The following is a 72,089-nucleotide window of genomic DNA, read 5'->3' on the forward strand; positions in this document are numbered from 1 at the left end:
AAGCTAGTAACTAAATTACATCTTCCTACAAGTTTCTCAAAAACAAAGTCTTGGAAACCATTTGAGTTGCAAAACAATTTGTTACCTAGTATTTAAGTCATTTACTTTTTCAATACCAATACCAATATTTCTTTTTTTAATTGAAGTATAGTTGATGTACAATATTATATAAGTACAGGTGTACCATGTAGTAATTCAAAATTTTTAAAGGTTATATTGCATTTATACTTATTATAAAATATTGGCTATATTCCCCATGTTGTACAATATATCCTTGTAGTTTATTTTATACCCAATAATTTATACCCCTTAATCTCTTATCCCTATATTTCCCCTCCCTGCTTCCCTCTCTCCTCGGTAACCAGTAGTTTGTTCTCTATATCTGTAAGTCTGCTTCTTTTTTGTTTTATTCACTAGCTTGTTGTAGTTTTTAGACTCCACATGTGATATCATATAGTATTTGTCTTTCTCTGACTTATTTTACTTAACATAATGCCCTCCAAGTTCATCCATGGTGCTTCAAATGGCAAAATTTCATTTGCTTTTATGGCTGAGTAGTATTCCATTGTGTATATATATACCACATCTTCTTTATCAATTCATCTGATTATGGACATTTAGGTTACTTCCATATCTTGGTAATTATAAATAATGCTGCTGTAAACATTGGGGTGCATGTATCTTTTCCAATTTGTGTGTTTTTTTTTTTTTTTTGGATGTATACCCAGGAATGGAATTGCTGGGTCATAAAGTAATTCTACTTTTAGTTTTTGGAGAAATCTGTATACTGCTTTCCACAGTGGCTGCCCCAATTTACATTCCTACCAACAGTGTACAAGAGTTCTCTTTTTTCCACATACTCACGAACAATGTTATTTGTGTTCTTTTTGATGATAGCCATTCTGACAGGTGGAAGGTGATATCTCTTTGTGGTTAAAATTTGTATGGAAACACAAAAGACCCCAAATAGCCAAAACAATCTTGAGAAAGAAGAACAGAGCTGGAGGAACTATACTCCCTAACTTCAGACTATACTACAGAGCTATAGTAATCAAAACAATATGGTATATGGATAAAAACAGACACATAAATCAATGGAACAGAATACAGAGTCCAGAAATAAACCCATGCACTTATGGTCAATTAATCTATGACAAAGGAGGCAAGAATACACAGTGGAGAAAAAACTGTCTCTTTGATAAGTGGTGCTGGGAAAACAGGACAGCCACGTGTAAAAGGATGAGATTAGAACATTCTCTAACACTACACACAAAAATAAACTCAAAATAGATTAAAGACCTAAATGTAAGACCAGATACTATAAAACTCCTAGAGGAAAACATAGGGAGAACACTGTTTGACATAAATCACAGCAATATTTTTTTGGATCTGTCCCCTAAAGCAAAGGAAATTAAAATAAATAAATGGGACCTAATTAATTTAAAATCTTTTGCACAGCAAAGGAAACCATCAACAAAATGAAAAGACAACCTACTGAATGAGAGAAAATATTTAGCAATGATTTGACCAATAAGGGATTAATATCCAACATATATAAATGGCTCATACAACTCAATATCAAAAAAATAACCTGACTAAAAATGGGCAGAACTGAATAGACATTTTTTCCAAAGAGGAAATGCAGATGGCCAACAGACATATGAAAAGATGCTCAATGTCGCTAATCATCAGGGAAATGCAAATCAGTAATAAGCAATTCTTAACTTTTAAATTGCCCACCATTCTGAGTAGTGTGATGAAATCTCATGCTGTCCCCCTCTGTCCCACCCTGGACATGAATCATCCCTTTGTCCAGTGTATCCTGCCTGTTAGTCACTTAGTAGCCATCTCAGTTATTAAACTGACTGTCACAGTATTGCAGCATTTGTATTCAGGTAATGCTTATTTTACTTAATAATGTCCCTAAAGCACTGGAATAGAGATGCTGGTAATTTGGATATGCCAAAGAGAAGCCATAAAGTGCTTCCTTTAAGTGAAAAGGTGAAAGTTCTCAACTTAATAAGGAAAGAAAGAATATTGTATGGTGAGGTTGCTAAGGTCTATAGTAAGAATAAATCTACTATCTGTGAAATTGTGAAGAAGGAAAAATACATTTATGTTAGTTTTACTGTTGCACGTCAACATGCAAAAGTTACGGCCACAGTGCATAAGTGCTTAGTTAAGACAGACAAGGCAATAAATTAAACACAATAAGATATTTTGAGAGACAGAGACCACATCACATAACTTTTATTACTGTATATTGTTATCATTCTTCTATTTTATTATTATTGTTAATCTCTTACTGTGCTTTAATTTATAAATTAAACTGTATCATGGGTACGTAAGTATAGAAAAAATCATAGTATATACACGGCTTGGTACTATCTGTGATTTCAGACATCCACTGGGAGTCTTGGAATGTATCCCTTGCAAATTAGGGAGGACTATGGTAGTGACTGAATAGTGGCAACATCATCTATCTTTACAGGAATGTAGCATTTTAATGCATCCATGTGAAATGCACTGTTGGTAAAATTAGGTAACTGCATCCATAGTTTCTAAGCTGCCCACTCTAAATGAGTTCCCCTTACTTAGTGTCTTGCTCTTTTGGTCCCTTCTATTTTTTTTTTTTTTTTTTTTTTGCAGTACGCGGGCCTCTCACTGTTGTGGCCTCTCCCGTTTCGGAGCACAGGCTCCAGACGCGCAGGCTCAGCGGCCATGGCTCACGGGCCTAGTCGTTCCGCGGCATGTGGGATCTTCCCAGACCGGGGCACGAACCCGTGTCCCCTGCATCGGCAGGCAGACTCTCAACCCTCCCTTCTATTTTTGAGTGCAGAGGACAATAGATAGAATTCCCAAAACATGGTGGTTATGGAAGCAAGACTGTTACTGCTATGGTCTCTTTCATTTAAATTTCTTTTCCTCCCTCAACCCCTTACCTACAATATCTTCCAACCCATTCTGCAGACACCAAGTAAGTTAGGACAAGTGACTTCTTTCCCAGCCCAGGTTTTTAAATATACAGGGCATGTGGTGGCCCTGTGAAAAAGGTTGAAATGAATGTAGAAAACGTTTTAGGAGCATAATGTAAAATCTCACAGAAACAGGCAACATAAGTGATAGAATATGGATTCATGACTATCTAGCTTATTTACTATAGTTCCATCAAAGCCAGAGGGAGACACAGTTGTCTGTAACACCCAGAAGTCATACAGCACGCAAGCTTGGCACCCTCCTAGTAATATCATCCTTTATTTATGGTTCAAAACCCTTCCAAACTACTCCCCAAATCATTCCCCAAGATGGCATTGGTTGATCATGAACTGCTCTGTTCCTGATTAATATTAACCTTACTTGCATGTGATTTTGCTTTTTCTAATGTGTTGCATATGACATCTGGCCTCATAACCAAAGCAACCAGAAATGAGGAAAGCACAGTTGAGGCAGGTTCAATCTTGTCTCCTAAGACTTTTGTTACTGGGGTTGCATAAAGCAAATGGTACCACCCATGCCCCCCAAGCCCTCTATACTTTTTTTTTTAACAATTTGCTAATCACTGCTCTGTGCTTTTTATAAGAATTAATATTTTTAAAAAATGCTGTCAATCTTTAAAAAATTTTTTTCTTCCAGTTTTGTTGAGATATGTTGACATACAGCACTGTATAAATTTAAGGTGTACAGCATAATGATTTGACTTATATCATGAAATGATTACCAAAATAAGTTTAGTGAAAATCTATCATATCATATACATACAAAATTAAAGACATAGAAAAAAGTATTTTGTGTGTGTGATGAGAACTCTTTAGGTTTATTCTCTTAACAACTTTCATATATAAAATATAGCAGTGATAATTATATTTGTCATGTTGCACATTACATTCCTAATACTTGTTTATCTTATAACTGGAAGTTTTTACCTTTTGATTGCCTTCATCCAGCTCCCCCTCCCCCTCCCCCTTGCCTCTGATAACCACACATCTGATTTCTTTCTCTATGGGTTGGTTTGTAATGTTCTTCTTTCTCTCTTTTTTACAATCTTTGTTTTAAAGTCTATTTTGTCTGATACAAGTGTTGTTACCCTGGCTTCCTTTTTGTTTCCATTTACATGGAATAACTTTTTCCATCACCTTACTTTCAGTCTGTGTGTGTCTTTATATCTGAAATGAATCTCTTGCAGGCAGCATATATATGGGTCTTGGTTTTTCATCCGTTCAGCTCCCCATCTTTTGAGTGAAGAATTTAGTCCATTTACATTTAAAGTAATTATTGATAGGTATGTACTTATTGACATTTTGTTCATTGTTTGGGGGTTGTTTTGTGTTTCTTTTTTGTTCCTTCTATTTTGCTCTCTTCCTCTGTGATTTGATGACTATATTTAGTGTTATGTTTGGATTCCTTTCTCTTTTGTATGTGTGTATCTATATTTTTGTTTTGTGACTACCATGAGGTTTATATATAGCAATCTATTTATATATGTGATTATTTTAAGTTGCTGATCTTTTAAATTCAAACACCTTTTAACAACCCTGAATTTTTACCCTCCATCGACGTTTACCATATTTGACATCATATTTTACATCCTTTTGTTTTGTGAATCTCTTAACTACTCATTGTGAATATAGATGATTTTACTACTTTTGAGTTTTAACTTTCCTACTAGTTTTATAAGTGGTAGGTATACTACCTTTACTGTATATTTGCCTTTACCAATGAGATTTTTCCTTTTGTATTTTTCATATTTCTTGTGGACTTTCTGCTTAGAGAAGCCCCATTAACATTTCTTGTAAAGCTGGTTTTGTGGTGCTGAACTGTTAGCTTTTGCTTGTCTGTAAAACTTTTGATCTCTCCTTCAAATTTAGGTATTTCCCTTTCATCACTTTAAATATAACATGCCACTCCCTTCTGGCCTGCAGAGTTTCTGCTGAAAAGTCAGCTGATAGCTTACTGGGGGTTCCCTTGTATATAACTTGTTGCTTTTCCCTTGCTGCTTTTAATATTCTCTCTTTATCTTTAATTTTTTCCATTTTGATTACAATGTGTCTTGGTGTTGTCCTCTTTGGGTTGATCCTGTTTGGGACTCTCTACTCCTGGGACCTGGATGTTTGTTTCCTTTCCCAAATTAGGGAACTTTTCAACTATTATGTCTTCAAATATGTCCTCTGCCCCTTTCTGTCTCTTCTCCATCTGGGGACCCTTATTATGCAAATATTAGTTCATTTGATATTGTCTCAGAAGTTTCTTAAACCGTCCTCATTTAATCTTTTTCCTTTTTTCTGTTCAGCTTGAATGATTTCCACTATTCTGTCTTCCAGTTCAGTGATCTGTTCCTCTGTATCATCTAATCTACTGTTGGTTCCTTTTACTCTATTTTTAATTTCAGTTATTGTGTTCTTCTACTCTGAACTATTGTTTCTACTATTGGTTCTTCATATTTTCTAACTCTTTGTTAAACTTTTCACTGTGTTCATCCATTCTTAGTCCTTTGAGCATCTTTGTGATCATTACCTTGAATTCTTTATCAGATAGATTGCTTTTCTCCACTTTACTTAGTTCTTCTTCTGGGGTTTTATCTTGTTCCTTCATATGGACCATATTCCTCTGTTGCCTCATTTTGCCTAATTCTCTGTTTTTATTTCCATGTATTTGGTAGGTGAGTTATGTTTCCTGGTCTTGGAAAAGTGGCCTTATGTAGGAGACATTCTATGTTTCCTAGCAGCACACTCCCCTCTGGTCACCAGAGCTATATGCTCTAGGGGTGCCCCCATTTAGTCTTCATGGGTCCTTCTATTGTGGCAGGTTGACTACTGTGGGAGGTCTGTTAGGTGTAGCTGGCCTTCAGTCCAGTTGGTTGCCAGGTCCTGACTTGTGCCAAGGCTGTCAGCCACTGGTGGGTGGAGCCAGGTCATGAAGCTGCTGGCTGCAGAGCCCCAAGGTGTCCCAGGGCTAGTTCTGGCTCACTGGAGAGTAGAGCCAGGTCCCAGGGTGGCAGGTTGTGGGGCCAGGCATCCTGGATCTAGTGTCCTCATGCTGGTGGGCAGGGCCTGTTCCTGACAGCTGGCTGCAGGGTCTGGGCTATCCCAAAGCTGGTATTAGCCTGCTGGTTTGTGGTTCCTCATCCTGAGGCAGCTGGCTGAGGGACCCAAGATATCTCAGAGCTGGTTCTGGTCTGCTGCTGGGCAGGTTCAAGTCCTGAAGTCTCAGACTGTAGGGCTGTAGGGGTCCCAGTGTTGGTGCTAGTCCAACTGGCGGGCAAGGCTTGTTCCCAACACAGCCAACTTTGGGGTCCATGGTGTCCAAAGCTGATATATCCCAGGGTGGCTGGCTGAGGGGCTCAAGGTTTCCCAAAGCTGGTGTTGGCCCACTAGTGAGCAGGGGTGGGTCCTAGGTTGTCCCAGGGCTGGTTCTGGCCTGCTGGTGGGTGGGTTGGGTCCTGGCCTGGCAAGCTGTGGGACTGCAGTTGTCTGGAGATTGGTGTCCAGGGCCAGGACCCAGCTGGTCTTCAGGCTGTGCCTACCCAATGATGAGTGAGACTGTGTCCTGGGGCTGGTGCCAGTGCACTGGTGGGCGAGGCCAGGTTCTGGGCCTCTGGTGGGTGGGGCTGGGTCCTGGAAGGCCCGTATACATTAGAGAGCCCCATTCTAGCCCTTACCTGATCATGTCCTTTTCTACCAGTCAAGGATAATGTGGGGCAAAAAAGCATAAGTCTTTGCCCTCTAGATACACTTTCCATATACCAAGGACACCAGAATTCCCAGCCAAAATACCTCAGCTAAGTTCTAGAGTCTGTACACACACAGAATAACCATGCTTCTGTTATATACATTCTTAAACCCAATGACTAGCTTTTTGAGTAGAGGTGTGCCCAGAGCTTGGATTAGGGCTAATGTGAAATAATAATATATATGTGTGTGTGTGTATGTGTGTGTGTGTGTGTGTGTGTGTGTGTGTGTCTACCTCTGATTCCTGACACAGATCTCCTAATTCTCTTATAAACAGATGTGCTAAGAGAATATTTTGTTCTAATATTTAGTCTTTGACCCTGGTTTCTAGCACAGAGCTCCTAAGACCTTTGTAATTTCCTGAGTGATAGGAGCTTTTGACACCAGTCTCCTAAATTTCTTGGAATATCCTGGTTGATAGGAATATCTTTTGTCCTAATGAGATGACTTTTGATGGGCTCCTAAATGGGGGTCTGGTCACCAGAAAGACCAAGCCATGATTAGAAGTTTGGAACTTTCATCTCTACCCTCAATTCTCCAGAGAGGAAAGAGAGGCTGGAAATGGAATTAATAATCAATCATGCCTGCATGATAAAGCCTCTGTAAAAATCCCAATAGTGCAGGGCTCAAAGTGCTTCCAGGTTGTTAAACACATCCACATGCCAGGAGGGTGGCACACCCCAACTTATGGGGACAGAAGCTCCTGCACTTGGGACCTTTCCAAACCTCACACTTCATATCTTTTCATCTGTTCCCTTTATCATATCCTTCATTATATGATAAACTGGTAAACATACCTAAGTGTTTCCCTGAGTTCTGTTAGCCATTGTAGCAAATTATTGAGCCCAAGGAAGGGGAACCCTGATTTATAGCCAGTCCATCAGAAGTACAGGTGACACCTGGGACTTGTGATTGGCATCTGAAGTGTGGGGGGCTAGTCTTGTGGGCCTGAGCTCTTAACCTGGGATCTGATACTATCCACAGGTAGGTAGTCTCAGAATTGAGTTAAATTGTAGGACACCCAGCTGATGTTAGAGAATCACTTGATTTGTGGAAAATTCACAAATCTAGTGTCAGAAATGAAGTGTGGGTGTAGTATGAGAGTAAAAGAGAAACACAGGAGTGTTTTCCCTAGACAGCTGGGGTGTCTACTAACATGCATTTGAGGTATCACTAGGTGTGGTATAAAGTATAGCAATAAAAAGAGAAGAATGGCAGATAACCTCCATTTGAACTTTTGCCACTAGCCTCCCAAATGTTAAGAACGTAATCTCTTCCTTATTGCATCTGCTTTTCCACAGTGTCTTGCTAAAATGTACATGTTCCCCTGAATTCACTAAATATAGAACAACACATTCTATTTACACTGACCAGATCTAATCATTTTCCCTCTTCCAGTAAAATAACCTTCTCTTCTGACTAATACTATCCAATAATTAAGGGTAAAAAAAAAAAACACGTAAAGCTGCTTGATCTAGAACAACACAGATCTTAAGAACTGCATGCCCTTAGGACTATGTATTTTATAACCATATTTTTTTGAAATAGGAAATTAACTCAGCTTAAATCATTTTCTTTTCCTCTCATTACTAATTTAGGTACGGGGAGCTAAATGATGATTATTATGATTAATTGGGATCTGTTTAGTGCTTCCTTTTGCCTCTTCCCTCAACCTGTGGAAGTGGGTTTCCCCACTGTACCAGGCTAAGAAGGCTTAGAGGAATTGGAACAGTAGTGGATAGGATGCCCTTTGTATACGTTTGTTTGTGTTTTCTCCATCTTAGCTCTTATCCACAGACAGATCTACAGAAGACTACAAAAGAGGTATCAGATGGCTCCATCTAATGAGTTACCATTGTACATAGCATGAAAGTTGCCTATAGTATAAAGATGCCAACCCCACATTATAATGAAGCAGAAAGGTCAAATGTGTAGGGTTTGGAGACTTGTGCACATTGACCATGGGAAGGTGCCAAAAAAGAATTGTTATACTGTCTGGCTCTTTCTGGTGGTAAGGAAAACAATAGCATTAACACTAGTAGCCAATCCTTATTGATCAACAGGAAAGAAGTGAGGAAGGAAAGACAAGCAAATCTGTGCCTCTTACTGCTTCTAGTAAAAATAGAATTTAAAAGCTCTATAATAATATAAATTTATGGTCAAATTATAAAATATAGATAAAATTATAAGGAAGAGATAAAGTGGACAGGACAACAAAATCAGGGAAAAAGAAACTATGTCTCTGTCTATAAAATTATTTTCCTAGCCATAGGGGGAGAAACGATCAGAGAAAAAATTGTAAGCAACTCATGAGACTTAGAGCAAGGCAGTGTGTTGCTCAACAGCATGGGCATTATTACTGTCCACAGGAGGGTGCCCTCTGGAGTCCTGTAACAAGGTGGCCTGGCAAGAGAGCAAATGGAAGAAATAGAGTAGGTTTCTCTGTCAACAAGCTTCCTGAACGAGAATATTAAAGAAAGATAATATCAAGAATTATATTTACTAGTAACAGGTAATGTGCACCATTAATCTTGAATGTAAGAAGTAAGTCCCTTTATAATTGTGTGACTCCTCAAAAGTTTATTTTCAGTAAATGGGAAACGTTACCCATGTTATGAGAAAAAGTACAAGTAGAGACAGTGTAAATAAATCCCACCAAGTCACAGGCAGGGCTACTAACTCCAAGGCCAGATCCACAATCACTCCCAAATATTCAGTGATTTGGACTAAACCAAGGTAAGCCCAGTGGAGCCATCTGATGGGGCTGTTTCATTTTAGGTGGGAGCTTTGTGGCCCCTGAACTCCTTAGGCAGCTTCAACCACTTAGATAACACTTCTCAAGGCTTCAGCGGCACTCTCAGTTTATGGGATAGAGGAATTAGGTTGTTACATATCACAAAGCTTATGGTAACTAAATGATCAACTTAGTTCAAATTAGTTCAGTTGTGAGTAAGATCCTGAATGCCAAAGATAGCCTGAAACACTGGGGAAAAAATTCTGAAATGGAAATACATTGAGTTACAAAGAGGATTCTAATGTGTTACCACTGCAATCTTATTTAACAACTTCATTAGAGAACCATAAGCAAGAATAAACATTAAGGTTATAAAAAGTGCAGAGGATAAGGTACATTTGAAGTCACTAAATTACAAAAAGAGCGTAATGAGAAGTTCCAGAAAGGAAGACTCCAGAAGCAAGAACAAAACTTAGATTCAACAGGGTATGATATAAAAACATGAGTTTAAGAGAAAGTAAATTTTCGGTACAAGCCCAAAATCTTGAAATAGGAGTCTGAACAGTCCTAGCAGTAGAACCAGAGATTAATTTGCAGTGTGATACATGGTACCCTCACCCAGTATTATCTGGGTTGCTGAAGGAGAAGTGACCTGTTCTGTCCAGTAGAAAAGCCAATTAATTCATGAGGCTGTGACACTTCCACTCTGGTTGTCTGCATTTGTGCCTCCCTCCTTCCTGTAACTGCCAGCCAGCTGGCTCCAGTTACTATTATCCTCATCCTAGAGACAGGATCCCTTAAGACTGGCCCTCTCAACCTTGAGAGATCAATGGCAGCTGAGACTGTGAACTTGGGATGCATGCAAACACAAGAAGATCCATCTCTTGTGCTTTCCTTGAAGCTGGTTCTGTGACTATGTTGGTTTTACTTGTTTGCTTGTTCTGCTCCATCAGGACTGCAATTAAAAAAAAAAAAACATACTTGAGATATGGTGCTTTAATCCAAAATAAGGCAGTTTCAATGGTAGAATTCCAGATGCTGTGACAGATTCATGGGAGTAATATACTTGGGTAAGGGAGAATAACTGGCATTCCTAGAAACTTCCCCAGAAATAATTGTCTTCCTTGCTTATGCAGAAGCCTGCTACCTAGATGCTAGAACAGAATGGTAAGCAATTGTCAAGTTGGAAAAGTAAAGCTTTGTTCTGTTTGTCTTTCTGTGTTGCCTGTCCTACTCGGTTAGAAGCTATACATCATTAGTCATGACTGTCTACTTTCCATGCAAAACTCAGTGCCTAAAATAATCCTCATCCACACTTCCTACCAAACTTCCATTTGCATTTCAACAAGATTAGCAAAGGAAACTGTGAGGGAACAAGGACAAGAGATGGAAGATTTTGGAGCCTGTGACCGTGTCCTCCAGAGGGACCTCACTGGGGAGCTTTGTATGCTCAGTGGATATCACAAAGGCCAGGTTTCCCGAGGAGGCCCCAAGAGGGGGACAGGGCTACAGTAAAAGGAGTTGAGAAGTCACTGTTGCCAAGCTTGATCTCCCCTACAGCTGTGTTTGGAGGAGTTCACACCCTTGAGATCTCAGGTTCCCCCAGCTTCCTAAGAGCCAACCTTGTCTTCTAGTTATTTTCAGTCATAGAAGACAGATATTTCAGGACTTAACAGTTTACACATTGTCATGTTCTATGTGCCCAGGATGCCTACCTGAGTTGCTAACCTTAGCTGATAACTTGAAGGCTGTTAGAGGAAGGTCATCAGAAGGCAGGAGAAGGACTGAAATTGTTGGCTCAAAGAATAATAAATAATGCAGTTAGACTGCAGGTGGGACCAGGCTCCTAGGCTTCATTAGTATTGTCAGTTTCCACAGAAAAATACAGTTCTTTAGGGTTTTAGCTTTTAATAGTTTAATATCCTTTCAGAATACAAACAATGGAATATTGCTAGTAAGGTAGAGAAAAGGCAGGCAATAAGACAATTACAGGGAAAGGAGATAACAGCAATTATCATTTAAAGCAGCCAAACAGCATTGTGAAACTGTTAGTGTTGACTGGGGCAATATGAACTCAAGCATGAAAAAAGGAACAAAGTAAAATGCACCTGCTTCTTCAGTGATAGCATGACACTTTATTTGGCACTGGTGCACAAAATTTCTCGTCAAGTAACAGTCCTGTTAGAGATATTAGTAGCCCAAATGACCATGAAGTCCTAATTTCTATCATTTCTGCCTTCTATCCTCTTTGTGCCTTGCTGTGAATGAAGTACATGCTCACCACAGCTTTTTGCCTGGTAGAAAATGGGTCAATAGTACCATCTCAAGTTTCTGATTGAGTTTTGCAAAGTCTCAAAATCCTGGGGTCAGCTCAATTCCCACTGCCAGGGAAACAAGACAGATTCTGTAACTTGTCAAAAATGGGTTGTCCTCACTGAGGCCAGGGTCAGTGTGTCCTTTATGTGTAGGTGTCAATGATTCTGTCCATGGTGTGATGTGAAGAACCCTAAAAAGTCACTTCTACCTCCCCAACCAACCCTCCACATTACCTCAGATTCCCACCATGAGAGGGACCCATTTCAGTAATTACTCTGCTCCTCCAGCATACGACCCAAGAAAGGTGACATATTACACCTCTTAGGTGAGCGTTATTGAGCTTACAGTATGGGAGAGCCAGGCACCCAGGAGAACCCCAGTGGAAAGGGGTAGAGCTCTCATGTCTAGACTAAGTTAGCTACCATATCTGTAACTCAGTTTCCTTATCTGGAAAGAAGGGATCCTTTTATTTATTTATTTATTTATTTAAATTTTATTGGAGCGTAGTTGACTTACAATGTTGTGTTAATTTCAGGTGTACCACAAAGTAATTCAGTTATACATATACATATATTCATTTTCAGATTCTTTTCTCATGTGGGTTATCACATAATATTGAGTAGAGTTCCCTGTGCTATACAGTAGGTCCTTGTTAGTTATCTATCCTATATATAGTAGTGTATGTATGTTAATCCCAAGCTCCCTATTTATCCCTCTGCCACCACATTTCCCTTTTGTTAACCATAAGTTTGTTTTCGATAACTGTTTCTGTTTTGTAAATAAGTACATTTGTATCATTTTTAAAATTAGATTCCACATATGAGCAATATCATATGATATTTGTCTTCCTCTGACTTACTTCACTTAGTATGATGAACTCTAGGTCCATCCATGTTGCTACACATTGCATTATTTCGTTCTTTTTTATTATTCCATTCCATTGTATATATGTACCAAGTAATATTCCATTGTATATATGTACCACTTCTTCTTTATCCATTCCTCTGTCAATGGACATTTAGGTTGCTTCCATGGCTTGACTATTGTAAATAGTGCTGCAATGAACATTGGGGTGCATGTATCTTTTCGAATTATGGTATCCTCCAGATATATGCCCAGGAGTGGGATTGCTGGATCATATTTATTTTTAGCTTTTTAAGAAGCCTCCATACTCTTGTCCATAGTGGTTGTACCAATTTACATTCCCACCAAAAACGTAGGAGGGTTCCCTTCTCTCCACACCCTCTCCAGCATTTATTGTTTGTAGATGTTTTGATGATGGCCATTCTGACTGGTGTGAGGTGATACCTCATTGTAATTTTGATTTGCATTTCTCTGATAATTAGTGATGTTGAGCATCTTTTCATGTGCTTTTTGGCCATCTGTATGTCTTCTTTGGAGAAATGTCTATTTAGATCTTCTGCCCATTTTTTGATTGGGTTGCTTGTTTTTTTGACATAGAGCTGCAAGAGCTTTTTGTATATTTTGGAGATTGATCCCTTGTTGGTCACTTCGTTTGCAATTTTTTTCTTCCATTCTGTGGGTTGTCTTTTCATTTTTTTTTTTATGGTTTCCTTTGCTGTGCAGATGCTTTTAAGTTTAATTAGCTCTCATTTGTTCATTTTTCTTTTTATTTTCATTACTCTAGGAGGTTGATCAAAGAAGATATTGTTGTGATGTATGTCAAAGTGTGTTCTCCCTATGTTTTTCTTTAAGAGTTTTTATAGTATCTAGGCTTACATTTAGGTCTTTGATTCATTTTGAATTTATTTTTGTGTATGGTGTTAGGGAATGGCCTAACTTCATTCTTTTACATGTAACTGTCTTTACATGTACCAGTTTTCCCAGCACCACTTATTGAAGAGACTGTCTTTTCTCCATTGTATAGTCTTGCCTTCTTTATCATGGATTAATTGACCATAGGTGCATGTGCTTATTTCTGGGCTTTCTATCCTTTTCCATTGATCTGTATTTCTGTTTTTGTGCCAGTACCATGCTGTTTTGATTACTGTGGCTTTGTAGTATAGTCTGAAGTCAGGGAGCCTGATTCCTCCAACTCCATTTTTCTTTCTCTGGATTGCTTTGGATATTTGGGGTCTTTTGTGTTGCCATGCAAATCAAAAATTTTTTGCTCTAGTTCTGTGAAAAATGCCATTGATAATTTGATAGGGATTGCATTGAATCTGTAGATTGCCTTGTGTAGTATATTCATTTTGACAGTATTGATTCTTCCAATCCAAGAAAGAAGGTATCCTTTTAGAATGACAGATTTGGCAGCATTTTAAAACACTTTAAAACCTAATACTATTAAAAACAAATAAACTATTGCTATTTTTCTTCTATACTTTGGTTTTCTCTTCTTAATTCCAGTACTCTCTCAGTTTCTCAAACTTTTGAGAGCATCAGAATCACCTGGAAGGGTTGTTCAAATACATATTCTTGGGCCACAACTCCAGGATTTCTGATATAGTAGATCTGAGGCGGAATCTGGGAATCTGCATTTCTAACAAGTTTGCAGGAGAAGCTGATGCTGCTGGTCCAGGGACCAGACTTTGAGAACCATTGCTCTAAAAGGTAAGAATTGATTCCCTGGGCCATACTTCACAGTGAAACACTGAAAAAGAAATTGTCAAATTCCCAATTATCCCAGACATTTGCATCCTAATTCTTCCAGAATTACTCCATAAACTTTTAAATCTGCACTTGCACATCAGCAAAGGTAGGGTAATTTATCAGTCAAAAATCTATACCAGGGAGCCTGGGCCACAGAGCTGACTAGAGGTATATGTATTGATTTTAAAAGAGTAGTCTTCTAAGCAATGATTGTTGTGAAAGAGACCCAAAGTTTAATTTATAATGCTCTGAAATCTCCCATCATATATATAACAGACAGTCCTCCAAACACGTTCATTATTCACTCATGCATTTGCACATTCCTTCCTCAAAAACTTTTTGAACACCTACTTTATGCCAAGTATTATGACAGAAACTAGGGGAAACTCAAAATCTTTACCTCAAGGATCTTTCAACTTAATATGAGAGAAAAGACAAATATGAAACAAAGTCTATACAATAATTAACATTTGTTTAAATATTAAAGTAAGTATATAAAGCATTTTCACATTTTATCTCCTGTGATCCTCCATGGATACCTATGAGGTAAGTACTATTCCTGACTTTTTATGAAATTAGGAACTCAAGGCTCTAAAACAATAAGTGGCTTTTTCCATTGTAACTCAACTGCTAAGTAGAGCCAATGTGAAACCAAGGCCTTAAGATCCCAAACGTATGCCTTTTGCCTGGCATTGCAGTGCAGTTCAGACCCTAAAGGATGCATCACAAGGGTGCCAAAGAACTGAAGATGAGAAGGGCTTCTTCCCAGCAGTCTCAGCCTATGGGAGAAATCCAAGTTAATGATTATGGGAACTGGTAGAAGAAAACAGCCTTGACCAGAAAAGAAAAGGCTGAAACACTCCTTTTCAAAGTTCCTTGAACCATGTTTCTTGATAAAATATTACATAAAGTTGTTGCTTGCAAATTCCCTGTGTGTTTTAGCCCATAAAATTCATTCAACTGTGTCACCAACTTTTTTGGCCAGTTATATTATTTTCAGCATAATAGGCAGAGAAAAACACAGTTTAAATCCACTGTCATCAGAGAATTCTATATAGGAGCTGTACCTTCCTGAACAGTATAAAGTTCATTTAATAGTGCACGCCCCCTCCTTTTCTGGCCTTCTAGTCATTTTCATATTGAAAAAAATATTGCACCTGTTTTCCCCTTGGACTGCATTATCTCATTCCCTCAAAAAGAAAACAAGTATTGGCCTTAAGTGACCCCACACCACTCTGCCTTTCATTGGAAGGCAAGGCCTCTCTGCAGTTCCTGAAAAAAATGAACCTATGCATGAAGCAGAACCTATGCATGCTTCCTATGCATGAAGCAGAACAAAAACAAGCATCCTTCTGAATGCCAAGGAGAGTTCTTAGATTAGGAAGAAACCTGAGGAAAAAGGCCATTCAGCTGACTTTCACGCTGTTGGGATAACTTTCTGCAACCACCAGGCAGGAAACCAGGAGTTCTCCTCAAAGGATTACAACTCTGGAACACAGGCCTTTGCAAACCTGTCTAGTAGAGTAGCCATCCCTCGTCAATTCAAGTCCTTTATTTAAATCCAAAAAATTATAATAGGATGTTGCAATATCAGAGAGTTGATACAGAGATAATCAATTATGTATTTGCCCAGTAACAAACTAATTAAGCAAATAAAACTGGCTACTGTTGTTATCCTCATTTTAGAGCTGAGTAAAAAGATTTAGGGAAGTTAAGTTACATGTTGAAATGATTGATTTAGGAGTTAAATGCAGACTAGAGACGTTTCGGTTAAGGAGGAAGTGTGTGAGTTTGTCATATATAGTCTTAATATGTTGATATATATTCCCTCTATACCCACTTTGATAAGAGTTTTTTATCATGACTGGATGTTGAATTTTGTCAAATGCTTTTTTCTGTATCTATTGAGATCATGTGGTTTTTATTTTTCCTTTTGTTGATGTGGTATATCACACTGATTGATTTGCATATGTTGACCCATTCTTTGGACCCTGGAATAAATTCAACTTGATCATGATATGTGCTCCTTTTTATATATTATTAGATTCATTTTGCTAATAGTTTGTTGTGGATTTTTGCCTCTTTATTCATCAAAGGTATTGGCCTGTGATTTTCTTTTTTTTTATAGTATCTTTGGTTTTGGTATCAAGGTAATGATGGCCTCATAGAATGATTTTGGGAGTGTTCCCTCTTCTTCAGTTTTTTGGAATAGTTTGAGAAGTATTGATATAAATTCTTCTTAATATGTTTGATAGAATTCCCCAATGAAGCCATCTGGTCCTGGACTTTTGTTTGCAGGGAGTTTTTTTTATTATTATTATTACAGATTCTATTTCACTTCTAGTGATTGGTCTTTTCAAACTGTCTGTTTCTTCTAGACTTAATCTTAGCATGCCAAATGTTTCTAGAAATTTTCCCATTTCTTCTAGATTGTCCCATTTGTTGGCATATAACTGTTCATAGTATTCTCATGATTTTTTGTATCTCTGTGGTATTGGTTATTTCTCTCCTCTTTCATTTCTTATTTTGTTTATTTGGGTTCTCTCTCTTTTCTTCTTGGTGAGCCTGGCTAAAGTTTTATCAATTTTGCTTATCTTTTCAAAGAAACAGTTTGGTTTCATTTATCTTTTCTATTGATTTTTAAACTGTATTTTATTTATTTCCTCTCTGATCTTTATTATTTCCTTCCTTCTGCTGACTTTGGGCTTTGTTCTTCTTTTTTCTAATGGTTTTAGGTGGTTGGTTAGGTTGTTCATTTGAGATTTTTCTTGTTTCTTGAGGAAGAACTGCATTGCTATAAACTTCCCTCTTAGAACTGCTTTTGCTGCCTCTCATAGATTTTGCAAAGTTGTGTTTCTATTTTCATTTGTCTGGAGGTAGTTTTCGATTTCCTCTTTGATTTCATCATTGACCCATTGGTTTTTTAGTAGCATGTTGTTTAGTTTCCACATATTTGTTTTTTTCCCCATTTTTCTTTCTGTGGTTGATTTCTAGTTTCAGACTGTTGTGGTCCAAAAAAATGCTTGATATAATTTCTGTCCTCTTAAATTTGTTGAGGCTTGTTTTGCAACCTAATATATGGTCTAGCCTAGAGAACATTCCATGTGCACTTAAGAGGAACATGCATCCTGCTTTTTTTCGATGTAGTGTCCTGTAGATATCAATTAAGTCCAACTGGACTATTGTGTCGTTTAAGACCTCTTTTGCCTTCTTGAGTTTCTCTATAGATGATTTGCCCATTAATGTCAGTGGAGTTTAAAGTCTCCTACTATTATTGTATTATTGTCAATTTCTCTCTTTATGTCTGTTAGAATTCGCTCTATATGTTTAGGTGCTCCTGCACTGGGTGCATATATGTTAAAGAGTGTAATATATTCTTACACTGATCCCGTTATCATTACATAATACTCTTCGTTGTCTTTTGTTATAGCCTTTGTTTTTTTGTTTTTTTGCGATATGAAGGCCTCTCACTGTTGTGGCCTCTCCCACTGCAGAGCACAGACTCCAGATGCGCAGGCTCAGCAGCCATGGCTCATGGGCCTAGCTGCTCCGTGGCATGTGGGATCTGCCCGGACCGGGGCATGAACCCGTGTGCCCTGCATCGGCAGGTGGACTCTCAACCACTGCGCCACCAGGGAAGCCCTAGCCTTTGTTTTAAAGTCTATTTTGTCTGTTATGAGTATTGCTACCCCTGCTTTCTAGTCATTTCGGTTTGCATGAAATATCTTTTTCTAACCCCTTACTTTCAGTCTGTGTGTGTGTTTAACCCTGAAGTGAGTCTCTTGTAGGCAGCATATTGTAGGTTCTTGTTTTTTTGTTTGATTGTTTGTTTGTTTTGTTTTTTATCCATTCAGCCACCCTATGTCTTGATCAGAGCATTTAGTCCATTGCCATTTAATTATTCATAATTATGTAATAATTGCCATTTTATTACTTGTTTTCTGTTTTTTCAATACTTCTTCTTTCTTCATTTCTTCTCTTTATTTTTCCCATTGTGGTTTGATGATTTTCATTAGTATTGATAGTATGCTTATGTTTCTTTCTTTTGGTTTTTTGTGTAGCTATTGTATATTTTTGATTTGTGGTTACCATGGAGTTTGTATATTGTTGTCCCATAACTATATCTACTTGGTTTAAACTGATAATCTTTCAAGTTCAAAAACATTCTAAAAGATTTACATTTTTTTACTCCCCTCTGCTACATTTTGTGTTTTTGATGTCATACCTTACATTTTCATGCTTATTCTTTTCCTGTTTATTGTAGTTATAGCTGAGTTTACATTTTTTGTTTGTTTGATTTTAATCTACATACTGGCTTCTTTAAGTGATCTTCAATCCTTACTATATATTTGCCTTTCCTATTAGGATTTTCTCTTTCCCATAGTTTCTTGCTTCTTTTTTATTTAAAGACCTTTCAACATTTCTTTTAGGATATATTTATTTTTGCTAAATTCTGTTAAATATTTTTTGCTTGTCTGAGAAATTCTTTATCTGTCCTTCTATTCTAGGTGATGATCTTGCTGGGTAAAGTATCCTAGGTTGCAGATTTTCCCTTTCAGGACTTTGAATATATCATGCTGCCTTCTCCTGACCTGCAAAGTTTCTGCAGAGAAATCAGCTCATAGCGTTATGTGGGTTACCTTGTATATGATTCTCTCTTTTTTTTTTTTTTTCTCTTGCTGCCTTTAGAATCCTCTCTTTAACTTTTGTCATTTTAATTATGATATGTGTTGATGTGTATCTCCTTGGGTTCATCTTATTTGGTACACTCTGTGTTTCCTGTACCTGGATATGAAATTTTAGATTTATGAAATTTTCCTTCTCTAGAGTTATGAAATTTTCAGCCATAATTTCTTCAAGTACATTTTTGATCCCCTTGTCTCTCTCTTCTCCTTCTGGAACACTTATTGTGCATTTGTTGGCATATTTTATATTCTTTCAGAGATCTTGTATGTTGCTTTCTTTTTTTTTTTTTCTGTTATTCTGACTGGGTGATTTCCATTATTCTGTCTTCCAGATCATCTATGCATTCTTCTGTGTCACTTATCTGGCTATTCATTGCTTCTAGAGTATTTTTTATCTCAAAAATTGAATTATCTATTTTTGATTGGGTTATCTTTATAGTTTCTAGATCCTTGTTAAAATGATCTGTGTTTATGTCAGTACTCTTTCTGAATTCAGTTAGCATATTTATTACCAAATTTTTGAACTCAGTGCCTCATAGACTATCTCTGTTTCATTTATTTTTTCAAAGGTTTTCACTTGCTCTTTCAATTGGGAGTAGTTCCTTTGCCTTCTCATTTTACTTAACTTTCTCTTTGTCTATGAATCTAGGTACAACAGTTATATTTTGTGTTCTTGAAGTGGCTTTTTTATGTGGGACCATCTCTATATAGACTGTGTGCTCAATGTGTTTGGTGTGAGGGCTGGATGTGATGTGGATACTAGCCACAAGTTCCCTCAGGGTGTGCTGGTCACTATCACCATGATAGAGGCTGTGGTTGGTGTTAGAGGAGCTAAAACCTGCTCTAAATATGAATTGGGACTTCCTTTCTGCTCTGTGGCTGTCACTGCCCTGTCAGGGGTGGGGTCTGCTCCCCAGCTGCTGGAGCATAAGCCATAAGGGTTGGGTTCAAGCAGGCTCTGTTCACTTCAGGTGTGTGATATTCCCTCTTCCCACACTGGGGTTCCTGCCTCAAAGGAGGGGAGTGCTGAGGCAAGTGAGACTTGTGTGCCCATAGAGGTTCAACACCCACCCGTGCAGCCACCCTCAGTTCCACCCAGACACAGCTCAAGGTAGTATACCCTCCTCTGCTGTGGTTATCCCAGATCTATTGCAAGGTTGTGGTATGGAATGGGCATGGCCAGAGCATTTGCCCACTGGGACTGGGAGTCAGGGCTTGTGGTTGCAAGAATTGAAGCAGCTGTGCTGCTGTCAGAGATCTGGGCTGCTTCTGTGGCACTGCTTGGGCAAGTGACAATAATGGCCACCACTGCCCCACCTGGAGCACATCCCAGGCCCCCAGGGCCACTCCTGTGTCCCTATATTGAGTCTTCTCCCAGAACCTAGCAGGCCTAGATCCAATTCCAAGCTGTGGTGTGGAGTGGACGGGTTGGAGAGTTCACATAACTGGGGGTGGGAGTCGAGGCATGTTGCTCCTGGGGGTTTGAGCAGCTGCATTGCTGCCGGAGTTCTGGGCTGCCTATGTTTGCATAAGCACCAACAATAGCCACCGCTGCCACACCTCGATCACTTCCTGGACCCTCTGGCCATCTCTGCATTGCTAGATTCTTTTCCCAGGACTTGGCTGCTCTAGATCCTGGGCCAAGCCATGGTATGGAGTAAACAGGGATAGGCTGGCTGTTCACCCAGCTCATACTGGGGAGTGTGGCTAGGCAGCAGCCACTAGTGCAGAGTTTCTCGCCTTCCTGTTTGTTGGCAAGCCAGCACCTGCACACTCCTCATGAGTGGAGTCTAGGCTTCTCCAGCCCTTCTGTGTGTCCCAGCAGTTCTCCCAGCAAGCAAGAGGGCTTGTCGCTTCCACATAAGACCCCAGGGCTGGGATGCCTACTCTCTGGCTCATTCCCCAGGGCGAGTCCACCTGTGTGGTCTTTCTTTTCCTCTTAGACCCCTTCAGTGGTACATGTCCCTATCCAGTGCTTTTTGTCCAGTCCTACCCAATTACATGAGAATCTTTCTTGCAGCCTTGGTTGCATAGGAGTTCTGCCAGTTTTCAGTTAGTTTTCCATGAGAACTGTTCCATATATACATGTATTTTTGATGTATTTGTGGGGGGAGGTGAACTTCACATTCTCTTACTCCACCATCTTAATCCCCCCAATACCTGTATATTTTAGTGTGCTAAGTTGGTCTGCACTTCTCATTATATTTATAGTAGTCCCAGCATCTGATACAGGGCTTTATTCAGTATGTTCTTGGTAAGTGTCTATGGGCCTAGTCGTGATGTGTTCCAGTGGGAAAAGAACAAAGTCACAGCTGGGTTCTAGTTCGTCTCCAACATAAGTTATCATTGTGTGAACAGATTTGACCTCTCCTTGCTTTTATTAATCTGTAAAATGAAAACGATAATAACTCCCCTTTTATGTCACATAATTTCTGAGAATAAGCCACGTATTCATGGACCACACAAATTTGAGACTAAAATAGGAAACCTAAAATGTTAGCAGAACTATTTTCTCATAGAATTCAGAAACTCCAGCCCCATTCAAATTACTTTTAGTTTGGAAAATTCCAGAGGGATGATTGGCATATACTGTACTGTTTCCTTCTTTACGGTTCCTGAATGTGATGTATCGGGATTACATTATTATGCTCCAGTGGGAACACCACTAGCCATTTCCATTAGTGCAACTTATAAAGGAATGTTTCGTAATGCATCCTAGGACTCAGCCGTGGGGCTGCGGCAAAGAGAAATCTGACTAGCAAATGCCATCCTGCTTTCAAAACCACTTCTCTCCTATAATAACAACCCCTTGTCCTGCAATCAAGCTGCTGTATATTAACCCCTCTTACTTTTGGAAGAACTTTTCAATAAGCTCTTTACTCCTCCATGTAAACAGAAACCAGCTGGCCTGCCTCGTGGGTGCTCCAAGCAAGGCTAGACTCTCTCAATCCCTGGATTAGTTTAGGCTTTGCTGATTTCATTGTTGCCAATTCCAGCTGATCAGGCATAGTGAACTGGAATAACCTCAAGGAGAGTACAGGATCAGGAGAAAGAGTGCCTTAATCACTTAATATTATCTGCCAAAGGCACAAGAGGAAGGGAATAATAACAAGAAACCTCTGTGTTACTAAAACTAAGCATGATCCAAGGGGAAAAGGTGCAGCAAGATTCCTAGCCTGCTAGTTAAGGCAACTGAAGATGATAAGGTGAGAGAACTGCCAAGACCATTTATATGGCAGCTAGGATCATGGTTTTGGGATAAGAAGACCAAAATAGAAAACACTATGTTATCCATGAAAATACTCAAATTATTTATAAATAAATTACTTTTCTTAATTACAAAATTATATGCTTATAAAAAACTGGAATGGAAAAATATAAAGAAAATTATAACTACCTATTACCCCATCATCCCATCCATTGTCAATATTTACATGCATTTTTTCCAGTCTTTTTCTATGCATATACAGAGTGTTACTTAACGTGCGTGTGTTAAACTTAAGCCACAAACAACCTAAGGCATTGTTAGCATTTGAAATAGTTAGGAGTCCACTCTCAGGAATGGAGCTATGACAGGGTCTTCAAATATCAATATCTGAATCTTCACTAGAAGATTCATATATTATTACAAAGAACTTTGGAAGTAAATTTACACTGGTGAAATTAGTACTATTCAAGATATGTTTTGGCTACTAAAATTATACAGGCACCTTTGTCCTTGCGTGAATGAAGTCTAAAATTCTGGTGAGCCCGGAAGGCTACCACTTTTAAAGTAACACCCATGGTCTCAAGCTCTAGTTCATCCTGATTCTGTTTCCTAATCCAACTGGGCTAGCTGATGCTGCTGACAGAATATTGTATTTTCACAAAATGAATGATTCATGTAAGGTCCTTGTCAGGGTTTCTAAAAGGACAAGAAGCAGAGGCTTCAGAGGGTTTATAGGAAGAGGATGTTTCAATGTTTTGTGCCTGATGCTAAAGTAAAAATCTATTTTGTCGGAGAAACTGATTTTCATTCTAACGGTTCATGTGCAGTGTTATAGTGCAGGACACATGGTTCCAGATCTCTCTAACTGTCAGAGGCTTCCATTTTACCAGAGTAACCTGACAATTGTGGATAGTCAATTGGACAAATCAATCTACAAGTCAAATACTGCACAAGACTACTGGCGAATAAAATGCAATATGGAATTTATCTGTTTCTCTTTAAAACTGTTTATCAAGTGACAAATTTGGCTAAATAGGAATCCTATTCACAATATTTAGAGACACTTACCTGCTTTGCTATAGCTACTTCCAAAGCAATGTCTCAGATATTCTAGAGATTTATAATTCTCAAGTACCAGTACTTCTAAGATCTTAATCATTATAATTAAAAATGTACACCAACATAAGAAAGGTCTTTTTTTCCCCCTTTCTGTGCTTGCTTTGTGGTCTCACGCAAAATTGGACACCCTCCTAAGCCTCAATTTTCTCATGGTTGAAATGAGGAATCAAACTAAATGATTTCTCTGTCTCATACCAGTTCTAGTCATTTATAAATCTATTCATTCCAGAACCATTTGTTGAAGACCCACCCACTTGAGCTACTACACTTGGCAAGAGGTGAAGCAGGGTGGTAGGAATATAAGACTAAAGACAAACAGATAAAATGACAAAGATTCTGACTTCAAGAAGTCTGTGATGTAGTGTATGAAGTGTCATGAAAGAGATAAAACCCACATTGGGAAAACTAAGAGTTGGATTGTATTATTTTCAATTTCTCCCTTTATGTCTGTGAGTATTTGCTTTACATATTTAGGTGCTCCTGTATTGGGTACATATATGTTAACAAGTGTGATGTCCTCTCCTTGTATTCTATTGTTATAGCCTTTGTTTTAAAGTCTGTTTTGTCTGATATGGGTACTGCTACCCCTGCTTTCTTGTCATTTCTTTTTGCATAAAATATCTTTTTTCATCCTCTCACTTTCAGTCTGTGTGTGTCTTTAGCCCTGAAGTGAGTGTCTTGCAAGCAGCATATTGAAGGGTCTTGTTTTGTTTTGTTTTTATCCAATCAGCCACCCTATGTCTTTTGATCAGGGAATTTAGTCCATTGACATTTAAAGTAATTATTGATAGATATGTACTTATTGCCATTTTATTACTTGTTTTCTGGTTGTTTTTGTAGTTCTTCTCTGTTCATTTCTTCTTTTTATTTCTTCCCTGTGATTTGATGACTTTCTTTAGTAGTATACTTGTGTTCGTTTCTTTTTGGTTTTTGTGTATTTATTGTAGGTTTTTTATTTGCGGTTACCATGGGGTTGATATGTGTTGACCCATAGTTATATCTACTTGTTTTAGTAGATTGATCCATTCTAATGGAGGCTTTCAAAGATTTTATGAAGGCAAGGACAGTTAGGTTGAAGAATCTTCAAGAAAAGTTGGGATTTTCACAGACACAAATGGAAATAGGAAAAATTGTGTATTAAACACATGCAGCCCATAGGTGAGTACATAGAACAAAGTAATATATTTCCTTCCCATTCAGCCCCTGGCCTTCTCTTGAAAATTCATGTAACTATTTTTATATATCAATATGGTTACAGATTTATTCATGGAACTTTTGCAAAATTTACCAAAGCCAATTGTGAAAGTCTTACTACTAAGAAAAAGAAAGCGCAGAGGTAGTCATGGCCTTAGGCATCTTTATATAAGTTAATTATTGTATTGATTTTCCCTCTTGAGATAGTCACAGGTGAGACCTGGAACTGTCCATATTTCTCGGCAGACAATAACTCGAGAAAAAGGGAGAGAAAATGTTGCTAGCATTTTGTGTAAAGAAAAGCATATGCTGCTCAAAAAGGAAAAACTAAAAAAATACTTTTCTTTTTTCTGGTTTACAAGAATGACCCTGTGGAATATCAAAATTCACTACATTATATTATGGGTAGAAAATGTAGAGTACCATGGGCTATCTCTGTATGTGTGACAGTGAAACCAAGCAGATTCATTTTAAATAAACTCTTGTTAGAGCATTCCCTACACACACACACACACACACACACACACACACACGAGAGCTATGTGTATGTGCCCTATTTTAAGCACTTTAAATGTATTAACTAAGTTAATCCTCCTACAACTCTATAAGGTAGTGATTATCATCACCCCCTTTTATTGATGAGGAAATTAAAGTGCCATAAGGTTAAACAATTTTCCCAAAGTTACTACTAATAAATAGGAGACCCAGGTTTCAAATCCATGGTTGTCTGGCTCTAGAATATGTTCTCAATCTCCCTACACATGACTGCCTCTTTATATTCCCCTAATTAACAGAAACAGATACAGAGTTCTATACCTGTTCTACCACAAGTATAAAAACAGCATCAAGCAAACCAAAGGATGAGCTGTCCTCATAATAGTTTCTTCTCCTGAGATTCAGTAGTCCTAGTGCACATAATCAAAAAATGTATTTAATATTCCATAAGACTTCAATAAAAAGCTGAGTGGCAAGCTGCAGATATGAATCTGGTAAAACCTGAATCTTATAGGAGCCATATAAATATTTCTAAACCTGAAAATGTTAATGCTAATGCAAGGATTGAAACAAATAGGATAGTAATTTTAAACACACCCCAGGGAAACTAAATTAAGAAAAATGAAAGCTGGCATCTAGAAAAATTATACATAGTGTTAATTTTAAAAGTCTGAGATGATTAAATATAGTTTTCAGAAACTAAATCTTTACTGGAAAAAGGAAATAACAGGATTTTGGCAGTCAGAAGATAATAAAAATAACAAAAGTGTTATGGTTATGAAATCTTCCAAGAATTCAATAGTTGAAGTAAAACTGATAAAGAAGACCTAGTATATAAGAAACTGTCAGAATGAATAAAATTTTCTGACTAGCATTATAAAATCAGAAGAGTTGGTGAGGATGTTTATTGATTCTTTCAAATCATACATAAAAAAACACAGAAAGATTTATAATCTTGATAACTCAAATACTTAGAGAAAAAAGATTGAAATTTTGAGGAAGTATTAGATAATAAAAACATAATTTTAGTTCTATGAATTTCCATGTAAAAATTATTTCCTGTGGTAAATAAAAAGCAATGCTAGAGCTGGTGCTCCACAGCAAGAGAAGCCACCGCAATGAGAAGCCCACGCACCGCAACGAAGAGTAGCCCCCTTTTGTTGCAACGCACAGCAACGAAGACCCAATGCAGCCAAAAATAAATAAAATTAAAAAAAAAAAAACAATGCTAGTACAAAAACATTCTCAAGGTATACTATTTCTATTTCTACTACTTAAAGCATCCTCATAATAGTTGGGAAAAGGTGATTTTGACAGCAATGACTATGTATATAATTATAAGCACAGTGCTCCCAAAAGAAGTTGTATCAAGACTTCTCAGCAACTGATTGATAATATCATTATACAATTATCATTTAATCTGAAATTAAAGGATAAACTATAGTAGCAATGAAAGCTAGTATTGAAAAATATATATTAAGGTAGGGAAATATCACCTATATTACATACTAAAACGGGAAGACAGTAGTATGCCTAAATAAAGTGTATACTGGACAAACCTTTAAGGTATAGTGAGGCTGATGTTTAAAGACAGTGGTAGCAGATGAGATTGGTGTTTTGTAACCCTAAAGCAAATCTCTAATTTCTCCGCCACAATTCATGTGTTTCCAGCTAGTTACTTAAAACTCCAAACCTCATTTTAATCATCTATAAAAAGGAAATAATACCATGCAGAAAAAAATTACAGGAAGATATTGAGGGCTTCCCACATATGTACTTGGCACATAGTAATGCTAAATAAATACTAGTTCTCTTCCTCTCATTCTGTTCAAAATTCTCTCCTCTGGAAAATAAAATTAATAAAATTATAGACTTCAAGGAACTTGTGATATTGTTACAATGACAATTCTTATACTCAGGAATCAGTTCAAAAATATTAGCAACATATGTGCAAAAATGAGAAATATAAACATTTAGGGTTCAAGAAAGAAAAATCAAGGAAGGCATAAATTCTGGTTGCCCATAAGGCTTCAAGGAGGAAATAGGACCTAAGGAGGAACCTGATGCACAGGTAGGATTAGATAAGTGGATGGGCAGGAGGAGCCTTTTCCAAACCAGTTGGAGCAACAAGGTCTGGGAATTGGCCCTGCATCTTCATGGAACAGGAAGATGACCCGTCCAGCCAACGCAAAGCTTAACCTGAGGGAGTGGCAGTACCAAACACCATCTCCTTGTCAGTTACTTTGCTTCAGAGGACTGTCACCACATCTCCATCAGCCACCAAATAGCCCTTCCCACACTTGCTAGCTGGAGTCCTCATACTCTCCAAAACAAGCTTCCTGCCCTGATGAAATATATGAACAAAAGCACCAAAATCAATTGTTCTGAATCGAGAGGTTGAGATATACTAGAATCCCTGTGGGACAAGAAAGCATGCAGGAAGGGCCCGGTATAGGTGATTCTGTTGCCCTGTACCCTATCTGAGAATATCAGGCTTAAATTAATACTAAAGAAATCGATGAGACAAACTAGCACATCAATAGAAATCAGACACATAAATAGATCTGGACAGTAGAACATATGGAAGAGCTGCATTCAATAATTTGTGGCTATCATAAGGAGCTGAAGAAAATCTCAGACCAAAGGCATCCATGTATGACATTAAGTCATTGATCCATAAGCCCAAAATACTGAAAATTTATTCAGGATTTTTCTGAAGAATGTGACCTATAGGGCTGAAATTACCAAGTTTCTCTTTCCAAGTGAAAAAGGGATGCATTCAATCTGTTCACATTCTAAAACGGGATTATAAATGGCAACAGACCTCTCAAAATCATGGCTTCGGTTACACAAAGATTAGTCTTATGTACAATGTGGAAATGTCAGTTGGTTCTGGATCAGAGATTCAGCAACAGCCACGCATAGTTATCGGATGAGGAATGTCAAAATGCTGATCACGACGGGTAAGTGTTTATGAAATGAGAGGTCCCTCCCCTTGCAGGCAATTGTACACAGTGTGCAAAAGTGAAGAGCAATGTTATATATAGCTCCGGTTCACTAATATGCGTACCAAGTGTAATGTTTCTATCCTAAAATGAATGCAAATTGCCCTGAATACGTTTTAGACTAAAAATAGATGTAAAAAATATGGTAATGGATGTGGTTTCTTTCATTTGTAAACATATTTCTGCTGACCCAGCATTAAGTGGGCACACACACTTGAGGGCAGTCCACCCAGTGATGGGCAGTGATGGATTTGCAGGCTGTCTGTGACCAATAGCACACATTTTTAATTTGGCCAAGGAACAGGGCAGAACAAATCAACCTGAGCAGAAATGGAGCATATGCCTTTGTCCTCATCAGAGGTTGTATTGTGTACTTAGGGGTCACAGTGACCTAACCTCCATCCCATTGCCACCCCAAAGGCTTGGAAATAAGGGAAATAACATTGCCCTTTGAGCATTCAGCTCTAGTACTAACATACAGTAGCCCTGTGTCTGGAGATGCCAAGTTACTCTTTTTTTTTTTTTTTTTTTTTGCGGTACGCGGGCCTCTCACTGTTGTGGCCTCTCCCATTGCGGAGCACAGGCTCCGGACGCGCAGGCTCAGCGGCCACGGCTCACGGGCCCAGCCGCTCCGCGGCATATGGGATCTTTCCAGACCGGGGCACAAACCCGTGTCCCCTGCATCGGCAGGCGGACTCTCAACCACTGCGCCACCAGGGAAGCCCCCAAGTTACTTTTGAGGTAGAATGGTCTCTGGTTCTGCAGGATTTATGTGCTGGAATCAAAATTTACTGACTTAGGAATGTTCTCAGCCTTCCAAACAAGGGATTTTTAGTTTTCTAGATCAACTTCCCCATAGCTTCCCCCATGCACTCACTCTATGGAAGCAGACCAGTAATAGGCTTTTAGTATTACAGAAAAGGGAGAATGGGAAAAGATGATCAGCCTGGAAGGCCAGGAAATATATATATATATATATATATATATATATATATATATATATACACTCACATACACATTCTATATTATGTATGTGTGTGTATGTATGTTTATTTATTATAAGGAATTGGCTCATGCGGTTATGGAGGCTGGATGCTAAGAAGTCCCAAGATCTGCAGTCAGCAAGCTGGAGACACAAGAGAGCTAATGGTATAACTCCCAGTCTGAATCCAAAGTCCTGAGAGCCAATGGTATAAGTTTCAGTTCAGTGCAAGTTCAAAGACATGAAAAGATGTTCTCTCAGGCTGAAAACAGTCACACAGTGAATTCTCTCTTGCTCTGCCTTTCTGCTCTATTCAAGCTTTGAGGGCATTGGGTGAGGTTCTTCCTCACTGGATATAGCAATCTGCTCTACTCAGATTGCTGTCTATAGATTCCACTGTTAATCTCCTCTAAAAACATCCTCACAAAATAGATAGCTAGTGGGAAGTAACCACATAGCACAGGGAGATCAGCTGGGTGCTTTGTGACCACCTAGAGGGGTGGGATAGGGAGGGTGGGAGGGAGACGCAAGAGGGAGGAGATATGGGGATATATGTGTATGTACAGCTGATTCACTTTGTTATAAAGCAGAAACTAACACAGCATTGTAAAGCAATTATACCCCAATAAAGATGTTAAAAAAAAAAATCCTCTCAGACACACCCAGAATAACATGTAACCGTATACTTGGGCACCCCATGGCCCAGTTAAATTGACAAAAGGAATTAACCCTCACAGTTGCTATCTTAGCAAGTAAAATTTTTCACTAGTCATAAATAATTATCTTTCTGGTAGAAAATTAAAACATTGGGCTTCTGCTTTATATATGAATTGCTGTTAACTTGATTAATGTAAAACAATACCTGAAAAGTAAATTTGTTTTCAGTGTGCTGATAATTATAGAAACTGAGTCTCTAAGACTTGTGTTTAGCTATTAGTGCATTCATGAGGATAATGAATGTTGCCTAGAAGATAGCCAGCTGACCTTTCTCTAGGGAGTCTGACTTCCCTGTTGTACATTTTCTTCATTAACACACACGCTAGCTTAAAAGACACTATTCAAAATGAAGCAAAGGATTAAGCAACTATCCAGTAAATTTCAAACAAAGGAGGTAGTCACTCTGAATATTTTAAGTGCTGTAACCAAAAAGCAGTTAACTCTTTGTGTAGAAAAAAATGAAATTCAATGTAACAAAAAGAATGCCACAAATGCTTTGGATCTTGTAAACCAAATGGCTCATCTATATTATCCTAAAAGAACAATACATCCTGTTAAAATTATATCATATTTCTGTCAGAGGAGAAATGTGGATAAATTATGAAATATTTGGTGCCTTGGATAAAATTTTAATATTTTTTGGTGTTGAGCTTTGACACATACTTTTTCATCTTTAAGACAAGAGATCTTCAAATTTGATGGTCAGATATAAATTATTACATACTGGGTTCAGAATAATTAGAAAAGCTACTGAACTTCAATTCTCTCAGGATGAAAATACATGGATACTGCAACCATCTTGTCATCTCTTTTTGGATTCCCTTAGTTCCATCACTAGGAGTTAGAAAGCTTCCTTTTTATTTCTTATAGAGTTATACATTCATCAACCTATCCTAGAAACCAGAACCACACTGACTCTGTAAACCCGCTTTTTTTCTCACAAACTTGCTCTTGGGTTATGAATTCCATCCTCTCCATGTTATCCTATCTGGTCTGTGACCTAACCTTTATTCTCTGATGTCCTTGTCTATCTATTATGAACTGCAGAAACCTAGGTTTTTCAGTAAAGAGAGTTATTGGAGGAACTTGAGATGTCTCTGGAGCCCAGGATTATACATGAACATAAAGACTGATACCAGTTTACCACTTGGAGAACACTGAAGGGTAGAGGTTGGCAGGTTTGGCTTCTCAGTGGAAAAACAAAGACAGAGGGAAACAGTACGAAATCTTGAACTGTGGTTATGATTTGGTATAGCAAGAATGTATGGTATATATATACAATGGAACATTACTCAGCCATAAAAAAGAATGAAATAATGCCATTTGCAGCAACATGGATGGACCTAGAGATTGTCGTACTGAGTGAAGTAAGTCAGAGAAGGACAAATATTGTATGATACCACTTATGTGTGGAATGTAAAAAAATGGTACAGATGAACTTATTTACAAAACAGAAATAGAGTTACAGATGTAGAAAACAATCTTATGTTTACCGAGGGGAAAGGAGGGGAGGGATAAATTTGAGATCAGGATTGATATATACACACTACTATATATAAAATAGATAATTAATAAGGACCTACTGTATAGCACAAGGAACTGTACTCAATACTGTGTAATGACCTATATGGGAAAAGAGTCTAAAAAAGAGTGGATATATGTATATGTATACCTGATTCACTGTGCTATACAGCAGAAAGTAACACAACACTGTAAATCGACTATACTCCAATGAAAAAAATTATGTATGAGTTTTCTGTGGCCCAATTAGAGGCCATAGAGAGTAGCTCGGCTCAAGCTATCTTGAAATTACTCTTCCCTAGAGGGCAGCTAACCAGGGCAAGAGAGCCATAGTGTGAGAGGTTATGGAATGCATCACCAAGGGCAATCAGAGGGTTTGTTGTAAGAGTTCTAAACTGCTTATACCAAGGAACTATAGCATTTTGCAGGATAGCCAAAGAATCCATGTTTGTATCCAATTAAAGAGCAAGACTTTGGATGCCTGTCACAAAGGTAGATTATAATAGCACTGGTGACATAAGACAGTTGCTTTTGTCCCTCTAGTGCACTTTCCCCCTTCCCAGCCCTAAAGGAGCCAGAAGAAGCAGGGAAGGAATATGATGAAGTGTGAATAAACAAACCATACTCTCTGGGTGTGAACTTAAAGTTTTCATTTAGAATGCACAGGACCTCTTAATGCCTGAAAATGAACTGCAATTATGGAGACCATGCTCATAACAGAAAATGTCAAAAAAGCTAAGGTATCTTTCCAAGACACCACAAAGGGCAGAGAAGGGAGATTCAACAGAATACATTTGAAGGCAGTAGCTGTTTAAAAATAAAGCCATTTTCTGTTTAAACCCCATCTGTTTCAGATTATGCCATTAAAAAATGAATCTATACACACACACATAGAACATGGACTTTTTTTTTCATTTAACATAATGTAATGAATGTTTCTCAAGACATTAAATACTCTTCTACATCATTTTTCTGGCTTTATAATATTCCTTTTTATAAATGTACTATAATACATTTAACTGATTCCCTATTATTTAGATTTTTTCCTTAATTTTGATATTATAACCAATGCTGTAATTAATAACTTTATATATATAAAGCTTTGCCCATAACCATAATTAATTTGGGGGGATAAATCTCTAGAAGTAGAATTACTAGACCAATAATTATACATGTGTTTAAAGCTTTGGATATATATTACCAAATTTCAAAATGGGTAATCTATTAATGAATGCATCTGTAATATTTATATCAATAACTCCTCAAAATCTTCCAGGGTTTATATGAATTTTTATTTACCAAAATTAAAAGTTAAAAATGGAATATTCTAGGTACGAAAAAATTATGTTGTACCTCACTCAGTTAATAGAAGTTATTCAATGCTAAATTAAAACTCAAACTTTTTTTTTTTTTTAACATCTTTATTGGGGTATAATTGCTTTACAATGGTGTGTTAGTTTCTGCTTTATAACAAAGTGAATCAGCTGTATATATACATATATCCCCATATCTCTTCCCTCTTGCATCTCCCTCCCTCCCACCCTCCCTATCCCACCCCTCCAGGCGGTCACAAAGCACCGAGCTGATCTCCCTGTGCCATGCGGCTGCTTCCCACTAGCTATGTACCTTACGTTTGTTAGTGTATATATGTCCATGCCTCTCTCTCACTTTGTCACAGCTTACCCTTCCCCCTCCCCATATCCTCAAGTCCGTTCTCCCGTAGGTCTGTGTCTTTATTCCTGTCTTACCCCTAGGTTCTTCATGACATTTTTTTTCCTTAAGTTCCATATATATGTGTTAGCATATGGTATTTGTCTTTCTCTTTCTGACTTACTTCAGTCTGTATAACAGACTCTAGGTCTATCCACCTCATTACAAATAGCTCAATTTCATTTCTTTTTATGGTTGAGTAATATTCCATTGTATATATGTGCCACATCTTCTTTATCCATTCATCCGATGATGGGCACTTAGGTTGTTTCCATCTCCGGGCTATTGTAAATAGAGCTGCAATGAACATTTTGGTACATGACTCGTTTTGAATTTTGGTTTTCTCAGGGTATATGCCCAGTAGTGGGATTGCTGGGTCATATGGTAGTTCTATTTGTAGTTTTTTAAGGAACCTCCATACTGTTCTCCATAGTGGCTGAACCAATTCACATTCCCACCAGCAGTGCAAGAGTGTTCTCTTTTCTCCACACCCTCTCCAGCATTTATTGTTTCTAGATTTTTTGATGATGGCCATTCTGACTGGTGTGAGATGATATCTCATTGTAGTTTTGATTTGCATTTCTCTAATGATTAATGATGTTGAGCATTCTTTCATGTGTTTGTTGGCAATCTGTATATCTTCTTTGGAGAAATGTCTATTTAGGTCTTCTGCCCATTTATGGATTGGGTTGTTGTTTTTTTGTTATAGAGCTGCATGAGCTGCTTGTAAATTTTGGAAATTAATCCTTTGTCAGTTGCTTCATTTGCAAATATTTTCTCCCATTCTGAGGGTTGTCTTTTGGTTTTGTTTATGGTTTCCTTTGCTGTGCAGAAGATTTGAAGTTTCATTAGGTCCCATTTGTTTATTTTTGTTTTTATTTCCATATCTCTAGGAGGTGGGTCAGAAACGATCTTGCTGTGATTTATGTCATAGAGTGTTCTGCCTATGTTTTCCTCTAAGAGTTTGATAGTTTCTGGCCTTACACTTAGGTCTTTAATCCATTTTGAGCTTATTTTTGTACATGGTGTTAGGGAGTGATCTAATCTCATACTTTTACATGTACCTGTCCAGTTTTCCCAGCACCACTTATTGAAGAGGCTGTCCTTTCTCCACTGTACGTTCCTGCCTCCTTTATCAAAGATAAAGTGACCATATGTGCGTGGGTTTATCTCTGGGCTTTCTATCCTGTTCCATTGATCTATCTTTCTGTTTTTGTGCCAGTACCATACTGTCTTGATTACTGTAGCTTTGTAGTATAGTCTGAAGTCAGGGAGCCTGATTCCTCCAGCTCCAGTTTTTGTTCTCAAGATTGCTTTGGCTATTTGGGGTCTTTTGTGTTTCCATACAAATTGTGAAATTTTTTGTTCTAGTTCTGTGAAAAATGCCAGTGGTAGTTTGATAGGGATTGCATTGAATCTGTAGATTGCTTTGGGTAGTAGAGTCATTTTCACAATGTTGATTCTTCCCATCCAAGAACATGGTATATCTCTCCATCTATTTGTATCATCTTTAATTTCTTTCATCAGTGTCTTATAATTTTCTTTCATCAGTGTCTTATAATTTTCTGCATACAGGTCTTTTGTCTCATTAGGTAGGTTTATCCCTAGATATTTTATTCTTTTTGTTGCAATGGTAAATGGGAGTGTTTTCTTGATTTCACTTTCAGATTTTTCATCATTAGTGTATAGGAATGCAAGAGATTTCTGTGCATTAATTTTGTATCCTGCTACTTTACCAAATTCATTGATTAGCTCTAGTAGTTTTCTGGTAGCATCTTTAGGATTCTCTATGTATAGTATCATGTCATCTGCAAACAGTGACAGCTTTACTTCTTCTTTTCCGATTTGGATTCCTTTTATTTCCTTTTCTTCTCTGATTGCTGTGGCTAAAACTTCCAAAACTATATTGAATAAGAGTGGTGAGAGTGGGCAACCTTGTCTTGTTCCTGATTTTAGTGGAAATGCTTTCAGTTTTTCACCATTGAGGATGATGTTGGCTGTGGGTTTGTCATATATGGCCTTTATTATGTTGAGGAAATTTCCCTCTATGCCTACTTTCTGCAGGGTTTTTATCATAAATGGGTGTTGAATTTTGTCAAAAGCTTTCTCTGCATCTATTGAGAGGATCATATGGTTTTTCTCCTTCAGTTTGTTAATATGGTTTATCACATTGATAGATTTGCGTATATTGAAGAATCCTTGCATTCCTGGAATAAACCCCACTTGATCATGCTGTGTGATCCTTTTAATGTGCTGTTGGATTCTGTTTGCTAGTATTTTGTTGACGAGTTTTGCATCTATGTTCATCAGTGATATTGGCCTGTAGTTTGCTTTCTTTGTGACATCCTTGTCTGGTTTTGGTATCACGGTGATGGTGGCCTCGTAGAATGAGTTCGGGAGTGTTCCTCCCTCTGCTATATTTTGGAAGAGTTTGAGAAGGATAGGTGTTAGCTCTTCTTTAAATGTTTGATAGAATTCGCCTGTGAAGCCATCTGCTCCTGGGCTTTTGTTTGTTGGAAGATTTTTAATCACAGTTTCAATTTCAGTGCTTGTGATTGCTCTGTTCATGTTGTCTATTTCTTCCTGATTCAGTCTTGGCAGGTTGTGCATTTCTAAGAATTTGTCCATTTCTTCCAGGTTGTCCATTTTATTGGCATAGAGTTGTTTTTAGTAATCTCTCATGATCTTTTGTATTTCTGCAGTGTCAGTTGTTACTTCTCCTTTTTCATTTCTAATTCTATTGGTTTGAGTCTTCTCCCTTTTTTTCTTGCTGAGTCTGGCTAATGGTTTATCTATTTTGTTTATCTTCTCAAAGAACCAGCTTTTCATTTTATTGATCTTTGCTATTGTTTCCTTCATTTCTTTTTCATTTATTTCTGATCTGATTTTTACAATTTCTTTCCTTCTGCTAACTTTGGGGGTTTTTTGTTCTTCTTTCTCTAATTGCTTTAGGTGCAAGTTTAGTTTGTTTATTCAAGATGTTTCCTGTTTCTTAAGGTGGGCTTGTATTGCTATAAACTTCCCTCTTAGAGCTGCTTTTTCTGCATCCCATAGGTTTTGGGTCGTCGTGTCTCCATTGTCATTTGTTTCTAGCTATTTTTTGATTTCCTCTTTGATTTCTTCAGTGATCACTTCGTTATTAAGTAGTGTATTGTTTAGCCTCCATGTATTTGTATTTTTAAAGATCTTTTCCTGTAATTGATATCTAGTCTCATAGCGTTGTGGTTGGAAAAGATACTTGATACAATTTCAATTTTCTTAAATTTACCAAGACTTGATTTGTGACCCAAGATATGATCTCTCCTGGAGAATGTTCCATGAGCACTTGAGAAAAATGTGTATTCTGTTGTTTTTGGATGGAATGTCCTATAAATATCAATTAAGTCCATCTTGTTTAATGTATCATTTAAAGCTTGTGTTTCCTTATTTATTTACATATTGGATGATCTGTCCATTGGTGAAAGTGGGGTGTTAAATTCCCCTACTATGAATGTGTTACTGTCGATTTCCCCTTTTATGGCTGTTAACATTTGCCTTATGTATTGAGGTGCTCCTATTTTGGGTGCATAAATATTTACAATTGTTATATCTTCTTCTTGGATCGATCCCTTGATCATTATGTAGTGTCCTTCTTTGTCTCTTCTAATAGTCTTTATTTTAAAGTCTATTTTGTCTGATATGAGAATTGCTACTCCAGCTTTCTTTTGGTTTCCATTTGCATGGAATATCTTTTTCCATCCCCTTACTTTCAGTCTGTATGTGTCTCCAGGTCTGAAGTGGGTCTCTTGTAGGCAGCATATATATGAGTCTTGTTTTTGTATCCATTCAGCCAATCTGTGCCTTTTGGTGGGAGCATTTAATCCATTTACATTTAAGGTAATTATCAATATGTATGGTCCCATTCCCATTTTCTTAATTGTTTTGTGTTCGTTATTATAGGTCTTTTCCTTCTCTTGTGTTTCTTGTCTAGAGAAGTTCCTTTAGCATTTGTTGTAAAGCTGGTTTGGTGGTGCTGAACTCTCTCATCTTTTGCTTGTCTGTAAAGGTTTTAATTTCTCCATCAAATCTGAATGAGATCCTTGCTGGGTAGAGTAATCTTGGTTGCAGGTTTTTCTCCTTCATCACTTTCAGTATGTCCTGCCACTCCCTTCTGGCTTGCAGAGTAAAACTCAAACTTTTAATAAATGGTTAAAAAATTCAAATCAAACTACAGTCTACCATCACCTTCACCATCAAAACCCACATATTCATTTAACTTCTAGGCTGTCAGGTAAAATTTTTTTAATGACAACTACACTAGGTATCTATTTCAAATGTCCTCCCCAGGAAGCCTGTAGAAAAAGGTCTTTCTTCCATGAGTAGGGGCTTTCGGGCTAATAGTTAGATTCCATGAATACTTGGGTTAAAAATCAGAGCTATATCCAAATAATCAAACTTATAAGACTTCCGTACTGTCATCCTGTGCTTTCTGGGGAAAGAAAAAACAAAATTAAATGACACAGGACATAGTTATACTGGCTAACTGCCAAACATATGAAGTGTTGTCATATCTTCTGAACTTAAAACAGAAGAGTTCAATAATCATGATTACTGGTCTGTGAGTGATAGTAACAAATTATTTAAATGAATATTGTTTATAAGACGTGTATAAAGCATTTGCACATATGCCATCTCATTTGAATGTCATAACACCCTTGCAAGATAGATTTTGTTATTCTCATTTTATACGTGAGGAAACTAAAGCTCAAAAAAATTAGTTGGCTCACCCATAGACATACAGCTCTGGTATGAACATAGCCAGGAGTCAAAACTGTACCTTAATTTCAAATCCAGAATCTTTCTACCATGACATGCTGCCTCTTGGTTTATTGGTTTATTTATTTATTTGATACTTATTGAACATCAGTATGGGCCAGGAACTACATACAGGTATAGGAGGTATAGAACTGGTGGAGATAGGTAAAATTCCTACCGTCCCACATCTTGTGAGCTTTGGAGTGGGAGTGTAGCAGGAAGGCAATAATTAACCATTAATTTGTGATATCTCAGGGAAAGCTCAGTGGTGTGAAAAATGATTCAGGGTTAGGGGAGAGAGAATGATGAGATATACTACTTAAGATTATGTTCTGAAGGAAATTTGCTGGGACAAGGTTAACTTATAAGTAGAGACTTGAGCAAAATGAGGGGTCCAGCTATGCAGACATCAGGGGCAAGAGAATTCCATGAGGAACTTGGGAACCTGTGTGTTAACATTAGCTGCTGTCCTCACAGAACAACTCCTGTCAGCCTTGTCTTCTATTCACTGGATAGTTAACTCTAGTTGCAGAGAAAATGCATTTTGTTTAAATAAATGAGACTCATAAGAAGAGAGGCAAAGACCAAATAGCATATCCACAGCACAGGAGCAAAAAATTGACAGCTGCTCAGATTTCTACCTCTGACTGACCTGGCTTTTCAATATTCATAGCTTTCCTCACAGGACAGCACTGGGGGTTATAGCTTTTTATTTCATTCTTTTAAAATAAAACCTTGCAAATTCACCATAGAATCAGATCACATAAATTTCATTCACAATCTTATAAGTACTTTTTAACAACATTGACTAAGAGATAGGAGGGAGTTCAAAATTTTATCCTTGTGTTTTATTAATTTTTATTAACATGTTAAAAAAGGATTTTAACCATTTCCACCAGTTGTCTTAAGTCCTCAGCATCAAGTAAGGAGGGATAATATTACTCACTTGCTTATATAGTATGAGATATTAGAGATCTTTATCATCTAATTATTTAGAGAAATCAAATACGGAAGAATTCTAAACTTAGGAAAAGCCTTATAGAAATAGCCATTTCAGGTACTAAGTGAAAGAATAGTCAAGAGATGCCAAAGCCTTAATTTTATTATATGTATGACCTTATGATGTAGAGTCTGTGTAACTGCTGAAACCCACCTCCCTAATTATTGCTACCGTTTATCGAGCTCTTTCTGTGTGGTAGGTCACATGCTAAGGACTTCATGTGCATTGTGGTAAAACCGTCCAAAGATCTTATGAAGTAACGACTGTAATAGTTCTCATTGTATTGATAAGGAGGTGTTAAAGAAGCCCACCCAAGGTCATTTAACCAGTAAATGGCATAGTCAGGATCTGAACTCACTGCAAGAACCCAGGTTCTCAGACACCTGCTAAAGTGACTTCCTGCCAGATTCCAGATGGTATGCCTGGCCTCTCTGGTGGAGTGCCAACAACCCTGATGTTGATTAAAAGCAGCGTGAGATTTAGCAGCCATGCACGGTCCATTCCTCTCAACTCAAGAAACCTCCAAATTCGAAGACATCTCAAACAATTCAGGGCATGAGAGTCGGAAAGAGAGATTCAGGATCGGCTCCCTTTGGTAGTGAGTGAGATGTGCTGAGCTCCTGTGAAGTAGGAGCTGTTAACTAGAGCAGATTTATAAAAGACATAGCCCTGCCCTCCTACTTGACGCTAAGCTGTGTGACTCTGAGTGTGTCCTTCACCATGCCCAGTGTGGTGCCTAGCTTACTCAATAGTCAGCACTCATCTGCTGACAAGGAAAGGAAGGGAGGGAGGACAGAAGCTCCTGTAGAGAAGACAAAGCCTACACAGAGAATGAGGCTTCAATTCACTTGTGAAGGATGCCATCACCCAGTGCAGACTGGCATAGGGTATCTCAGCCATCCTCAGGAGCTGGCACCAAACTCAGAGGCAGGAATCAGCACCAGCAAGTAATCTCTGACTGTTGAGAGCCAACCCAGAGCAGGTCTGGAACAGCTTTGCCAACTCCCTGCTTCCCTATCAGTACAGGGCCTGCCAGCGTCTCCTCCAGGCTCTGGGGAAGTATTTTGACGTGTTTTCACCATGTATTAATTACTGTCTTCTCCCTGAAGAGAAATATTTTTCTGACAACTTAAAAACCTCTCTCTGCAATAAAAATGCCTTCAGCCTTTCTGAGCCATCTCTGCATTTGAGGAATACCTCCTGGAAAGGTGCTACAGTGGAATCTTCCAGTCATTTATCAGGCCAGTAGCTGTCCATCAATCAGAAGCTGCAGTTTTACTTAATGCTCAAAGTGAGATATGTGTAACCCTTGGTAACCACGAGAGAGTCTTAGCTGCTCCTGTCCTGGGTTCCTGGGCTGATAATGCACAATCCTAGGAGAGAAATTCCAGAAGAGAGAAGGGTCTCATGTGTGTGTCTGTGTGTTTGTGTCTAGTTTGTATGTCTACACCCTAAACTTTTCCCTCCATGTACACTGAGGAGAATGACAGCTATGTTACAAAGTTTGTACAGCCATATTACCAAGTATTTGAACAGGCCCAGAGAGGTGTGAGTGATGAATGAGGATGAAGACGCCACAGGAGCAACAGAGACTGGAGAAAAGAAAGGCGCAGGAGTGGAGGGACAGAATATGGTTTGTTTTCTGAAGCTAATAAACTTCAGAGAGGGTCAGTAAAAAATGAATGTTATGGGCTTCCCTGGTGGCGCAGTGGTTGAGAGTCCGCCTGCCGATGCAGGGGACACGGGTTCGTGCCCCAGTCCGGGAGGATCCCACATGCCGCGGATGGGCTGGGCCTGTGAGCCATGGCTGTTGAGCCTGCGCGTCCGGAGCCTGTGCTCCGCAACGGGAGAGGTCACAACAGTGAAAGGCCCACATACCGCAAAAAAAAAAAAATTGAATATCATGAGAAACAAACATAGTGAGAAATAAACCAAACGGACATAACAACTGAATACAATGAGTGAAATCTAAGCGGATTCTGGAATAAAAGAAAATATCTTAAAATATATTTTGGGGACTATTGGTGAAATTTGAATTTTTGAGAGTATTCCACAATAGTGATAATCCAAAGAAAAGTTTAGATTCAAAACCCAATATAATTATTTATATAGAAAAAAAGTGAACATGCTTTGGGAATTCTGTTCAGCGTTACTATCTGTTCTGCTCTTAGAAACCACTTCTCACAGCAACCCTGGACCTATACTGCCCACCCCCCTACACCTGAATCATAGCTCATCATCAGAGCTCAGCCTGTGGGGTGGGGGAAGGGAGAGCAGAATGGAGATCAGTCAAATTAGAATGAGGAAAATCTAAATGGTTAGATGTACAATAAAAATCATTAAGACAAGCCCAGAAGGAAGAAAACAATGATTCAGTTCTCATCAATGCAATACAAGGGGCCATGGTCCCCTGTACAAGCCATGGGGTGCATTTTTAGAGCTAGCTGAGTCTACAAATAGTGATTATAATACCTCAAGTTAAAAATAATAAATCCATCGTTCATGATGATAACAGAGCAAGGGAAGGGGTGATTTTTTTAAAGGAAAAAAATAGTATTTATCTAGAGACACTTCTCCCCACCCCACCCAGCCCTGACTCTGGCCAGGCTGGCCCTGGATGGGGTTGACTCTGCAGGTGCAAAGGAAATTGGGGGAGCATTTGTGAGGAGAGGTGGAAAGTGAGGACAGGGAACCTGGTAACACCTGAAACATTGAAGAAGCATAAACTTCCTTCTTTGTTCCTCATCCTTTGATGCTTTTATCCCAATAGTTACTAAATGTTTGGGATGATTTGTGAGCAGTGACGGCAGGTGAAGGGGAAAAGGGGTCTCTCTTTTCTTTTCATTCCTAAGTCTGTGCGCATGAGGAAATATGAAGGAGAGTCCCCAGAAAACAAAACATTGAACATAAATAGATAAAAACTCTACAATAAAGCTTATTGGGGGAGATCCTGTTACCTGTAAACTGGAAAAGCAAAACATTTCCTAAAGACTTCTATGCATAGCACTAATTATCATGATGGTAATGTTGCACACATAAACATCATCAGAATCAGCAGGAGGGAGGTTTCCTCATGAGCAAGTGGGGCGAAATCAGCAGCAAATATTTCATTTTCCATTGAGGTTGAGGTTGGTATTACAGGCAGACTAGGAGATTTCTACCAAGAGTAGAAAAGTGTATGATGCATATGTAAGACCGAGGCTAAGACCTTACCAGCCAGGAAAAAGTCCAGGTGTCTCTGTGGTATCATAAGATACTATCTCATAGGTTCTACTCAGTGAGTGTCAGTTGGGCACCTCCACTATTTGCCAAGCATGTGCTCATTGCTGGGACACAAACTTGTCCTCAGAAGCTCATGGAATTTGTCTAGGTTCCTCATCACAAGGTCTCTTTACCATACTGAGTGTCCCCTGGCAGGAAAATAACTTGAGCAAATGAAAAGTTTTGGAGAGCATGGATTAGGGTTCAGTGGTCTTTTATATACACACCCACACATACATACACATATACACTATTTGTTTTTGAACAGAGGCACTCTTTTTTCAAACAAAATATATATATAACCCAGAAACAATAAGCCCCTCCAATGTCTTTGCAAGAGACATATGTTTGGTTTGAACCCCTGAACTCCCCACCGTGTGGCAGTACAAAGCCCCAGTGCAGACATCTGTGACGGTCTGCTTTGCTTGAAGGCTCTTCTGCCATACACACTGTTCCTATTCTGTGCTACATTGATGTGAAAACGTTCTCATCAAGATTTTCACCTCTCACCACATTCACACAAATCATTTGGGGTTAAATTATTTACTAATTATTGGGGAAGCATAATGATGTGTATTTTTCTTATTGAAATATATTTGATTTACAATGTTGTATTAGTTTCAAGTGTATAGCAAAGTGATTGAGTTATACATATATATCTATTATTTTTCAGATTTTTTTCCCATATACGTTATTACAAAATATTGAGTTTAGTTCCCTGTGCTATACAGTAGGTCCTTGTTGGTTATCTAGTTTATATACAGTAGTGTATACATGTTAATCCCAGACACCAAATGTATTTCTTCTCCTGCTTCCCCTTTGGTAACCATAAGTTTGTTTTCTATATCTGTGAGTCTATTTCTATTTTATAAATAAGTTCATTTGTATAACTATTTTTAGATTCCACATATAAGTGATATCATATGATATTTGTATTTCTCTGTCTGGATTACTTCACTTAGTGTTATAATCCATCCATGTTGTTGCAAATGGCACTATATATACTCACACACACACACACACACAATACATACATACACACACACAATGTAATATTACTCAGCCATAAAAAAGAATGAAATAATGGCATTTTTATACACACACAATGGAATATTACTCAGCCATAAAAAAGAACGAAACAATGACATTTTATACACACACACACACAATGGAATATTACTCAGCCTTAAAAAAGAATGAAATATGGGCTTCCCTGGTGGTGCAGTGGTTGAGAGTCTGCCTGCCGGTGCAGGGGACACACGTTCATGCCCTGGTCCAGGAAGATCCCACATGCCGCAGAGCAGCTAGGCCCATGAGCCATGGCTACTGAGCCTGCGCGTTCAGAGCTTGTGCTCCGCAACGGGAGAGGCCACAACAGTGAGAGGCCTGCGTACCGCAAAAAAAAAAAAAAAAAAAAAAAGCATGAAATAATGCCATTTGCAGCAACATGGATATATATATGCATCACATCTTCTTTATCCATTTCTCTGTCAATGGACATTTAGGTTGCTTCCATGTCTTGACTATTGTAAAGAGTGCTGCAATAAACATTGGGGTGCATGTATCTTTTCCAATTATACTTTTCTCTGGATATATGCCCAGGAGTAGGATTGCTGGATCATATGGCAACCCTAGTTTTTTAAAAAACCTCCATACTGTTCTCCATAGTGGCTGTACCAATTTACATTCCCACCAACAGTGTAAGAGGATTCCCTTTTCTCTACACCTTCTCCAGCATTTATTATTTGTAGACTTTGTGATGATGGCCATTCTGACTGGTGTGAGGTGATACCTCATTATAGTTTTGATTTGCATTTGTCTAATATTTAGAGACATTGAGCATTTTTTCATGGGCCTGTTGGTCATCTGTAAATCTTTGGAGAAATGTCTATTTAGGTTTTCTGTCCATTTTTTTATTGGGTTGTTTGGGTTTTTTTATATTGAACTAGATGAGCAGTTTGTATATTTCGGAAATTAATCATCCCTTGTCTGTCACATTGTTTGCAAATATTTTCTCCCATTCTGTAGGTTGTCTTTTTGTTTTGTTTATGGTTTCCTTTGCTGTGCAAAAGCTTTTAAGTCTAATTAGGTCACATTTGTTTATTTTTGTCTTTATTTTCATTACTCTAGGAGATGGATTCAAAAAAATATTGCTATGATTTATGTCAAAGAGTGTTCTGCCTGTGTTTTCCTCTAGGAGTTTTTAAGTACTGTATTTGGTCTTACATTTAGGCCTTTAATCCATTTTGAGTTGTGTGTGGTGTTAGAGAATGTTCTAATTTTATTCTTTTATATGTAGCTGTCCAGTCTTCCCAGCACCGCTTACTGAAGAGACTGTCCTTTCTCCATTGTATATTCTTGCCTCCTTTGTCATAGATTAGTTGACCATAGATGAATGGTTTCATTTCTGGCCTTTCTATCCTGTTGCATTGATCTATATGTCTGTTTTGTGTCAGTAGCATACTGTTTTGATGAATGTAGCTTTGTAGTGCAGTCTGAAGTCAGGGATCCTGATTCCTCCATCTCCGTTTTTCTTTCTCAAGATTCCTTTGGCTATTCAGGGTCTTTTGTATTTCCAGGTAAATTTTAAAATTTTTTGTTCTAGTTCTGTGAAAAATGCCATTGGTAATTTGATAGGGATTGCACTGAATCTGTAGACTGCCTTGGGTATTATATTCATTTTCACAATATTGATTCTTCTAATCCAGTAATACATATATCTTTCCATCTATGTGTGTCATCTTCAATTTCTTTCATCAGCATCTTGTATTTTTTGGAGTACAAGTCTTTTTGCCTCCTTAGGTAGGTTTATTCCTAGATATTTTATTCTTTTTGATGTGATGGTAAGTGGGATTGTTTCCTTAATTTCTCTTTCTGAACTTTTGTTGTTAGTGTATAGAAATGCAGCAGATTTCTGTGTATTAATTTTGTATCCTGCAACTTTACCAAATTCATTGATGAGTTCCAGCAGTTTTCTGGCAACATCTTTAGGATTTTCTATGTATAGTATCATGTCATCTGCAAACAATGACAGTTTTACTGCTTCTTTTCCAATCTGGATTCCTTTTATTTCTTTTTCTTCTCTGATTGCCATGGCTAGGACTTCCAAAACTATGTTAAATAAAAGTGGTGAGAAAAAAAGTGGATATCCTTGTCTTGTTCCTGATCTTAGGGGAAATGCTTTCGGATTTTAACCATTGAGTACAATGTTAGCTCTGGGTTTGTTATGCATGACCTTTATTATGTTGAGGTTTGTTCCTTCTGTGCCCACTTTCTGGAGAGTTTTTATTATAAATGGATGTTGATATTTATCAAAAGCTTTTCCTGCATCTATTGAGATGATCATATGGTTTTTATTCTTTAATTATATATTTTTAAGCTTATTGTGGTCTATATTAGGTTATACCACCTCTGTGTGATGGTCAAATTTTTTTATTGAAGTATAGTTGACTTACAATGTTGTGTTAGTTTCAGCTGTACAGCAAAGTGATTCAGTTATATATATATATATATATATACACACACACACACACACACACATACATACATACATACATACATACACATACATATATAGTTTTTCAGATTCTTTTCCCATAGAGGTTATTGCAAAATATCGAGTATAGTTAGTGTGGTATATCACACTGATTTGAGGATGTTGAAAAATCCTTGCATCCCTGGGATAAAATTCCCCTCCCCTTTCTAGAAAGTTTTCTCTGCTGCCTATCCAAGGGGAATGCCACACTGACCCTTCACCCTGATGGAAATTATACCATCTTGCTGACTTCATTTTTGCCCCCTCCCATTTCTCTTTTCCCCAATCTTTCCCACACCCTTCTTACAACAAAATAATAATCAAATAAAGATTATTCACACTTTCTCATGCAAAGCAGTTCAGTTGTTTTTGTTATTTGGGCTCCTGCCATCCTTAACCTTATATGTCTTCCTAACATAAGCAGTTCCTTTGTACTTCCCTCCCTAGGAGAAATTCTAGTGTCAGTTACTGAGAATATAATTTTCATCACAGTACATATAGAAAGACGAACAGTGAGATATTCTCCTTGAGGGATATGTGGAGGGCCCAAAACCTGCCTGGTACCTCCAGCCCCAGTCCTACCCCTAAACCACCTTGGCTCCAGCTGCTGAGACAACTCAGCAAACCTAGGAGTCTTGAGTAGGCCATCAAATTAGGCCTCTCATCCAGCAGAGAGCAGGTCCCTGAGAGAATGAGGCACAGAAGTAAAGACTGGACAAGGGTCTAAAAGAGAACAGGTTGCTGCAAAGTAAGTCAAGGGTAGGGCTGCTGAGAGAACCTGGGGAAGCAGGTGACCTCAAGCAGATCCTAGGTAGGATGTGAGAATGGAAAAGGAACTCCAGCATTTGCCTGGTTCTGGTCCACGTCCCAAGTGCTATACAGAGAAAGTGAAATAAAGTCTTGATCCGTAGCCTATAGTCATTCCCATTGTGCAACTCAGTGCACTGTCAATAGTGGGCATATATAGCAAACCAATTTGGACTATAATGCAAGATGTATCAATATGTGGTAGAAAGAAAATGGTTGGTGGAATATGCACAAAATATTTCTGTAGTATTTATATATTTTGTATTCTATTTTATGATAAAAAATAATAAGGATAGGGCTTCCCTGGTGGCGCAGTGGTTGAGAGTCTGCCTGCCAATGCAGGGGACACGGGTTCGTGCCCCAGTCCAGGAAGATCCCACATGCCGCGGAGCAGCTGGGCCCATGATCCATGGCCGCTGGGCCTGCACGTCCGGAGCCTGTGCTCCGCAATGGGAGAGGCCACAACAGTGAGAGGCCCGTATACCACAAAAAATAATAATAATAATAAGGATAAAAATGGAATAAAGAGTATATTGGAAGAGGCCAGATGGTCTTCGTTTCATTGGAAGAGTTTTGGGCATTTTGTTTGTTTTTGTTTTTGTGTTTGCATTTTTCTTCTAGCATTTGTCGTAACCAAAGATACCATAAACCCTCTTCCCCAGAGTCTCATTTGAATATAACCTGTAGACTGTATTACTATATTCACACAGATTTCTAAAATCTTAATTTATTCCACAAACATCTGGAGGCAGCCTAAAATAGTAGAGACAACATAGTGTATGGTCTAGGATTATGGATTTTGGAGCCACACAGCCTGGGTTTGATTTCCAGTGCTACCATTTACAAAATGTGTGACCTTAGACAAGTTACTTAATTTCTCTGTGCCTTAGTTTTCTCATCTTTAAAGATACTACCTACCTTGGAATATTATTTTGATAATTAAATTAGTTCATATTTGTAAAGTGCTGAGATCAGCATTCAGCCCACAGTAAATGATACATTAGTGTTTATGTGCAAGGCATTATGTTGGCTGGTGAAAACATGGTAGCTTTTTTCATGGAGCTGACATTCTAATGGCTTCCAAAGGTCTACAAATAACTAACTACAGGAAGAACTCATTTTACTCAGGATAATTGGCGCCAGGTAAGACATCTTAACACAGGGAACAAAAGTTAATAGTAAATACAGTTTTTTTAAAAACAGTGTTTGGCCTGGAGTTAGTCTTTAAAAAATGAAACTCAAAACTCAAAGTCATGAAAAAAATGAACAGTGTCTATTCAGAAAGTCTATTCTGCTTTATATTTAATAGAATATAGGATATAATTGCAACAAAGAGTAAATCATGTGTTTTTTTTTTTCTACAAAACGTAACTTATGACAACATTCACTTCTCATTTGAATTTTCATAACACTGTCTTAAAGAAGACATCCTTTGTGAAAATGTTAAACAGCTTCATCAATTTTCCTGATGCTTGGGCATGCAAATTATTCCCCTTTGCTGCTTTTGTTATCAACCTTGTCAATTTTCTCTCAGTTTTTTATCTGGTCAATAGTTTTGTGAGTGATTTTAGCATTTACCTGAACTTCATCGTTTCCTGTATTTTTTGTACTTCTTGAAATTTCACAGCAATCTATTCACATTGTATCTGAATTATATTATTATATATTTACAGCATTCAAGAACCAGAGGAAAAAATGTAAAGATATTATGGTAATGGATAGCTATCACTTACAATAAATGAAGAGAAGCATTAGAAGAGTTAGGATTAATATTATAAGTTGTCAGCTAATTAGTGACTATTTCCATGTTTTATTTTTGTTTTTTCATACAGACTCATAACTTCAGAGATTAAGATGATTAATAATCATGCTTTCTATATTAATATAAGGCAGAAAAAAAATAAAAATAACAACCACGGTATACACCAAGTTCTATAGGAGTAAGCAAGAAAGAACAGTTAGGAAATGGCATGAGCCAAAGAAGAATATAACTCTGGTTTCAGTGTGAAGATTGAGCTAGAAAGATTAAATATTGAGGCAAGAAGTCATATTAGAAAGCTATTTAAATCATCTGACCACATCTGAACCATGGATTACCTAAGAATTCTATTTTTTCTCTCTTTGTTCTTAACTCTTCGCTCCTCTCTCCCCCAATCTCTCTTCCTTTATTTCCTCCCCACACCCATGTTCCCTCTTACTTCTGTATATAACTCTGAGACTTTTAGCTCTAAATATCCAGTAGGTATATGAGACCCAGGGAATGGTAGGAAAAAAACAAACAAAGACCACTAATGACCTCTGAGCCAGCATTTTAAGGGAAAGGGAAGCAGTGTTTTCAAGGAGCAGGTGCATACCAAACTCTAAGCTGGCATTTGACAAATTTATTTCACTTAATCTTAAAAGCCTATGAGTTAGGGACTCTTGAGCTCACTTTCATAGGTGAATAAACTGTAGCATAGCTGGGAATCAGGAATTCACATCCAGCTCCACTTGACATCAATCCATGATGTTTCTAACGTATCTGTACTAAGCAGTGAAGGAGGAATGGGCAACATGGGACCTCTGATGTGAAAATAATGGTTGGAAAAAGAGATACAAGCATTAAAAAATACATTAATATTCTAAGTCACAAGGTCCCTACTAGTTTATTGTTGTTTCTATTGATTTTTGCTTTTGTGTCTTTTTCCCAAGCCACATGGTAGGATATTAGTCTGGGTCACGTGTCTGAATCAAATCCCTGTTGGACTTATTTCAAGAAACCACATCCAAAGTCCGTATGTTGAAGGCATTACTGTTTGCCAGTTCCTTACTTATCCCAGGCTTACACTGTTTTAAGAGTTACCTAATTTCCTCAAGAAGCAGAACATCCTGAATTGGTTTCCCAGAGTGAAAGTTTTGGAGGGAAGTCAGAAGAATGCAGAGGAATACATTTATATTTAAATTCATGAATTAATTCATTCAAGGAATATTGTGAGTGCCTAAAATGGACCAGGCATGACATTAAGCACTGGGCATAGAATGATGATAAAATACTCATGATTCCTTTATTTGTGGTGTTCATATTTTTTTTTTTTTTGCGGTAAGCAGGCCTCTCACTGCTGTGGCCTCTCCCGTTGCCAAGCACAGGCTCTGGACGCGCAGGCCCAGCGGCCATGGCTCACGGGCCCATCCGCTCCGCAGCATGTGAGATCCTCCCAGACCGGAGCATGAACCCATGTCCCTTGCATCGGCAGGCAGACTCTCAACCACTGTGCCACCAGGGAAGCCCTGTGGTGTTCATATTTTGGTAGAAGAACCACATCTCTGGGAAATACAGTAACTTCTTCCCACTATCATTCCATTGTAGCCAAGGAGCGACAGCTGGAGAGGCCCTAAGAGATGTTAGTGAGGACTCAGGAGTAGTTGGCCCTCTTAAAGAGAGAATTTTAGCAGGTATAATCTTCTCCCCCCATCTCCAGTTTTTCATTTCAAAAACATCCTCCCCAAGCATTCATATATTATAGGAACTTTTTGAAAAGTCACCATCTATTTGATCTTCAAGTTAAATGAAGGATTCAGTCAAGGAGAATCGGGTCATCCATACTCAGGATTGAATAAATTCCTTTCAGTGTCATGTAATTTATTGGGAGCTCACTGTGCAAATGACCTCAAACATGGAACTGAGATTGAGTTAGTCAAAGCCATAATCCTTAAATCTTAGGTAGTTATTTGACATTTCAATAGTATGTCAAAAGAAGTAACATAATGTAGGAATAGTAATAACTCCTTGTATAGTAATTCCAAGAAGGTAGAGGGAAAGGCTTTCTGCTTTGTGGACATAAAAGCAGTAGCAGAGAAGCAAGTAAGTTAAAACAACTCAAGAATTAATTTCTACTAGAAAATTTAGACACAGCTCCAAGCAAACATTAGTGTTTGTTTCCATTAGGAAAAGAAAAGCAATGTACCCTACAGTGCTAGTAGGAAGAGGTATGTCTTGGCTCCTGATACCGAGGAACCGTTTCCAAGCATCGCGGTCCGCGGGCCTCTCACTGTTGTGGCCTTTCCCGTTGCGGAGCACAGGCTCCAGGCGCGCAGGCTCAGCGGCCATGACTCACGGGCCCAGCCACTCCGCGGCACGTGAGATCCTCCTGAACTGGGGCACGAGCCCATGTCCCCTGCCTCGGCAGGCGGACTGTCAACCACTGTGCCACCAGGGAAGCCCTCCAAGCATCTTTTGAAAGTAGACATTGAATTCGTTATGTGCCCTAGATAGTGTTTCTCCTGAATTGAAAAAAAAGAGTCTGAATTATCACCTCTAAGGCCCTACCTAATCTTCCCCCACTCCACCCCCATCATTACTTCACCCTCTACTCTTGTTCCCTTGTTAACTCAGCTTCAGCACCCCGACCTCATCTTCACTGTTACTCAAATACACCGGTTCATGCTCCTGCTCAGGTCTTTTTCACTTGCTGTTCCCTCCACCAGGTATAATTTTCCCCTAACTATCCACATGGCTTATTTCTCATTTTGTCAGGTCTTTGTGCAAAAGTCACCTTCTCAGTGAGGCCTTCATGGTCCCATTATGTAAACTGCAATCCCTTTCCCGACACTTCCCAGCTTTATTTTTCTCCTTAGCATTGGTCAGTGTTTAACAATCCCTTTCCCGACACTTCCCAGCTTTATTTTTCTCCTTAGCATTGGTCAGTGTTTAACATGCTATTTACCTTGTTTATAATCTACCTCCCTTTGAATAAATGGGCTCCAAAAAGGCAGGAATTTTGCCTCTTTTGTTCACTGCTGTATCCTCAGGAGCCAGGATAGAGTTGAGCACATAGCATGTACTCAATAACTATTTGCTGAATGAATGAATAAATATCATAGCCAGCCACAGCTGGAGAGGCCACGATGGAAGCGCTTCCAGCTTGGTGTGAAATCATCTGGAAATAACAGTTTCAAGAACCCTGAACACCTCCTTGAAAAAGGACCACTGGCCTCCACACTGTTCTTGAAACATACCAGAAGGTAAAATTGTTTTGAAACCCTCTAGGATGTCGATACATTAATGTCCAATTTGCACCACTAAACAAAGTCATTATTAGGAAGAATAATAAATAATGAGAACATGAATATTTGCCCAGCCAGTTTAAAATAAGACTATATCACACAGCCCTCAAATTTTGACTGGCGTGAAATACAAATCACCCAGTGAGCTCAACTCTCATAAGATCCCAATAAGCTCTAGACACCGGGGTTGGAATCCTTTATGAGCAATCCCAGGCAGAAAAAGCATGTTTACAGTGAAGCATTAAATTAGTCATGAAGCACAACCACAGGCAAAGACAGTTATGGCACCTCTCAGTGAAATAAAACTATGCAGTTATCATAAGCACAGCGTTTCATCAAGAATGACAACCATTCTTATAAACATTTAATTTACACTGTTAAGAGCAAACACATCAATGGAAAACATAAATATATATGACTTTAAAATTGACTCATATCAAATAAAAAGGTGACGTTCAATATTCAATGTCCATTGAGGGCTGTGGTCTCCTCCATGGCTAGTTTAAGAATCACAGCATGAGGTTACAAGGCCCTTACACTTAAGAAAGTGCAAACACAATGGTATTTCCAGCCATCAGTTATCTTTCCTCTGAATTAGAAAAAGTAGGGCAGAATATAATCAATGCACTAGGTTGTCCCCAAAATAACTGCTCCACTTATTGGCTTCTAAAGCCACTTATGGGGCATAAATTCCATTTATAGAGACATTCTTTCTCACACAGTTAAGTATAAAGTTTCTCAGCAAATATCCTGAGAAGGGTGACATGTTAACTTAAATTCACAAAAGTAATGCCTGGTATCAAATTTTTTCCTTAGAACATGTTTTGGTAGTAAAGATAGTACAAGGTGTTCTTCATTCTCTCTTCTTCCTTTCACTCTCTTTTAATGTCTTGTTGTTGTTAGAAAAATAAGAATACAGGTTGTTCTTTTTTTATATAAATTTATTTATTTTTGGTCGCGTTGGGTCTTCGTTGCTGCACACATCCTTCTCTAGTTGCGGCGAGCGGGGGTTACTCTTTGTTGCAGTGCACGAGTTTCTCATTGCAGTGGCTTCTCTTGTTGGGGAGCATGGGCTTTAGGCGCATGGGCTTCAGCAGTTGTGGCTCACGGGTTTCAGAGCGCAGGCTCAGTAGTTATGGTGCACGGGTTTAGTTTCTCCGAGGCATGTGGGATCTTCCTGGACCAGGGCTCGAACCCGTGTCCCCTGCATTGGCAGACAGATTCTTAACCACTGCGCCACCAGGGAAGCCCAAGAATACAGGTTGTTCTGTTGCCAAAAGAAGTTGAAAAATAAAATCAACCACTGTAAACATTTCAGACGTGTGATCCTGGCTATTGGTGGAAGAGAAATGATAAAAGATAAGAAACAGGAGAAAAGTCACACAAAGTAATGAATGTGAAATTATTTTATAAAGTATAAATGCAACTTTAAGGGAATATTATTTAAGAAGAGACTTGGAAAGCTAAAGATAAACTTCATTAATTTCACTTATTCTCAATATATATTTGTTCCTTTGTCTGAGTGCCTTAAAACTCTTCAGTTCCTTTACAGTGAGTAGACTGTATCTGAATGATAAATTGGCTTTTCAGACATACTTTCAGCTCTGCTAGCTCTTGAGGTTTTTTCCCTTGAAAAGATGTACAAACAAGCTGGCCACATAGAAGAAGCACTCTGTTCTTCAAAACACCCACCGCAGTGTGAAGGACTGAGTCATCTAAGATGCTTACTAAAATGGAAGGAGCTCACATTTTCTCTCATCTCTTTCCATCTCCTCCTCTATTGTTTGAGATCATCCACTGTGTCGTCCTAAATCATTTTACGGCTCCAGTGCGGCATTGTAGGAAGAACAGCATGCGAGTCTGGGTCCCAGCCTTACCCCTGTGTAATGGTGCCACCAAAGTTTTTTGTCCTTCTCTGGCCTCAGTGTCTCATCTGTAAAGTAAAAGTTTTCCTTCTCACCACCTATCAGAAAGAAAAATTACCAATTGCTCTCTAGTCACTGCTTATTTGGAATAGGAAACTTTCAGCTGTATAGGAATGGGGCTGGGATTTTAAGAAATCATTTTTCAAAAACTTGTCTCATTTTAAATTTTCCTAAGGCAACTCTAAGAAGCAGAACAATACAAGAAACTTTTACATGTAGAACAAAAATGAGCCTGTCCCCATTTATATGGTTTAAATGATCTATTCAGAGAATTGGAGTATAAACTACTAAGCGTTATCGCTTTATTATTCTTTAATAGTACACTGTGACACAAATTAAGAAACCGACTGAGATAAAATAATACTTGGCTAATTAAAAAAAAAACAATGTCGTTAGCTTTAAATCAGTGCCAACAAAATTCATAGGACATTGGATGCTTTTTAACTGGGGGCTGAGGAATGAGACTGCAACTGTGAGGCATTCAGGGAAGATAAGAGTTTTTGGTGCACACCTCTGACTGTCTTCCTCAAAAGGAAGGTTTTGTATAACACAGAAACCAGAAGAGTAAACCTGGTGGGGCCCAGAGAGGTCTCCTAGGGCCAAAGGTAGTCGGCTATAATCTGTAGGGTAGAGCAGGCATGGGAATTAGTGACAGGGAGGGAGGAACAGAAGAGAAAAGTGGTGAAGGAGAAAAAAAGTATTCTTGTGGCTCCTTTGGGCATTCAGGTCATAGGCTGTGAGTCCTGACAGACAGGAGCTGCGTGTCTACCTGCAGCTGCTTGTGTATTGCTCTGGGAAGCTAAGCCCAGCGGACCTGAAGGACGCCTGCAACGCTGGGTGCAACTGCTGTTGGGCTCAGGTTGTGGAGGTGTTACAGAATTAAGTCATATGAACACCCATTTGGGTCCTAGCCTGGCCAAGGCCCCCTGCCTTGGCCAGAAGGGTTCTTTGTCCTTTGGGGTTCACACAGCCAAAACCAAAACCAAAGTTGAGATTGAAGCAACACACGCTTTATTCAATGGCCAGAGAACGGAGGAGCAGGGACTTAGTTCACCAATCAACTTATGGTCTTGATAGTGAGAGGGATTTGCTTTTAAGGAGTAAGGACAATGCAGGAAGGAGTGAGATTAATGATGCGGAGGCATATATATGAGTTTTCTGGGAAAGAGGCAGGGTTTTCCTGGAAATGGGGTGCCAGCCCTTTTCTATCCTTTTTTGGTCTGTGACTTCTGGCCATTGGTAGATATGTAATTTCATACGAAAATGTAGTAATATCAGCATAGAATGAGGCTCAAGGTGTGTTGGAGGTCAGATTCACTGCCATCTTGGTTTCAGCTAGTTCTATCCGGTTTTTGTTTTCCTCTTCCTATAGCTTCTTTTCTTTGTGTACAGACCCTGTGACTTAAAGGTATATGTTAGCTCCTATTCAAGGGAGGGGTTGGCGTGTTTTGAGCAAGGATCTGGTGGCAACTCTGATAACAGAAAGGGCTGAAGTTCGCCTTTTCTCCATATAAACTCCTCACTCAGATGTCGTTTTCCCAGCTCTAGAGACCCTGCCAGCCTAAACTACTTTCAGATAGGCAATGAAAATTAAAATCCACTGAAGAAAACAAAGTTTAATGGAGGAAAACTCTTAACGGTTTGAATGTTTGTGTCCCCCTCCAAAATTCATATGTTGGATATTAACTCCCAGAGGTGATGGTATAAAGAGGTGGGGCCTTTGGGGGGTGCTTAGGTCATCAGGGTGGAACCTTCATGAATGGGATTAGTGCTCTTATACAAGGGATCACAGAGAGATCCCTAGCCCCTTCTACCATGTGAGGACACAGTGAGAAGGTGCTGGCTATGAACCCAGAAGAGGGCCCTTACCAGCTGGTGTCTTGATCTCGAATTTCCAGCCTCCAGAACTGTGAGAAATAAGTTTCTGCTGTTTATAAGCTACCCAGCCTATGGTATTTTGCTATAGCAGCCTGAACAGGCTAAAGCAAAGACCAAGCTAAACATCTAGAAGAGGCGAATCCCTCTGAAAAACTGACAGGAAAGACATTTGAGAACTTTCATTAAAAATAAAAAATAAATGAGAACACTCAAAAGGATAATTTAGAACACTCAAAGATTTTCTAAAAATTAAAATTGTGATTTTTAAACTTTAAAAGTAAATGGATAGGGCTTCCCTGGTGGCGCAGTGGTTGAGAGTCCGCCTGCCGATGCAGGGGACACGGGTTCGTGCCCCGGTCCAGGAAGATCCCACATGCCGCGGAGCGGTTGGGCCCGTGAGCCATGGCCGCTGAGCCTGCGCGTCCAGAGCCTGTACTCCGCAACAGGAGAGGCCACAACAGTGAGACGCCCGCGTACCGCAAAAAAAAAAAAAAAAAAAAAAGTAAATGGATAAACAAGAGGACATTTACTTGTAAGAACCAAATCTGTATTCAGAAAAACAAAGTGGGAAAAAAAAACCTCCCTATATATAATAAGCACAAAAATATGTAAATTAGGAGGGAAAATACATGACACTGGACGGTCAGGTGAAATAGTAACAGAAGATCCAGAGGAGGAAAGAGAATATATGGGGAAGAAATAATTAAGCAAATAAGCAGATAAATAGTCCAGAGCCTGAGAGGACTTAGTGATTGAGGCTATGTGTCCCCTCTCCATCATGAGGAAGGACTTCAGCGCGGAGGTGCTGCTTCCAGCTAGGATGGAGTGAGCAAACTCTCTCCCTCCCAGTGATTACAACTAAAAACCCTGAACAGGAGGCATAAAGCAACTATGTGAGGATTCTGAAAAGTAAATAAGAACAAGCAGATTAGGGAGAAAAATCAAAATACAAAGAATGCCATTATAATAGAGATTTTTCTGGACTTTTTTTCCCTCCTATGCCTCCAGGCATAGACTCTAGAGCAGCCAGAATTCTGGAACTAAAGAGGGCATGAATAGAAAGAAAACTCCCAGAGAAACTTTTCCTGGCCCAAGGAGTTCGAAGTAGGTTGAGCAGGGGTCACTGCAAGACAGAGACTCCAGGTGCTTCCCTGGGTTGGCCCCTACATTTTTATTATCCAATCTCTGCTTGAGGCGAGCCTCAGTCATGAAGCTATATGCAGCAGTTGCTGCCACACAAATACCTAAATATCTGAGAGCAAATTCTGAGAACTGAGAAAAGGAGCTGCTGCTATTCAGAGCATGTGGGGGAGGAAATGCTCATTATTTTCCTCACCCCCTTTTCTCTAATAGCTTCACATGAAGGCGGAGCCAGTCACAGGAAATGCCTGACAACCCGTGTGGCTAAATCCCCAGCTTTTTAGCCAGAGGACCAGAAAAAGGGGCTGTTGAGAGTTCAGGTATATGGGGAATCGTGGTGCGAAGAGAAGCAGAGAAGGAAAACCCCTAACATGTTATAAAGTCCTAGGCTCACCCCAGAGCTAACATTTGGAAAACAGACCTATTTCAGCACTAAAAAGTATAAAGACCAGATAGTTTTACAACTGAATTCTAATTTTTAAAGAACTGATATGAAAAAGAAAATAAACGTATTAAGATTGAAAAGAGAGAAAATGTGTCTTAGTAGGAAATCAAGAAATTTGACAAATTATTAGAATTAACAAGGAAGTTCAATAAAAATTCTGGATATAAAATCAATAAAAAATACCAGTTGCAGTCCTATACCCTAACAAAGAGCTGGAAAATGTAAGTTCTAAAACACATAGAATTTGTAACAAATGACAACAAGTGTTATTTACTTATTAATTCATGTATTCATTTATTCAAAGAATGGAATTAAAGATCTATAAGACATTTATAAAGAAATTTTTAAAAAGATAATATAAAAAACCCTTATAATTTGAAGGGCATATAATGTTTGGGAAGATTCACTATGATAAGACATTGGTTCTTCCTCATTTAATGTATACATTCAATTCAGATTAATTCTAATCAAATCCCCTCTGGGTTTTTTCATGGAATCTAGCAATCTGATTCTAAAATATTTATGGAAGAGTAAAGAGCCAAGTATAGACCACACAGATTTGAAGAATAAAGTAGAATACTTGCTTACCAGATATCAAAATTTATTATAAAGAAACTGATTTTAAAAGTATGGTAACAGTGTAGAGATAAATTAGTGAAACTAAACAGAAGTTCAAAAAACAGGCCTACACATATATGGAAACTTGACATGTTTATATGTGTCAAAGAATTGTAAATCAATTGGGGAAGAATGAACCAGTCAATAATGGTACCAAAACAAAAGGTTTGTTTCCAAACAATAATTAACAACAACATTTTTATTATTATCTCAACCACACACTAAGTGGGTTAATGATTTAGTTGTGAAAAGCAAAACTTTAACAATTTTAAAGAACATATAGATTATTACCTCAGAGTTTGAAACAAGACAAAAATGTTAAGCAACAAAGAAAAAATACTATATTGACCACATTAAAACCACAACATCTACAAAGCAAAAGCCACCATCAATAAAATGAAAAGACAAGTTGCAACCAGCAGAAGATATTTGCATTGTACACAATCAACAAAAATTATTATCCAGAATAAAAGATAGCTTCTTCAAATCAATGAGCAAAAGGAGAAGCACACAATGGAAAAAGCAGACATGAATGGAAAACTCACAGAACAGAACCTCCCCAGGAGTCAGGGAAATGCAATTTAAAGCTGCAATGGAATATTATTTCTGACTGATAAAAATTAAAAGAGCCAAACATACCAGATATGGAGCAACGGGAACCCTCATATAACTACTGTACTACTGGTGGGGATGTATATTTTAAAATCAATTTCTATAGCAATTTAGCAATATCTAGTAAAGTAGAAGAGGTACACCCTACAGCCTAGCAATTCTACTCTCTATAATACACCCTAAAAAAATGCTCACACTTACGCAAAAAAAAAAAAAGGCATGAGCAACAATGTACTTTACAGCATTATTTGTAATGGTGAAAAATTGGGCACCACATAAACATCCTTCAATAGCAGAATCAATTTGCTCTACACCTGAAACTAACACCACATTGTTAATCAACTATGCTCCAATATAAAACAAAAATTTTTTTTAAACTATTCATAAGTTTAAAACTGCTTGCCATTCTGAGTAGCATAATGAAATCTCGAGACATCCCACTCCATCCAGCCCAGGATATGAATCATCCCTTTGTCCAGAGTCTCCCACTCTTTGTCACTTAGTAGCCATCTTGGTTATCAGATCTACTGCCTCGGTATTGATGCTTGTGCTCAACATCATTAATCATTAGAGAAATGCAAATCAAAACTACACGAGATATCATCTCACACCAGTCAGAATGGCCATCATCAAAAAATCTAGAAACAATAAATGCTGGAGAGGGTGTGGAGAAAAGGGAACACTCTTGCAGTGCTGGTGGGAATGTGAATTGGTACAGCCACTATGGAGAACAGTATGGAGGTTCCTTAAAAAACTACAAATAGAACTACCATATGACCCAGCAATCCCACTACTGGGCATATAACCTGAGAAAACCATAATTCAAAAAGAGTCATGTACCAAAATGTTTATTGCAGCTCTATTTACAATAGCCCGGAGATGGAAGCAACCTAAGTGTCCATCATCGGGTGAATGGATAAAGAAGATGTGGCACATATATGCAATGGAATATTACTCAGCCATAAAAAGAAATGAAATTGAGCTATTTGTAATGAGGTGGATAGACCTAGAGTCTGTCATACAGAGTGAAGTAAGTCAGAAAGAGAAAGACAAATACCGTATGCTAACACATATATATGGAATTTAAGAAAAAAAAAATGTCATGAAGAACCTAGGAGTAAGACAGGAATAAAGACACAGACCTACTGGAGAATGGACTTGAGGATATGGGGAGGGGGAAGGGTGAGCTGTGACAAAGCGAGAGAGAGGCATGGACATCTATACACTACCAAACGTAAGGTAGATAGCTAGTGAGAAGCAGCAGCATAGCGCAAGGAGACCAGCTCGGTGCTTTGTGACCACCTAGAGGGGTGGGATAGGGAGGGTGGGAGGGAGGGAGACGCAAGAGGGAAGAGATACGGGAACGTATGTATATGTATAACTGATTCACTTTGTTATAAAGCAGAAACAAAAAATAAAATAAAGTCCAAAAAAAAAAAAAAAAACAAGAAACCCTTATTTTACGTTATAATAGCCCCAAAGCACTAGAGTAGTGATGCTGACAATTTGGATATGCTGAAGAAAAGCCATAAATTGCTTCCCTTAAGTGAAAAGTGAAAGTTCTTAGTAAGAAAAAATCATGTGCTGAGGTTGCTAAGATCTATGGTGAGAAAGAATCTTTTATTTGTGAAATTGTAAAAGAAATGTGTGCTAGTTTTGCTGTTGCATCTCAAATTACAAAAGTTATAGCCACAGTGAATGATAAACACTTAATTAAGATGGAAAATGAATTAATTTTGTACAATAAGATATTTTGAGAAAGAGAGACCATGTTCACATAACTTTTATTATAGAATATTGGTATAATTGTTCTATTTTATCATCAATTATTATTAATCTTGTACTGTGCCTAATTTATAAATTAAAGTTTATCATAAGATGTATGTATAGGAAAAAATATAGTATAGTATATAAGGTTCGGTACTATCTGCGGTTGCATGTATCCACTGGCAGTCTGGGAACATCTGCAGCTAAGGGGGATAACTGTAGTAAGAGGGGGGAAAGCCATGTTATGGGGTAGAGGTGGGGTTTTTAGGGAAGGTCTCCCCTGAAGAAAGTAACGTCCAGCCTGCAACTCAAAAATAGAATTGATGAGCAAGTGAATGGAGACACATTGAGGGCAAGTATATTCTGAGGGCAGCGTTGGTATATGCAACTCCTAGACCTTACCGAACGTAACCCTTTCACAGTGTAGTGGGAATATAGAATGTGCTGGAAGAAATGGTGAGTTAAGGCTAGAGAGTAAGCAGAACTCGTAAACTGTGTCAAAGATTTTAGACTTTATCCTGAGGGCAGCTTAAAGCTGTAAAGGATCTTAAACATGACAGTGACATAGTCATATTTTGCTTTTAGAAAATGACCCTTTCAACAGTGTTAAGATATATTAGAGAGAACAAGATGATGAACAGTAATCCAGCAAAAAGAGGATGAGGCTGAAATGAGGAAGTAGGAGTGAGGACAGAAAAGACTGGAGATAGGTTTGGAAAATAGAATTGATTTGATAATTGATTGAATGGGTTCTGGATTGGGCATCAGCATGGGGAGTGAAATCATTCACTGAGATGAGGAATACAGAAGACAGTTTGCAGAGGAGATAATATATTCCACTTTGGGTGTGGTGGAACTATGGAAAACACATAGAGGTTCCTCAAGAAACTAAAGATAGAACTACCATATGACCCAGCAATTCCACTTCTGGGTATCTGTCTGAAGAAAATGAAAACAGTAATTTGAAAAGATGTATGAACCCCTTTTTCATTGCAGCATTATTCACAATAGCCAAGATATGGAAATGACCTAAGCGTTCGTCTATGGATTAATGGATAAAGAAGATGTGGTGCATACACACACGATGGCATACTGCTCAGCCATTTAAAAAAAAAGAAATTGTGCCATTTTCAATAACATGGATGGACCTAGAGGGTATTATGCTAAATTAAATAAGTCAGACAAAGAAAGACAAATACTGTATGATTTCACTTATACGTGCAATCTAAAAAGCAAGACAAATGAATAAACAAAATAAAACAAAACTCATAGATACAAAGAATAGAATGATGGTTGCCAGAGAGGAGGCGTGTTGGAGGGGTAAGCAAAATGGGTGAAGGGGGTCAAGAGGTACAAACTTCCAGTCAAAAAACGAATAAGTCAGGGGTATGTAATATATAGCATAGTGACTATAGTCAATAACACTATATTGCATATTTTGTAACTTTGTAAGGTGACAGAGGGTAACTAGACTTATTGTGATGATCACTTTGCAGTACATACAAATACCAAATATATACAAATACCAAATCATGATATGGTGTACCTGAAACTAATATAATGTTATATGTCAATTACACCTCAATTAAAAGAAATAAAAATATATCAAGCGTCAAAAACGATGTGTTTATAAATGTATGGCATTTATAAGTTTGTTAGATACTTAACTCGTATTTGCCAAACAACGAAAAATTTCTCTATTACAAGTACTGGAACAATGAAGACACCTACTCAAAGCAGTTCCTTTTTGTGTCAGATTTTTGCATAAAATTTAGTGTACTTTTAAAAAACTTTCCTTTCTGATTTGATTTTTGGAAAAAAACAATAGAAACAAACGTCTTTAGGGGTGTGTTTCCTGTCTGTCTTGGCCAATGGATAGTGATGCTATAGTGCTGTTATCAGCTAGTAATGCCTTGGGCATTCACGTGGATCCATACTACCTGTAGCGAGGCCCCACAGATATTTCCACCTCTGGAGCTAATGTTGTGGCTGGACCAGCCCTTCTGGTTCTTATTATGATTGCAAGATAGAACTCAGCAACAACCACCAGGAAACTTTGAGAAAAGTTGTATTACCCACAGGTACTAGAAGACACACAACACAACCAAGGGCCACACCGTGAGATTGAGGGGAGAGAGAAAGAGGGGAGTGTGTGGACCTGGGGCTCTGCCTTTATTGGGGTACAAGGTTGGGTTGCCTAGGGTTTTGTGGGTTCATTCTTTATTGGTAAATTTAAAACATAAGAGTGAGAATTAAGGCATGCAGAGGGGAAAGTGGGGTCACTTAAGTGGTCAGTTATCTAGGTTACGCAGAGCTTTCTAAACGGACAACTTCATGGGTGGAGGCAGCCTGGTTTCTTATCTAGTTGTTTTACTGGTAGCTGTGAAATCTAGCTGGCAGTGTTGATTCCAGAGGGATGTCTCTGAAACAGATGCCTTGACAATCAAAAGCTTCATGTCAGACATTTACCCTACTGGGTATTTGTTCAAGAGGAATTTTTTTGTCTGTTTAGTTTTGTTACTTGTTTGTTTGTTTCTTTATCTAAATAGTTCTCATACAATTTAGTATTAGGTAGGTGTAGCTGCAATTGGCCTTATAAAAGTTTGAAAGGCTGATGATTGTAAACATACTTTTATTGGTTTGTTGGTTGGTTGGATGGATGGGTGTTTGGGGGCTGGTACGTTGATTTTGCCTGAAATCAGTTTCTGGGTTTACAGGAATACTTTAAATGAGCCAATTTAGTGTGGCATTTAAGGGAAGAATTTCAAGAGCTAACCTAATTGAATGCTAAAAAGGGTCAGGCAAATTATTGCCTGAATGCTGTTATGTGTGAAAAGGTAACTTACCAACAAAAGCACTCCAAAAACAAACATAATATTTTTAAGATAAAATTACTTTTATGGATTAATTTTCCAGTATCCCCGTTGGTTTGGTGAAGCAATATACATCTCTTGTTTAATATTTCTAAACCTGGTCTTCTTGAGAATCTTCTCATTAGTTTTCCCATGGAAAGTAGTTCCAGGAAAGAGACAGAAGATTTCACTAAACCATTGGAATCTATTAGGAAAAAATATTTTTTTAAACTAAATCTCTTCATTAAGAGCAAATCGAAAGACTAAAAGTTACAGTTGTTGAAAGTCTTGCTAACCCTGCCTCTTGGATAAAGTCTTTCTTAGCATGATGGCATATCTAATGTGGTGTCTAACTTCAAAATTTATTTGACCACTGTGAAAGGAAAATAAAAGTAGAGTTAATATTGCTAAGAAAACTTTCTAAAATAGAGCCAGGACGCCACTGAGGAAGTGTGACTTATACACATCTCAGCCCACACGAAATCTGGAATTTGACTACTTATTTTCTTAACACAGTCATCCAGAACCTCTGCCCAGTGTTCCAGAAACTCAAGATACTTATTGGACCTTTACCCTAACAGCCTATCTACTTATTGGATCCTTACCTTAAATAACTTATGACAGCCTATCCCTTAAGAACAAATATTTCTTTCCTGCATCAGAGTCAAGCATATTTTTTGCCAGAAAACTTTAACAACCTTATGGTTCTTGTTGTTATAAGCCCCTGGTTCCTTCTCTTTCGCAGAACACTCTTCTGGTTTTACCCAAATATGTGTCTTATGAATTGCAAGTCTTAAGACCCCAAATAAAGCTCTTTGCTTTTTGCAACCTCGTAAGATCGCAGTAATTGATTACTGTTCAACACCGTAAATAGAGTATGAAGTGCCCATGTTCCATGCAGTGGAAGGGAAAAAAAAGAATGTGCATCCTGCAAACTTTTTTAGCTAAAATGGGAGCACAGAAAATATCTGGACCAGCTGTTATCTCGGCTCTGCTTGATCAAACACAGCAATTATGTGGAATTCGGGTAATGAGGCTACTGCCAGCCAACTGGTGGACATTTTGTTACATCTAGTTGTAAAAGAAAGTGGAATTATTATACCAAATCATATTCAAGTTAGAATGTGGCATTATTTTTGCTAATTTAATAAATTATTTTAGTCTTTTAGTCTTCCATGATCTTTTTTTTTTTTTTTTTTTTTTGGCTCCCGTGATCTTAATTCTGAGCTACTGTCTACCTTATAAGAATGGCTCGGAAGTTGTATCTGCACATACAGGGGACAGAATGCTTTCATCTTTGAAATCTCTATGAAAACAGATAAGACCCAAGAAATGATGTTCAGCTGACTCCCACTGTCAGTGATAGGTTGAAAACTGTCATCTTCAACCCTGTAATTTTACGATTTATATTTCACTTGTCAGCATCTGTCAGTGAATATTTCCTTCTCAAGCCAGAGGGATGAAAAACAAAATTCCTTTTAAGAATAAATTGCCCCGGTATTCAGCATCATCACCACGGTAATGTTTGGTTTCTATTTGTCTCTGGTATTTTCATCCTACCATTTAGCTAAAATGTTGGCACCTCTGCACTGTGTAGGTGAAGCAATTCCCTAAAGAATTCAGGCAAAAGATCATTTTTGTTTGATTTCATCGGATGAATGCTTTGGGCTATGGATTTTGAGGGTATTACCACAAAACCATTTTCTAAACCATCCCATGCCCTGTTTAAATGTGCTTTAAATGTTATATTCCATGGAAGTTTAAGATCTCTTGAGGAAAGGGAACAATCAAAGCAGTCTAATTCTATACCATTTGATCAAGGGATTAATTACTTGTATTTAAAATTCTCGATAATTGAATGGAAAGGAAAACTTGCAGCCATTTAGAAGTCAACTGGCAGGGAAACCACAGACGGGGAATTTGCAGAGTGTCAAAGGTTTCATGAGCAGAAACAGCTGCAATGCCTTTTTAACAGCAGAGCTGAATAATACCAGAAAAGTCTCATTCTATGAAATGTGAGGTATTATTCCAAAATTCTGAAATATATTTTATGGTTTGAATATTTGTGCAGAACCACTAATAGTACATTAAATGAATGGAGCCTTAGAAATAACAACATGAGTTGTATAATAAAATAGTAATTTCTAATGCTTATATATTATAATTTTTAGGTGCTATTGTAAGATATATATATATAAGATATACATATATATGGGCTTATTTAATTTCCACAACACTCTTATAAAGCAGTTACTAGTATTACATCAGTTTCTTTTCTTTTTCAAGTTGAAGTGTAATGTACATAAAGAAAAATGAGTTTAGGCAGATGCGTACAAATGCAGAACAGTCCGTCATCCCAAAAAGTTCCCTTATGTCCTTTATTAAAAAGTTCTCTTTCCTGAACCATCTCCCAAGGCAACCACTGTTCTGATTTCTATCACCATTCTTTAGTTAACCCTGTTCTAGAACTACTTATAAATGGAATCATACAATATGTGTTCTTTTGTGTCTGGCTTCTTTTGCTCAGAATAATATTTTTGAGATTCATCCATTTAGTAGCATATATAAATAGTGAATTGTTGTGTGAATATACCACAATTTGTTCCCATTTACTTATTGATAGACATTTGTGTTATTTCCAGTTTTGAGCTACTATGAATAAAGCTGCTGTGAATACTCTTATACAAATCTTTTGGTGAATATATGATTTCAACTCTCTTGCACTGAAATTAGAATTGTCGGGCTGTAGGTTATGTGTTTGTTTCATTTTATAGGAACTGCCAGACATTTTCCCAAAGTGACCGTATCATTTAACATTCCCACCAATATTGTATTTTGCAGTTGTCCCACATCCTCACCAGTATTTGACGTTGTTACCCTTTTAAAATTCATCCATGCTTATGGGTATGCAGTGATATCACATTTTGCTTTTAATTTTTATTTCCTGATAAATAATGATATGGAGCATATTTTCATTTGCTTCTGACCATTTGTATTCATCCATTGTGAAGTCCCTGTTTGCCTATTTTTAATTGAGGCTGTTTGTATTATTATTATTGAATTGTAGGAATTATTTTATGTTGTGGATACAAGCCCTTTGTCAGTGGTACGTAATGTAAATAATTTCTTCCTGTGTGTGGTTTAGCTATTCACTATCTTAATGGAGTATTTTAATGAGTAGAAGTTTTAAATTTTGATGAGGCCTAATTTGTCATTTTTTTTTTCTTTTAGGGTGAATGTGGTTTTCTGTATAAGAAAACTTCTCCTACATCAGGTAAGGAAGATATTCTCCTATGTTTTTTTCCAGAAACTTTATAAATTTAACTTTTATGTTTTGGTTTATGATTCATCTTGACTTATTTTTTTTTTAGTATGCTGTCTGGTAGGTGTCAAAGTTTATTTTTATATAGAGATTCAGTGGCTCTATTGTCATTTAGCCAAAAAAAAAAAATGACCTTCCTTTCCTCCACTGTTTTCATGTCTTTGTCTAAAACTGACAGTTTAGCTGTGGTATAGGTCTATTTCAAGATTTTCTATTCTGTTCATTGATCTATCTGTCTATCTTTAACCATGTTGACATTTTTATTTCAGGACTTTAACGATGTAGTTCCAAATGTCTTCTGGCTTGCATTATTTCTGATGAAAAGTACAGATCATTCTTGTTGTTCCCATATATACACAAATTATCTGGGCTTCCCTGGTGGCGTGGTGGTTGAGAGTCCGCCTGCTGATGCAAGGGACACGGGTTCGTGCCCCGGTCCGGGAAGATCCCACATGCTGCAGAGTGGCTGGGCCCGTGAGCCATGGCCGCTGAGCCTGCGCGTCCGGAGCCTGTGCTCCGCAACGGGAGAGGCCACAACAGTGGGAGGCCCGCGTACTGAAAAAAAAAAAAAAAAACAAAAAACTTTTTTTCTAGTTTTTTTTTTTTTTTTTAAGATTTTACCCTTTATCTTTGAATTTTGCCAATTTGACTATAATATGCCTAGCTGTGGTTTCCTTATGTTTAACTTTCTTGGGATTTGTTAAATGTCTTGGATCTGTGGGTTGATAATTTTTATCAGATTTGGAGAATTTTGATCATTATATTTTTCAAATTTTTTTTCAGCTTCACTCTCTCTCCTGATCCTCTCTTTCTGGGACTCAAATTTCATATATGTAAGAGCACCTAGTATTGTCCCAAAAGTCACTGAGTCTCTTTTCATTTTTTTGTCTTTTTTGTTTTGTTTTGTTCTGTGCTTCACTTTGAATAGCTTCTATGAAACTCTCTGCAAGTTTCCTGATCCTTTCCTGTGTAGTGTCTAATGTACCATTAAAAGTACATTCAGGGGCTTCCCTGGTGGCGCAGTGATTGAGAGTCCGCCTGCCGATGCAGGGGACACGTGTTTGTGCCCCTGTCTGGGAAGATCCCACATGCCGCAGAGCGCCTAGGCCCGTGAGCCATGGCCGCTGAGCCTGCACATCCAGAGCCTGTGCTCCGCAACAGGAGAGGCCACAACAGTAAGAGGCCCACGTACCGCAAAAAAAAAACAAAAAAAAAAAACAAAGTACATTCAGGAAAATTTTCATTTCAGACATTATATTTTTTTCTTTCAGTAATGTCTATTTGGTTTATTTTATAGTTTTCATTTCTCTGATGAGATTCCCTATATTAATATTATAACCATATTTTCTTTTAAATCCTCAGACATATTTTAATAGCAGTTTTAAAGTCCTTGTATACTAGTTTCAACATATGTATCATCTCTGGATCTATCTCTATTGACGGTTTACTCTTCTGGTTATAGATTACATATCCTTGATTTTTATTGTGTGCCAAACATTTTGAATGATACGTTTTTTAGAGCTTGAATTTGTCTTACTTTACATAGTGTTGAGATTTATTCTGTCATGCAGTTAATATACAGATGGACCAACTTGATGCCTTTGAAACTTTTTTTTAGTCTTTGTAAGAACATCTAGAGTATCCCTTACTGTAAGACTAGATTAACCCTACTCCTAAGGTGTGGCTTTTCTGTGATATCAATGGAATTTCCAAGGTTTTCAGTGAAGTCTCTACACTAATTCCAATCCCAGTGTATCCTAGAACAATGCAATATCTGGAATCAACATTCAGTTCACAGTCCTCCAATAGTTGCTTTTTTTCCAGGTCTTGCCCTGATCTTACACATATGAATATTCAGTCAAATATTCAAGGAGATCCATATGCAGATTTATGTATCTTATTGTCTGCATAGCTCCTTCTAATCTTCTGCCCTACAAATTCTACTCACCTCAGCACTCCCAAATCCTATCTCCATTTCTTTTGCACAGCTAAACTGTTGGTTTCTGTTGAGTTCCACTTATGAATACCACAGTTTAGAAAGTGCCCCTAAGCAGCAAGCTGTATTTTCCTCCACTGAAGGACCACAGCTTCTACTATCTGTTTTCCAATAACCCAAAACAGATGCTTCATTAGTATTACAGTTGTCTATTGCAAGAGAATTTGTCTAATACTCATTTTAAGTCATATTGAAAATCAGAAGTCTTTTTACTTCATATTTTAAAGTTGAATAAACTGAGACAAAGAGAGGTTAAGTAATTTGTCAAAGCTCCCACAGGTCAGCAGAACTGGATCTGATTCATTATATCTGGTTCCAGAGTGTGTGATCTAATGGAGAGCCTGGCAATAGTGTTTTGGGATTTTTTTTCATGACCTCGATTTCCTGAAGTTACAAATGAAAAAAAAATTAGTGTAATGTGGTAGGACATGGGTAGGTATACTGCATGCCTAGTGACTAAGAACATGATGTTATATAACCATGGTGATAGCAAGCAATAATTTATTTTAGTCTTTTCCCCAGCCAAAAAGTAAAAAACCGACAACACACAGTTTCTTTGCTATTCTGACCTTGTGGATCGCTCAGTCCATTTATCCTACTATGAGTATTGAACATCAGAGTCATCTCCACGAAAAACCAGACATGCTGGGAGCAGCTGCATCAACTCAATCATTTGTATCCTTAATGTCATTTATCCAGTTTACTGGTCCAGAAATAAACCATAGTGAAAGCAACTTCAGGCAAGCTGATATTGTCAGTTTTGTCAGTCTTTTATCCTGGACCAGTCCTTTATGGTTTTGTCTAGTATATTTAGGCTCAAAATTGTATCATCAAATCCTTTTGTAATCAATTTCTCCATAAACATCAAATTAATTAGAATTCTAGAACTTAACACAGCCTTAGAGATACTTTCCACAATACTACCAGGCTCATCAAAATTTCTAGTTGCACTACTCACAATAACATTTATGTTCCTCTTAATGAAACACCACAGATAAAACAGGACGAAGTTTCCCTACAATGGGAAATTTAGATTTTTACTTTGGCATTACATTTTTAGATTCTGTGAACTCAGAGTTTTATTGCTAAATTGAAAGTCCTTTCCTTGATTTACTAGTTATAAATCAATATATATTTGAAGGAGATACTATGTGTCCCAGAAACTACCCTCAGAAAGCAGAAAAATACTTCCACATAGTCATTAAGATAGCCAGGGGCGACATGCACTACTTCAGTCCTTCCTCAAGGGAAACAAAATAAACAAACTTGGTGTAATCCCAACTGTGAACAGATATTATTCCTACCTTTATGGAAGTAACTGCAGAAAGATTATGATTATAAACTCACAAAGGACAAAAATTTTGTTACTTTCAACAATATTTATGACACGTCTATTGGAGATACAAGATTGTGCTCAATTAATTCATTAGCTCTTATGAAAGGAGGCAATATGTAATGCTTCGAAGCTAAATAGTGAAAAACCTTTGACAAGTGCATAAACCTACTGGAAGGTAGGTTTATGCCCTTGACAAAGGGTGTAAGGAACTCATTCTTCAGGTATAAGGAACTAAAGCTTTAAGTGTGATTAAATATGAGGCATGTAGAAGTGTCTGCCTTCCCATAGCCTTCTTCTCTGGGAGCTGCCTGGTACAAGTTGCAGACTACTGCAGCCAAGTTTGTACCATGTGACTTCAACATCACAGCTCATTGAACTAGGAGTGTGCATCAGACTTTAAGTATCCAATCCTCTAACCAGCTAGTAATCAATCATATTCTCTATACTTATTTTAAACTAAGAAGTGGTATGGGAAATAAAGCAATATGTGCAACTAAACTCAATATTCATAGAGGCTCGCCTGAGGTAGCCATTTTTAGCTATATGCCTGCTGACAACTAAGCAGAGAAAGGAGATCTGTAGTGAGAAGCAAAAAGGGAGGAGTAAGCACTTAAACACAAGCAGAAGCAAAACACCAAAACTCTATAAAAGGTAGATGAAAGAGCCATGGTTTCCAGTTTCCCCTTTCCTGGTTTCACACACCTACAAGTACATTAGTTTTTATACCCTTGAGGTTGCCCTGCAATCCTTAAAATTAATCTCTCTTAACTGGAACTAGCTTGAATAGCTTTGCAATAAATATTTCCTGACTATGATGTTCAACCACCTAGGTCTGATTGTCTTTTAAAAACAAATCAGAACAAAGTGGCCTACGTTTTTAAAGTTTCTTTGGAAACAGTTATCCCCAAAAGCAAAGAGATGGCCCATCCACGTACCTAGGTAAGCTCTCTGGTCCCTTCCAAAATAAATGAGCCAACATAATTCATCACGTGCAAGCAATAAGCAGCTATTTTGCATTACTTTGCCGACTGAGAAATCAGGGCCAAGAGACTGATAATACAAGCAGCTGTTGATGCCTGAGAATCAGCATCATCAAACCAGACTCAATAAAGTAAAACGGAGATGGAGTCTGCTATTTGGTTTTTAGGAATCACATATTAGCTTTTCATTCTGTCAGGCTAAGAGCTATATTAAAATAGCAATAGTTCAGTTCTTCTGTCTTCTATTCCTGTCGTGACATGTACATAATCTTCACTGACAGGGCTTTCTATGTTTACTCAAGTGACCTCATTAGGCTTAGATATTGTCAAGTGTTGATGTACCAAAACAGAATTTTAAATAATTTATTTCCTTTACTTATTGCATTTTCAAGCATTAGAAACAATCAGTGTAAGTGCCTATATGCACCAACAAGACCTCTCCTGAGACTACCACTTTAACTTGTTCTAAATCTAATACCTAGTGTTTGCCCAGCATTTTAAAGTTTTCCAGGCACTATCCCATGTGGTGTCTCCTTTTGTTCTCTGTAGGAAAGGAAGATAGTTTTATTCCTGTTTTTCAGAAGAGATGATGAAGGCCAGGGAAGTCCAGTGTCTTAGTTATCTCTGGGCTACAGTAACAAAGTACCACAACTTTTATGGTCTAAACAATACAAATTTATTATTTTACATTTCTGTAGGTCACAAGTCCAACATGGTCTCACCAAGCTAAAATCAAAGTACTGCCAGAGCTGCATTCCTTTCTGGAGGGTCAAAGGTAAGTAGCTCTGTTTTAAAATTCTAGGGTTCTGCCTGGCAACTCTCCCACTGAGACTTTTCTAGTGGCCTCTTTTTCTACCATCACACATATGACTCAAGTGGCAGGGCTGCTTGTACTGCAGCCTAAATCTGCTACAGTCTTATCTTGTTTTTGACCCCCTCAAAATGAGCAGACATTCACTTCACCCCAAAAATGATCATAGCAGTATCCCCAAGTGCCACCCTCAAACACCAAAGAGGATTACCAAACATTTTGCTTCCCTTTTAATGGTAGGAGGTACAGGGTGCAACATCTTGTCCTTTACTTTACTTACTGAGAGGATGTCCAGCATACTTCCACTTACCAGGCCCCTGACATCTTCACCAGTGTGGCAGACCCCTGAATTTTTGTGGCATTTCTCTCTTCCCCCCGGCATGCATATGTTTTATGAAGGCATTCTGAGGACTTAGAGCTTGTTGATGATCAGGTCTGTTTAAAGTATTGCCGTCAATATATTGAATGAAAGTAGTGTTCCACGGCATGTCGGAACTGCCCAGTTCCCTTCAGATTATATTGTACAGAGGGTGGGAGAGTTCACATTTACCTGGAAACAGACTGTGGTGTACACTGTTGGCTGTTCAGTGTGAAGATGAATCACTTCTTATTCTTCCTGGTGGGTATGGAAAGAATGCATTCACAAGATCAATAGCTACAAACTATGTACTTCAACTGGGGCCACTACTTGGTTAGGTGTGTAATAATCCACTGATATATGTCACAATCCATCCAGTTTTTGCAAGTGTCAAGCCAATAATTTAAATGGAGATTTGATTGTGATCACCATTCTTGCATCATTTTAGGCTTTGAGTATAGTGCTGATCTCTGTAATTTCATTTTCCCTGGAATGAGTTGTAATTTGACTCACTATGTTGTCAGGGTAGGGTGGGGACAGCTTCAGGGCTTCTACTTGGCCTCTCCTGGTACAATAGCTTGGATT

Source organism: Monodon monoceros, unplaced genomic scaffold, assembly GCF_005190385.1.
Source record: "Monodon monoceros isolate NGI ecotype Baffin Bay Population unplaced genomic scaffold, NGI_Narwhal_1 Super_Scaffold_12, whole genome shotgun sequence".
NCBI classification, from domain to species: domain Eukaryota; kingdom Metazoa; phylum Chordata; class Mammalia; order Artiodactyla; family Monodontidae; genus Monodon; species Monodon monoceros.